We start from the raw sequence: 70617 nt of genomic DNA on the forward strand, positions 1-70617 counted from the left end.
TTTACAGCAAGTTTTACTGCAGCCAAAGATGTGACCTCAGCATAACTTAAGCATAATCATGTCTAGCTCATAATAGAAAAGTTGGCAGTGCAGTGAGAACTTCTGCAATTTGTGGATTAGTGCAGGCTGTAAGTCAATTTGAGACTGAAGGAAAGTATTTGGAAAGCTAATATCAATATTCGACTGCATTTGGTAAAGCCAGCTTGGGTGTTTACAAAACCTTCCATCATGTGCTTCACAGCAATATAGACAGATTTTTGCATCCCTGGGAAAGAAAGTGCTTAAGGAGTCTCCACACAGCAAACATAAAGTACATTTGAGTAATTCTGTTCTGATGTTGATCAAATGGTTCTAGCAGATACAGTTCCAGCAAATATCCCTTCATGGTATGAGAACATGTATTTCCAGATCTCAGACATTAAGGGAGCTTTTGACCAAAGTATGCAGCAGGCTAGATTAAAGTTGAACAGTGTTTTTGATCCTTCCTCCAGCAGCAATTTGCATATCTGTGTTCCACTCACAATCTGTCAGATGGTTTTCCAATATTAAAATTTTCCTGGAATGGCAGCCATCCATAAACTACATCTCTCTGTAGAACAGAGTTTTTAATTGGTTAATGTTTAATTGGTTAATATTTCCTTCCTATTTCATCTTAAGGTAATAGTTACCACTTGTATACAAAAGGAGGATTCAGTATAAGGTGCCGAGGAGAAAGTCCACCCTAGATGGCATTAAATTGCTTAACTAATATTCTGTTTCTTCTACTGCTCCAGAATGACTGACTGCTCTCCCCCTCTTTGCTCATGCTTGTACATGTCTGGGTGACATTCACTGCTGCCTGCTTCACTTTCAGCCACATGCCAGTTCCTGGGACAGGTCTTTCCCACCTGACTTTCCTATTGCATATACATCTGGGAAACAAAGGCACATCTGATTTGGTTTATAAAGAGCCCAGTTATTCAAGATTTTTCTTCATGCTCCTTGGAACCTGTCTATTTCTAGTATCTTGGGTGGAATGCAGGGATTGCATCACCTGGAAATAATGAGACGGGAAAAAGATATCACAGTATATTGAAGACAAAGCTGCAGGAATTGGAAGTATAGCTTTTCTTCTTGGTTTCTCTGAGGAAACCGCCTTGCTTTCTCCTGGCACTTCAAGAACTGGAATACACTACAGGGATGGAAGAGGAATTCTGAATCCTTGAGCTAATGTCTGAACAGTGCTCTTAAGGTAGCTTTCCTCCTCACACTGCCTTAAATGCACAACTAAGGTTCAGAGCAGACCAAGAGTTTGCACTGGTCCACTTTGCAAGTAAGTATGGGAATAGAGAGGTGCTGAGGTATGGACTAAAGCAAGATCACACCAGCTCTAGCAGAGCTTTGTTTTGTTCTCAAGACCTACTGAGCAATTCCATGGGGAAGATTAGTTGAGGCCCTCCAGATAAGAGGTTTTAGTGAAGAGTAGGTGGTATGAAAATTTTGTAAGAAGGAACAGATTTATTTTGGTTGTCCTGTATTTGTGGGCTGTCTGAAGAAGAAAGATGGGAATGTGCAGGAGGTGGCAGGGATGATGAGCAAAGGGTGCTAGCACAGGAGAATTCAGGTGTTAGAAGACTATCTTTACCCAAGAACCACATCTAAAAATTGTAAGCATTAATAATTACTTTCTACACTTCAAAGGACTGTGGTAGATTAAAGTTAGCTGAATGACAGTTTCCTCTCTAGCCATTTTCCCACTCACACTTCTCACAAGACAGAGGTAGGAGATACAATAAAAAAAAAAAAAATGGGTTGAGGTAAGGAAAAGGATATCACTCACCAATTGCCATCCTGGGCAAGCAGGTTTGATTTGGGGAAATTTCCTAAATTTATTGCTAATTGCTAATAGAGCAGGACAGAGAGAAATAAAAGAAAAAGCAAAACCAAAACTAGAAACAATTTTCCCACACCTCCAATACTTCCCAGCCTCAAATTCACTGCTGAGTCTTTTTTCCCCTTAGGAATCAGTAATTGTGGTTATGGTCAGTTTGGAACACTTTGTGTATTCCAGTCTTTCCTTTTCACACTGTTATTTTGCTCCCATATGGAGTTCTTCCCACAGGATATCATTCTTGACAGTTTTCTCCTATGTGGGTCCTTCCCACAGGATGGAGTTCTCAGAGAACTGCTCCAGCATGAGCCCTTTTGAACAGGGTGGAGTCCTTCAGGAGCTGCCCCTGGGCCCCCATGTGTCTCAGATCCTGCCTGAAAACCTGCTCCTACACAGAGTTCTCTCCGAGGGCTACAGCTCCAGCATGGCCTCTCTGCAGGCTTCTGCTTTTCTCAAGGCATCTCCCCCTGCATGGTCACTGATGAACTCAGCTCTGGGCAGGGACAAGTCTGTCTCAGAGCTGTCTGGAACTGGCAGTGTGTGACACGGAGCAGCTCCTGGTGTCTTCTCACTGAAACCACCTGCCACCAAAACCTTTTCAATACAAAAATGCAATGTGTCTTGTCACTCAGAAATAATTTAATGGGTTTAAGCTTTAATTGTGATGGTGCAAATGCTTTCAGCAGCTAAAGAAAGAGGATTCTACCGCATTGTCCTTACAAGAGGGAAAGTCAAAGAGGAAAAGCTCGGCCTGCTGCAGGCTGGTGAGAAGACGTACAGAGGGTCTTTGAACTTTACACAAACAAATGCTTCCGTGATGAACTGAAGCGTTGGCTGACAGGCAGCTTGAAGAAGGCTATGCCCATGCTGAAAGCAGGGAAACAGCTCCATCTGTCAAGGGAGACAAAGCAGCAAACCCCTTTCACCTTTGGTACCTGAGAGAAAATCTCTGAGTGATCTGCCAGGAGTCTGGGGGTGGTCCCAGTCACTGCTCTCATGTGTGCATCCTCCTGACTGGTGTGGGGATGCTGTGTGTTTTAAACACACATACACACCAAATACATCCATACACTTGTGCATGCTTTTATATGTATGTATGTATGTATGTGTATATATATATATATATATATTTACACTTGCATCCTGAGACAGAAATATTGAAGCCCTCTTATGCTAATCCACATCCCAACACACCTGTGTTGGCAAAGTGTCACCTTTCCTGTTGCTGAGGATAACTGGATTACTGCTCGGTGGAGAGACTGATGGAAAAGGCAGTGAGAAGAGATGAATAGGAGAAAATAGTTGTTTGCTGCCATCAACAGCAATGTGGATGGCACCTGTAATGTCATCCATTGTCTCATAAAAAGAGACAGACCCAAACAACACCTGATATATATAGCCACACTTCCTAGGCTCACCTCTGAACACTCAAGGTAACTTGAGAAAAAAATCAGAAGCTGGAGTCTCAACAATAAGGCCCACTGATCTGCAGGATGAGACACTCAGCACAAAGCAGTTACCAGCTGATTTTAAGTGGGTGTTTGTTGCTTCCTCAAATGACCAAATATATGAAAGCATTTTATACAAGAGTGCAGTCTAGACATCAAGAAATACTTTGATTTCTCTTTTGTTTGTTTCACAGCAGCAGAAAATACCAAATATCTCTACCCTATCACCAGTAGGAAGTACAGAAAGAATTGTGTTTTAGATATTATGGTGAACCAGTAGTGTTTTAAAGAAATAACAGAAAACTCATATCTCACTGTCTACACCATACAACTTTTATATTTCAGAAACTGGACTTTACTGAATAAAATGAAATAGATTGCTTTGAACAGTACAACTCTCTTGAAGTGAGGGTTTTGAAGTTAAAATATGTGGATGTTCTTAAAATATTGATAGTCAAAATGCATAGGTGCATCTAATATGTCAGCACATCATTAAAGCCACTACGAGATCAATGAAAGAGAAGATTTTGAAAGGCAAATTGGCCTCTTGGTTTCAGGTGGACAAGTACCTTCCATGGGTTATAAGGTACTGCACAAGCAGAATTCCTGATGTCAAGGAAAGTCCTGTATATGTATACAAGATTTTTATAGTCCTTATGTATAAAAGATTTTTATTTAAATCCACCTGTAAAAATATTGTAGCTGTCACTCAAAGGAAACAACCATCAAAATGGCCCAGTGACAGCATTTTAAAAGGATCTATTTCCTCCTGCAGGTAGGATGAATGCATTCAACTCAATCATCCCTTTCCACTGATAGCAATGGCAGATTGAATGATAAAAGATATTTTAGCAGGAAAGAGCCTCTTTTAATTAAAATCTCTGACACATTAAGGGACAAAGATTGTATTTACATTAAAAGTCTATGGATAAACAGCATTCAAGGAATAGATAGGTAGCATCTCTGTAGTGGCAGCAAAAGATTTGGAAAAAATCAGAGGATGGACAAGAATAGAGGCAACTGACTGCAGAGCCAATTTTGCTGTATGTACTGTGAAATACTGAATAGGGTTTAGACTTGGGACACTGATATATGGTGCATATTGGCTCTCTACATTCCAAGTTCCAAACTCCAGTGTCATGGTGACCTTGATAATTTGTAGGATGGACTGAGACCCTAAAAAATCTACCTGCAACAGATTTCCTTAAAAGTTACAGGGAAGGAAGAGAAAATTGATATTAAAATCTTTACTTTTGTTAGGGTTAAATTTTGACTGTAAAATCTCCTTAGAGAAAGCTGTAAATTTTTTAGTCTTTCCATAAACTATGAGTTTTAAAATGGGATTATGTCAAATTTTTCTGGCTGTTTTCTACTAAAGGAATGAATTTACTGAATACTGAATATCTCAGGGTTCTCTGAATGTCTCTTTGCAAAATATGTCTTATGTATATGCATGGCTCAGTTCAAATCGTAAAATTAAATACTTGTAGTAAAAAGGTTTTGCAAAGCACATTCTGTGAATTATTTTGGGCATTAGATTCAGTAAAATAAATGCAAAATCCCACGGAAATCATTTTTTTTCTATTCCATCTAAGATACTACAACCTGACTGCTGGGGGTAGATGGCAGGAACATAAGTTATAAAAGAAAATCAGGTGGGTTAAAAAGACCTCTGAATAGTTTCAAGGCCAACTCACCATCAGAATATATACCTTAATCCTCCAAAATATGAAAGAGGGCATGATTTACAGGTGTTAGCCTGTTTAATGTTATTTCATCTGTAGAAAATATTCAGAGGCATGAAATACAAATAAGCAGTGAGCTTACATCTCTCTAGAAGCTCTGGTCTCCTAGCTCCAGCTATGCATTAAAAAACTCAATTTGACCAGTGCAGAAAGCACTGATTTTCTGCCAAACCAAGTTGGCAGCTCCCCTTCCACTGCCTGCTGCCCATTCACTCTGGCTGACTTCAAGAATCTGACTCAATAAAGTCCTGTTAATGTGACCTAACAGATCCAATACTAACATCCATTTTTACTAAATGCATAACTCCTTGTCATAGTAGAAAAGTGACATTTCTTCTCCTGTGCTCCTCCTTCCAATGGACACTGAAAATGCACCCATGCTTCGTAATTAGCCAGCACATAAACTCTTTCTGGTTTGAAAAATTTTGCTTTTGGCAGAAATGAGGAGTGGGAATAAATTGTCTTACTTTGGTGTGTAGGCTATACCAACTGCTGCATTTCAGCTTGCATTTATGTTTTTCTCAAATCCCAGTGATATCACTTTGGTGTTGTGTTCATTCATTTAATGTCATTCAAGACTGACTCCAAAAGGGGTTTTTTTTAATAAAATAAAGCTTTCCACTCTTCTCAATCCCTCCTGACATAAGACTTGCTGTGGGTAGCTGAAGCTGCTGCATTGAGACTGTTTGAAGGCTTCTTAGCAATATGGTAGGAGTTCCCTTTGGCAAGGGGCATTAATGATCCAGTCCTTTGTGGACCTTTCCAAGTCCATCTGCTATTACACAGAGAATACTTTATGCCACTATAGCATGAGGAAAGCAAAGGCACTTGGTTTTATGTTTCAAATCTGAAAAGTATTGGTGTATCTGAAAACTTCTCTGTCTTATTTTCTAACTATATCAAATGGTCCAAAAAAAAGACATATGCTCTCTTCCTTCATCATGAGAAAGACTGAATTTTATCAGAGTACCAAAAAACCCCAGCTTTTTTCTTGCAAGAATATTGTCTTTCTCTGCTGGGCTGAGCAGGGCTGAAGGTCAAATACCACCAGAAGGACATTTCTGAGTGTTGAGAACTGCCTTCTGCTATCCTTGGACAACTTCTGATTTCTTACTTAAAACACGAAGTAGCTGGTCACTACATGCTTTCCTGAAATCCTCACTACCAATGATACAGGTAAAGCTAAAGCAGGTGGCTGTTGTGGTTTAGGAATGGTATTCCCCAGTTTAGCACTCCCACTTGAGAGAAAACTGCAAGCTGCTACCCTCTCCCACTCCAGTGGGAGACAAAAGAAACTGGTCTAGGTAGACCTTATAATTAATTAAATTTACACCAAAGAATTGAAAGAATCTGTGGACTAGCCATATAGAAATTGTGGCACTTTCTACCATGGAAAGCCTTCTGATTTTTGGTGTCTTTTTTTATGTTTAGAAGCATTTTCCTAAGATAAAACTATAGAGAGACATGGAAACTGATTTCAAATTTATGGAAATCAATTAATAATATAGGGTTCCTTTCAGGTTTCTTACACAATCAAAACAAGGTGATACATGGTTATGTATTCCAAAAGATGGGCTAAGTCTTTGAAAATCATGACTCTAATAAATGTCTTAGGACTCTAGACAATTAATAGAATGAATTACATTTAGCTGGAAACCTCACTGCTGGAAGACTCCTACTTGTGCTAAACTTTTGTGAAGGTGTCAGGAGTACTAAGTCTATTGGTTGAGAAAACATACATATGCTATGCATCAGCATCAACAGGAAAGTAGAGATGGATTCCCAGAGATGTCATTTGCTTGTTTTCAAAAGCTATTGTAGCTCAGAGCAAGTAATAGCCTCAGGTTTATTGTCTGTTGGCTACATGAGATTATTGCAGGAGCAAGAGACATTACTGTCTATCCCTCGGAGGTGATATGTAATAACATGGAGAATGTATTCAGCTATGCTATGACTTTACCCCTAAAAATGCAATCCTCATTTCACAGGTTAGCTTCCAACATGTGGAATACTTTGTTTCATATTCTTCAGCAGGGTAAAAATGGAACTTTTTTTTGTGACTGTCTAAAACAGAAACCTGTGTCTTTGGCAATAAAAGGGGATTTTTGCAGGCACTACTCCACTTTAATTCAGTTTAAAATGCAAGAGAGGTGACTGAAATAAACAGATTTACACTATATATATTTCATATAGGTGAGTACCTCCTGTAATAGGAGAAAGTAAATGCCACTATTAATATCTTGGTGATTATGTGAGCTGAGACTTCATTACAAGGTTCCAGTATGAAAGTAATTTTCTCTAGCCTGTCTGCAAAGGGGACTTTAGGATATCTACCTCATCCATAATTCATTGGAAAGCAACTAAAGTCACATATAAGAAGGAACACAGTCACTAGAGATGCTGTCTTGTGCAATAAAGGATCACCAAATGAAGAGCTATCACTTATGACAATACTATTCAGATCTTTATTGCTACTGACAACTCTTTAGCACACCCATTAGCCCCTCCAGTGTAGGCTATAGCAGTAGATGGAAGGAATTATTTTCAGTACACAAGTGTACTTATCAAATGTTTATGGAAGTGGGCTACTTCAATCCCACTCTCCATGACAAACACCTAACTTAGACCACTACTCTCCTTCTCTTTTCCTAGGCTTTGTACAATTCACCATGTCCATAGATCAAGTCCAGGAAGCCATAGAGTAGTGGTGGCTGTGAGAGAAGCCTGAAAATTCTCCTACCTTCTGGCTCTTTGGCTGGCTCTGTCGAGGAAGCAAACTTGTGAAGACCAACACAAGAAACATCAAACTTGCCACAGTGAGGTCAATTTGATTTGAAGCACTGTGGCTTTTTAACATAACAACCCCATAAAAGGGTTTTTTCAAAGCATATCACCATTACTCACACCTCATGAAAAAGAAAGCACTACTCTAACTCTAATAATCTTAGAAGTACATAGCCAAACAGAATGGAAATCTGTGGAAGCTCTTTGGAGTGTCAGTTGACTCTTGTATCATCACTGAGCATTTCCCAGTCCTGAGCGGGAACTATTCTTGGCACTATTCTTGCTGTTGTGCAGCACAGGCCAGGTCAAAGTAGGACTATTTGTAAACTGAACTGTTTCAGGAATTTGCAGGAATATCATCCAAGATGATCTTGAGCCTACAAGAAACTGCACATGAAGGAAAAAAGCTTATGGCAAATTCTGCATGACTTTTCTTTCTCTCCCTAGTTGATTTCCTTATGGACTCATTCACAATCCAGCCAAGACTCATCTGCAAATTATCTAGAACATTTATTTTTCTTAGCCCCATATCATTTTGGAAGGCTCCTTTGGAAATTTTCTACCTTGATGTCTAAAAGTCTTTTAATCTCCTGCCTCTGCCTATTCATGGTCAATTCATATCTATCTATTCCTGAGTCTTTGAATGTCGAAAGTTCAGGTGCTGTGCTTCAGTTTGTAGTACTTTCTTTCCAGTTCCACCACTGTCTATTACCACAGTCTCTGCTGACTTTAGTCAGCTTCCTAAGATATTGTCTCCCTTCAGGATAAGCACTTCTGCAGCCAAGTGGAAGTAATATCCTCTAACCTTGTCTTGGAAGTGCCATGTGAGGGCATTTTAAGACAGTGCAGGCAGTCGCTAGGGTTTGAAAGAGGTGGTGCTTTCACAGCATCTCTTCCCAATGCCCCTACATTTTTATGGACTGAGTGAAAGCCTTAGACAACCTCGCCAGATTCCTTTAACTCAACCCCTGTGAGAGTAACTCAAAGGCCAGCATCCTGAACCTTGAGAAGAGATCCCTTCACACATTTCCAGGGAATGTGCAGAAGACCTCTGCTTTGTAAAAGTTTTATGGTTTGTAAAGTGAAGCGTCTGTCAGTCAGAAATTCAAGGCTTATCTCCTTTCAATCTGCTCTCAAGGCAAGACATTTATTGTCAGCTGGGAATGCCACCTCCACAGCACCAGAGGTAACTCCTGACTGGACAGATGTCCAGCTTGGGCTGTCTCACCAGTTAGCAGATTCTTGTGAGAGGGAAGACGTCCTGAGCCATCACACCAGCTGATAGGCAGAACAGATAAGCTCTCCTGTGGCAGGGAACATCCTGCTACATACTTCCCTCTACAGAAGATGAGCTTGCTGTCCTGAAAGCATGGTTAGACTACTTATAAGCCAAGCTGATATATCTGTTCAAAAATATTTGTATTACTGTTGTCAGTGTAGTCTAAGCACCATTTTGGTTTCTTTGTGATGACTTCCATTTTCCTGTCCTCATTCTGGCTGCTCTGTCTCCCAAAGTCATTGGCCTTGCACCTCTGCTCACCACTGTGGCATGTGTTATTTAGGGTAAACCAAGAACAGTCCTAACTTTTATCCATGTATATGTATTTCATTAGTGTCCATTTCTTTTCTTGGTCTCCCTATCTGACACCTGAATAATCTTCTATTTCTTGCTTTAAGATTAAAAGTTAAACCTTGCTTGTCTCCACCATGGCAAATTGTTAGTGTATCAATATATCAGCTGATTCCAGCTTTCTCTGGCCATGTACACACTTACCTGGAGTTTGTTCAGGGATGTTGGTCCTGCAGTGAGTCAGATCCAGTATTTCTTAAAATTTGCCTTGTCATAGTAATCAGAGTGCACTTGGAGGAAGAAGAGATGCGATTTGGGTTACATCAGAATCATATACCCAGACAAAGGAACTTGGAAGTGCTCCCAGTCAAATAATGCAGCCATAGCCTGAGCTGATCTAGCCTTTTTCACTCCTTCCAAGCTCTCAGCTTCTTTCTAATACCTCTCTTGGGAAGGAGAGAGATTACTAAAGCAAGGAAGCCTGTAACTTGCTTGTCAGGCACATTCCTGACTGGCTGTTGTAACTTTGATCCAAGTAAATCCCAAATATCTTCAGCATTCTAGTCCCTATTCTCTGAGGTAATTTGAATTTCCTAATCAGTACTCTCAGCTTACTGAAGTTTGCCTTCTTTAGAAAAAACATTGTCACTTAATCCAAGTTTGTCCTCCATGACTCTCAATGACATTCTCACAACTCTTGAAAACCACACCTAACACAACACTATCTCAACATTTCCAGCAACTGTTTAGTGAATAAATATATCAGATGTTGTACTCAGGAATGTATAGCACTTGGTCCCATCCACACACCTGTCTAGGGAATAAAGGTCTTTTGTGCCACTGCTAGTTCCAGTATGGATCAGAGATACAAAGGCTCTGTCTTTGCCCCCCTTGCAAAATGCCAGTGCTGGTGTGCAGGAGTTCTGCTATGCTAAGTGAATGTTCCTGGTGAATTCTGGGTGATGCTGCAGCAGCCTCAGCTGACTGCGATGATGGCTATGACTAATAAGAGCTGGCCTCACTAATCAAGGATAGGTTGTCTGGCAGTCAGTTATCTGTGTGAACACAAAAGCCAAGCCAGTCCTCACAAGAATGAACTTTATTCAAAATTCAGAAATAATCTCAGGAGTCTCCTATGAAAAAGGGGTGGGCATCTATTTAAAAAGAAAGGACAAGCCAAATCAAATCTTTTTCTGAGCTTTTCTCTTCTTCCAGTGGGACAGATAACTGTGTCCTAGCTGGCCTGGCTGATTGACGTACCCTTCTGCAAATTAGCTTCCTTTTGAAAGAATAGCAGCTTTCTCATACTTCATATTACCACCATGCTTGCACTGCATCAAAATTGAATAGACTATCTTCACTATTAGCCTAGTTCCTTGATGAGAATACTGTCTCTCTTGCCCTTACAACTGAAGAAAACTGCAAAATTCACCTGGTTTTAGGAGTTCTGACTGTCTGAGGAGGTCTCCCATGACAGGCCTCGTTCCAGTGAAGTCTGGATGGCATCACATGTGTCTCTCTTCCCACAGCCCTCAGGTGAATTTACTGTTCAGAAAGGAGAGAAGTGGATGGTTCTCAGCATGGAATAAGAGTTATCTGTATGTCCTCTTTAGTAGGATAATGTTTCTTACAGAAGAAGTTACTTTATGCTGAGGAATTAGAGACCACTATTGTAAACACATTAGATTGGGCATTTTTCTGTTGGTTTTAGGATGATCAAGGGAGGAACTTGTCCTCTGCAGAGAGGACTGAGAAAGGCAAGACAAATTAAGGAAAGGACAGAGAGATTGTGGACAAGGTAGAAACTCCATGGTGTCTGCAGAACAGATATTGCATTGCACTTAGGTGTTTTTTCCTTCCCCAGAGGCTGCTGTCACTTTTGCAATCCCCCAGGTTTGCCTAAGGCTAGGTGGGATCCAGTGGAGCACCTGGCCTGCCTTCAGCCACATTACTCACTAGCAGCATGGGAAATGTGCAGCAGGCCATGGTGATGATGTTGCTCTTCACTCTGCCAACAATCTGATCTCACAGACAGGGACTTGAGCTACCCAAACACAGAGCTGATGAGCTCCTGGCAAGGATCCCTGGATCAGACACCATCTGTTACTGCATAGGGAATAAATTTTGCCTCTGAACTTAGTACTATCACAACCCCCACATCAATCTTGTGTACAAGAATAAGGTGATAAGTTGTAATAAGATGAAGATTCCAGATTTCTAGAATAAATTTGCCACAGCTTTTAGCAAGGCTTTGGCCCTCCACAATTTCAACAGTTGTGGCCTTCCACTCCCCTTCGTCCTCCCTGACAGCAAAGTCAGACTTTCTCTCCTACAAACAACCTAACAGACCAGAGCAGGATGCTCTTCCTAAATGATGTTCTGTGGAATATATTCAGCCAGACACAGTCCATGACGTTGTGCACTTCATAGCCCTGCAACACAGTGGACTCAACAGAGGTAAACCAGTAAGCACAGTGTCCTGGCCAGCCTCTTGAAAATCTTATTTACCTGGTACCAGACCAGACAAAGACCCTGGCTGCTCCACAGTCAGTGCTAACTCATTGCAGTGGCCTTATTCCTTCAGTGTATCACAGGAGAACAGCATGGCTCAGGATAGAATTGCTGGTACTACAAGATCAGGGTGACTCAGCAGGACTTCCTCCATAACCCTGTGACATTTCTACTACCCTGCAAAGGATATTAATTTAAGGGCTGTGGCAAGTGGGATGAGGTAGTTAGTCATCCAGTCTTTTGCTTCTTCTTCTTACTTTCAGTTTCTCTCTTGCCAAATTTATGTCAAACAAGTTCCATCATCCTGCCATGGTGAAATGAGCAGAAAGGCAACAGGAGGCTGCACTCCTTAAATGTTTGAAAGGTGCACAAGAGCTTCTGGGCTACACATTCTTAACAGTTTTTTGCATCCAAGTTACAGAATAACTTTCTTGAATTCTCACTAATTTGTTATGCTTAAAGTAATTTTATGGGCAAAATGAACACATTATATAGGCAAAGATAATATTTCATTGTTATTCTAATTAGTCTTAATAGTCCAGTTGAAAAATTATCATTAAAAAATGATACAGTTATGATGATATTGACACAAATACTTCAAAGTACATAGCATTAAATGATATATACAAAAGCTTTTAAATAGCAATATTTCCTTTTACCCATCACTGCCCTAAGGGTTCTGAGGTTGCTTGCTGCCGGGAACTTGCAAATGAGTCCTTCTCCAGTTGAAATACAACACCAAGCATTTCTTCCTTTTCATCCTTGGAAAGTTTGGGGTAATTTTCACGTTTGCCAAGAAACTTCAATCCTTTCTCTTTCTTCATTGACCTGCAAGTCTGTGTTATGGGTAAATCTCTCAATGACACAATTTACAATGTCAGATAGAAGTCCCTTCCGAAACCATTTCACCCAGCTCAGAGGGTTGTACTCCTCTGGTGACTAGTAACTGAGTACTGAGGAGCTGCTTATAGCCCTGGGAACATCCTTTGCCTATATTTTCAAGGTTGTCTCCTATGTCCCCAAGCCTATAATCCTCCAAACTGTATTTCTTTCTGGGCTCAAAAGTCATTCTGCATGAAAGAACTATTTGTTATTACTATTAGCAGATGCTATTATAAGTATTCATATAGCATAAAGTCTTATACCGGAGCTATGCAAAAGCCAAATCAAAGTACATTGTCTGAAGAATTGCTGGTATTAGCTAAAATAATTTTCCAGGAAGGCCAAAGAAATTCCAGACAAAGCATGAGAAGTGATAGAACCACTGCTGTTAGTTAACAGAAAGCCTTCACTCTGTTCCAGGCAGCAGAATATTTACATATTTACATATTTACATTGAATATTTACATATTTACCTTGTTAATGTTCTGTTATAGACCTTCCCAGCATATCTCCAGAGCAGTGAACGGCAGAGTTGACTAGTCCTACAGTGCAAAGGAGAAATGAGTGCCTAACTGTGGGGGAGTAGCCCAACACCGTCTGTGCAGGCTTTTAGTTTGGAGGACTAAGCACTGAAGCACAGCTTAAGATACAGCTCAGTTCCCACCTCAGTCACAACAACTTGTGTATTTTCTAAAATAGGGCTTAATATGGGCATTGTCTCAGTCTCTCGTTGATAAATGGAGAGTAGGGATTGTCTCAATCACTAACAGTGACAAACTAAGGGTGCAGGCAGAAGGGTACGAATTCTTACTGAGCTGAATACATTTATGTGCCATTTTTTAACCTCACAGCTTACACAGGAATGAAATATTTTTGGCCTCACCTGAAAATTCTGGGTTTAATTTTTGTTTTCATTTCTGAGCTAGCAGTTGGACTGATTTTCTCCTACAGCCTCTAACTGGAGTAAAAGTGGTATTTTGATGAGGATGATGATGACACATCATCTGGACAGGGTTTCTTACTAATGCAGTGGTTTTCCCATCTCCATCCTCAGGTATACTAAAGACAGGGATGGCAAAAAAACAAGAAGATCCATCACCCCCTGAGGCACAGCAGTCCCATTCCCTGCCATGCGGTCAGAGAGACTGGGCTGGGTGTCAAGCTCCACTCTGGCTGAGCAAACATCCTAAAGGTGGCAAAGGTGTCACCACTCTTGCTGAAGATGAGAAAATGGTGTCCTGGGAACATAATCTGTGTTGTTTTAATGCAAAAATATGGTTATAATTTATACTGAGCATCCACTGAATTAGCAGCCTGTAATTAAAAAAAAAAATCCCAGCCTGTATCCCTAGAAAGAGTCCTCAGTATTAAGGTTAAATTAATGCCTTGAACTACAGAGTATTTATTTTTAATTTACATGTCTGTACTAGTTTTTAATACTATTGTGGTGATAGAGGAAATGAAGGCTTAATAATTAGTGGGCACTCTTTAGCTTGCTCTTGTCCTATTACCTTTGGGCTTCAGGGTCTCATTCTGCTTCTGCTTGGTGAATTTTACAATTGACCCCAAAATTAGAAGCCGTCAGTCCTTATTTCATCTGCTATGTTAAAAGAGATTCCAAAGACACAGTTTGTTCCAGTACAAATAATTGTTATCTTGAGTAAGAGGGGAGAAATGAATGGATAAATATGGATGGCTGTATTGGTAGTCTCAATGGAAAGAGATTAAGGAGTGAGAAGCTGGATGTCATTTCTGGCACAAGAAAAACATCAGTGCAGGCAATTTGAGAATACAAGTGTGTCTCAGCAAGAGGTAAGAATGCATAAGCTTTCTTTGCAGAGAAAGAAAATAAAATACATCAAGTCCCATCTACATATCAGCCATCTTTGGACCTTCTTAAAAGAAGCTGAAATAAAAGGGCCATTGCACTGATACATATCCAGCTCCTGTCATGACAGCCATGAAGGAGATCCATGTGAGAAGAATGCCAGTCCTCTGCAGGGATGCACTGATGGGATGAGGGAGAGGGATGGAGCCAATGAGGAAGGGGGAGCTCAGGGTCCTCTTCAGTGAATTCCTAGCTCATCAGCACATAAACACCAATATATCTGTGGGAACACACACCTTCTGCATTCCATTGTCTGCACAGTTAGTGCTCCTTTACTGCATTGCAAGGCAGATACAGCTTCATTCTACTGTTGGTTCCAAGCTGAAGTGACTTTTCAGATCTAAGCCATCATAATTCAAATGGAAATTTCAGTGTGGAGAAGAAATTTCTGTCTTCTTTTACATATGTACATTTACTTCCCACATAGGGAAGTCTTGAAAGAAACTTCCACCTTCTTTCACGTATGTGTATTTCCTGTGTAAGGAAGTCTTAGAACAGCCTTCAGAATTAAATCCATTTCCTAAGCCTCAGAAGTCAAATGAGCTCATACTTAGGCCCTCTCCTTTCCATCTCTTCCCAAAAGGTTAAGGTCTTTTCCAAGATGTGAAATACTCTGGGCTCTTTAAAGAAGTAGGATATTTACCAGTTCCTCCAGTAAGACCATTATTAGGGCAATAATTAAACACCTCTGAAAATGTCATTGTTACTTTCTCCTTTACTATCCTGATATTTGTGTTCCCACATCGTGATCATCTCCTCCAAATTTTCTACTGATAAATACACTAATTTTTGATTTCCCTGACGTACCCATAAGCAGGAGATATGTCATGAGATATCAAAACTAATGTTCATGTTCATTAACAGGAAACTGAGAACTGCTGAAATCTGTAATAGCCACCCACCTACCAATCATGGTGACTGTGTCTCAATTACTCTGTAGCCTGTAGAAAAAGCTATGCAGCATGATACTGGGACACTGATAGGAATGCCATATTGGTAGTTCTTTTGCATTTATTATCTTAGTGTTACTTTCTTCAAAATCTGTAGCTGTCAAAAAGCCATTTTCAAAACATTTCCTGATAATAATTTTGCAAAAGTTACTGTGGAGAAATTAAAAAAGAAAATGTCTTGACATTTTTATTTTGGAAAGTTTACAGATTTCAAAATTCTAAATGTTAATGTTATGACATAGAGCTATTTTGACTTGTACATTTTTATATAATTTTCTGGTGCCCTTGATTTTGCATTTTTTGTGCATTTTACAGTTCACATTTCAAACTCTGACCTGGAGAACATTGCAGCTAAAAAAAGCTGCCAAAACTTTGCTTTTATCTTTAAGAGCAACAGTTATTTAAGAATAGTCTGACACCATTCATGGGCTTCAAGTTAGAGCACTGTTGATTTTGTCTGCTTTGTTTTAGACCTCAAGCTTAGGACAAGAAGAAAAGCACTCTATGAGGTATGTATCAGCAAATGATACAGGCATTCTTTGTCATTTGAGAAATACAAGGGTATCTAACACATCCTGAAGGAGATCTCTTTCCACCTGGAGTGGCAAGGCAGGTGGAACAGCCTGATCATCTCAGATAGCATTGGACTACAGAGTAAATCCAAAGCATCAATTTTCTTTTTCCCTTTTTTTTTTTCCCCTTTTTTTAGCAGAACAGAAGATTTTTAAAAATTATTCAGTTACCATAGATATCCAGAGTGGATCAACTGACTAAATTTAGATGTCTACTGCCATATGAGACATTTTAGGGATCCCACTTGACTTTCAGTTGTCCTTCCACATTGGCCTGAGCTACCTATGTGTCTTTTGTCATATCTGCTTGCCCCATGAGGGTTCTTAGATGTGCTGGAATAGCTCACATGGCTCGAGGTGCCTAAATTTAAGCACCGAGATCCTGCCCTTTAGGTGGCATTAATTTCCAGATTAAGACATGCACCAAATGTCCAAGATTCCAAAGGCTTCGACTGGCAACAGAGCCTGGAGAGCAATCCTACTGTCTAAATGCAGCAGCTATGGTCCCTTGGGATCATAGAATCAGAAAGGTTGGGAAAGACCTCCAGCACCATCAAGTCCACTGGGGCCTCCCAGCTACAAACACAGCCTGCTGCTTCACAACAGCCCAGCTGTCCCCTGGGAATTGTGTCCTCACTGCCTGACCCGTGCACGTGGTCCAGGGGCTTCAGATGGCACCAGACACGCCAGGGGGGCAGTGCCTGGAGCTCTGCAGGGAGCACACTGCCACTGCTGACACACATGCAGGTATTGTAATGTGGTGCTGATGCCCACTCCTACAGCTGGTGAAGTAAAAAACATACCTATGTCAAGCTGCTCACTACTGATCAGATAAGATCTTTAGATCTAGGAAAAAAAACCAAAAAACAAACCCAGGGGATGTTAATTACAGATCTCCTCAATAGTTATAAACTAATAACAAAATCCTGCATTTTGAATAATATAGAAACAGTAAAAAAAAGGCCTTGAATTAAGGAAAACCAGAACAATTTCAAAATATTATTTTACTGTTCGAGAAACCTTGAAAATTCTTTCATTTTTGCAATGAGAAATACTAAAACACTCATTCAGCTCAACAACAGAAAAGTCTGTGGATTTCAGGCTGGTCTGCTCTGGAGGATCTGCCCTTTACCTTCGCAACTGCGCAACCCTTCTGAAAGCCACAGCACAACGTGATCTAATTCTTAACCTGTTTTCACTGGAGACACCTTCATACAAATCTGGACTATTCAAGTCTGAAAAAAAGACCTCTCAACTGTTTTAATTCAGCCAGAGGCATCAGATCGTGCTTAGATTTTGCTGAATCTAGCAGACTCTGGGCTTATACACTGTAATTTTGGACACTCATCTTTCAAAACATTTTTTTCAAAGACTGCAGTCCTAATTTTTTTTTTAAACTACAGCTCCTAATAAATAACCTGGATGGTTTTCTCTATAACTTTTTGGATGGTATGGTTTGCTAGAAAAATATATGTGAGAAATTTTGGATAGATTGCATGAGTCTAGAGAAAACTAGAAGAGGAGAAAATTGATCTTAGCTACACCAACATTACTATGGAGGAACTCCTGTCTCTTCAACAAGTACAAGAAATGGTGATTTGAGATGCTGAAAAAACTGCTGAAGAAGGAGAAGCTAATGAAACGTGGATTTGGAACACTTACTCTTTCTAAACCTGCTGGAAAGAAAAAGAAAGGAAAGGAGCTGCTTTATGCACAACCAGTTGGAAACATCACTCCCCAATAAGGGAAAAGCTTATGGATCAGGCAATGTATATTCACAGAATTGTGGTTATCCAGACAAAATCCAGACAAAATGCGAGTAGCTTTTTAATTTTAGATATCTCATAACTGGACCTCTGAGGAAACTTTGGCACAGAATGAGAAAAAATGCAGGTAAAATTAATGGAAAAATGAAGAATTGTTAGTTCCCATTAACCTGCTCACTGCCAGTTCATACTAAAGACTTGATGATGATGACTTTGGCCCCCAGGAAAATAACAAGTTGAAGAGCTTTGATTATCTGCAGATTACTTCAGAAGGTAAAAAATAAAAGGAAAATAACTCATTTACCATTTTATATTCCTAATGTCTAATCTATTTTTTCCATTTCTTAGCCCCATTTACCTTCTTTAGGCTTCTACTTCTTTCAAGCAGTTGTCACTTATTAGCTTTCTTTCTTTCTCTTCCCTGGTTTTTCACTGCTTCATTAAATGAGATGCCTCAAATGTTCCTATATCCTTCAGTCTCATAACCTGTGTTTCTGCTTCCTAAAACTTGTTGGCATCCTTCTTCTCTTAGAATGCACGAGTGGAGCATCCTGGCTTAAAGACACTGCTTGAGAATACAGAGCCAGACATCGTGTGCCGTGTACCAAGTGCTTGCATACACAGCATCAATTTGCTCAAGTACTTTCAGCTGCCATCACACATTTCAAATTCATGTATGCCATTTTGTCATCCTTCCGTACCTTTCAGCATTGTTTCCTCTCATTTTTTTCTTCTTTTCATCCTGAACATATGTTAGATTAGAAGGTGTAGTCTTCAATTTAATCAGTCTTTTAAATCTTTCTCTAAATCCCTTTTGTGCTCTCTCTATCTATATTTATTCTACTAAGCTGGTGCTTGATTGGGTTACTCTAAAACAAATTTCTGTGCAATATGACCTGCAAGCTTTCAATAATGTGATGTTTACCTTCTCATTAATGAGGTGCTCAGTATAAGAGAAAATTCTCCAATCTCAGTAATGTACATATACAGTGCTCCTGAAACTTATTCTGACATCCAAAACTTTTTTTCCAGGCTATTGATACAGAAGGTATCTTCTGTCTGGGGTAATCTCAATTTTTTTTTCCAGACAAGATCTTGTGAAATGGGATGGTTAGTAAATCTACAAATATCTGTTGAATTGCTTAATTTTAGCACTTCTAGAAAAGCAAATCTTCTGGACAGTGTTTTTTCTCAGTAATTTGTGTATTGTGCAGCATGGGGATAATGGGAGCCTTATTCTGATATGTCACTGACTTTTCAAAATGTTTTATTCCAGAATTTGCTGAAAGAAAAAGAAGAAAATTGATTAAAAGGGAGGAATCACCCTCCATCCAGCCCTGTAAGCAGTTTTTTTACATAATTTTCCCCTGCCTTTAATTCTTAGAAATTTTGGTTTTGCACAGAGCATTTCCAAAGATTATTCCTTCCTAGTCTGAAGATCACAGTAGTATATTTTTTATTAACTTCTTCAGTAATTTACTTTTATCTTAGTTTTATCCCAGCTATTTATACCTCTCAACTTATAGTTTACTTGAGACAAATTATGAATCTACTTAAGTCAAAGTGAAATATACCACTCTTTAACTGGGAAAGGGTGCTTTCGTTTTTTAGCTTTAGTTTCTGTAAATTGGTTTTATGTTGCTAGTGAAAGTAATAGACATTACTTAGTGCAGAGCACACAGAGCCAGTCACCACGGCTCAGCTGGCATGAAGTAACTTGCCTACCTGCAGTAATTCAATTGTGCTCAATTATGGGGCCACAGCATCAATTTTATTGCTGTTACTTTCAAGAGTAGGTGAAGCTTACAGTTTATATAACTCTGGGAGGTGATTGCCCTAAATATGATCAAGACCAGCTGGATTGTATGAATTCAGATTTCCAAATGTGTTTGAGTAAGTTTTCTCTGTACCTAATATTTCAACATTTTTGATGTATATTTTTACTGATGACAGGCTTGATACCACTGTAAATTATCTCAGTCACTTCTGGAACATTATTAATTTCATGCCTTCCTTATTTATGAGTAGACCTGGTTTCTTTCCTCTGGTAAGCTTCCACAAGCTGTTATACTGCTTTCATATCTCTGGCACATATTAACTCATTTTGCTGCTTTGCTCCCAGATATCAGTTTCCACTGCAAACCTGCAAAATTTAGCATCAATCTACTGAAAAGCTGATAATATTCTCAGAAGAAGTAAGATCCTGCTTTCAGTGGCTCGGTTCCCACAAGATGTCATATTATAAAAACATAAACAATAGTTATGATTAGTGGTACAAATCTAAGATTCCTCGCTAGGGTCAGAAGAGTTAGGAGTCTGGTCTGATAAGTCCTGATAAAACTTTTCATTTCCACCTGTTTTCCATGCAAAAGTAAGCAATGGTGTTGATTTTTTTTCACAGAATGATACAATATCTCAAGTTGGTCCACAAGGATCACTGTGTCCAACTCCATGTTCATCACAGGAATAAGTTTCTATATTTAGGAGTGTTCAAAGAAAGCCTCTAAGGGACAAGGCAGTATTACTTCTCTCATAACTGAAATGGTTGTTCTGCAAAACTACACATTTTTATAAGGGTTATATATTCTCAGTCATATTCTTTTACATGTGTTGGTGATGACCATCAACTTATGTGACTCAGTGCAGACGTTGGAGGGTTTCAGGGGATCTTGGTGTTCACGCTGCCTATCCAGAAGGAGTGGACGAACTTTAAAACTTCTTTTAAACTCGCTCTTAATATACTATAGAGTTTCTCTCCCACAGATAGATACACATAATTTGCATACTTCTAATTTTTTCTTCATCCGATGATATATGTGCCTGTCCTACAACACTTTTCTTTGCCAGCAGCATCAACTCTGACATTGGCACAAATATCAGGAAGGATCTGGAAGGTTCAGAAATTAAAGGAATGGGAATAGGTGTTATTCTTTTCCAAAACCCACTTAGGAGAGCTCAAGGCTACAGCCAGACCCCCCTGTGGGCCTAGTCCTCAGCTTACGGTTGCAGAAAATATTCAATTTCTTCCACCCACATCTTTTGCCATGCAGCCTGTACCCCATTGGTTTGAACTGTCAAGCAGTGCTAAATAGTTTGGAGCTGATCTTCCATCTTGATGCTGACTGTCAGTACAACCCCACTGGTACTGTTGCCATTTGATTGAAATAAACTGTATCTAACTAGTAGAGAACCTTATAGTTGACTTTAGTCGTAGTAGTCATGCTAAGGCTTGATAGGCCGCATATAACCTGCAAATGAACTATCATAGTAAAATTTGTAGTGTAAGCAATGTATCTAAGGAATAATCACTTATCTAAGGAATGTACCTGTTGGCAAGAACCTAAATGTCAAGAAGATAACAGTACCAGGCGATAGAATTAAGTAAGATGTTGTAGTGATTAAGAAATCATGTAAAGAAACATATAAAAACCCTGTAAATTTTCTGTAAGATGGGGCTCTGACTTTGGACGCTAGTCCCAGGCTCCCAGGGCCCTCAATAAAGCACCGCATAAACGACTTCGGTTGTTTGTGTTTTCCTCGGATCGGGCAACAGTTTTCTGGCGACCGCGGCAGGACTCCGAAGGCAGCTGGGGCGGTTCGCGTTTCGATCCACTCCACGCCGGCACCGAGTGATTCTCGGGGAGTCATCGGCTCGTGCCCGACCCCTGCGCCTGGCGGACGACTGCGAAAGGTAAGCCCGAAGGTGCTTTATTTTTCTGGTTTGGGTGCCTGCCCATAAGACGAGGCGGCGATCCTCGCAGGGTTGGGCTAAGACGTCTGGTTGGTCTGGGAAGCCTAGGCGCCGGCTGTCAGACGCGGCGAAAGCTGCGCAGGTCCGGCACTTGCCCCTCGCGGCGTCGAGAAGCGGCAAGTTGGTATTGGTCTGGTATTGGTCTGGTATTTTATTCTGGTATTTACTTGCTGTGTGAGTGCGAATATATGGTGTGATTGATTTGTTGAATTGTCAATATTGATTTGGATGACTATTGTTTTGTACACTGCTGCACATTAGTTGTTGTTGATTCGTTGTACGGCTGTAGGTGGAATCGATTCAAAATGCCATTTAGAGCTCTTAAGTCTATGGTTCAGTTCTCTAAGGGTATACCCGAAAATACTCCGTTAGGATGTTTATTGAAGAGGTGGAAAAGTGAAAGGTTTTTCCAAGAGATGAGTAAGGACAAGATGATTGAATATTGTAACCATTGGTGGCCAGAATATGAGCGAGAGGGGCCGTCATGGCCAGAAAATGGTACTGTGGATTATGATACCCTGAATTCACTAATGCAGTATTTGAAGGAAAATGAAAAATGGGATGAGGTACAGTATTTAGACTTGTTTTACTTACTGCGCAGTAAAAAGGAGTGGCAGACTGAATGTGGAATAATGGTATTAGAGATGAAAGAACCTGGGTGCGGGGGCTGTAAAGGGAGATCTAAATGTGTTCAGTGCTTAGCCTTGACCTCTCGACCAGAGGAAGATTTGTCTTTAATGGTGTCACCCGGAGCGCCGTCCGCCCCACCCTCCCCTGCTGCCTCAGCATCCCCTGCCGCCTCAGCGTCCCCTGCTGCCTCAGCGTCTTCTACTGTCTCACCTCCTCCTGCTGTCTCCCCTCTCCCCTCTGTTTCACCCTATTCCTCCCTGTATCCCGCGTTACCGGAGAGCAGTGTAGATGAGGTAGATGAGGAAGATGAGGAAGAGGAGGAAGAGGAGGTGGCAAATATAACAGTAATGCCAGGGAATGATAAGAGGGTTGTTGTGCGTCCTCCAACCCCTTCCCCTGTTTCTCCCCAAAATCGGCGAAACACCCCGCTTGCAGCACGAACTAGGCAAGGACGGAAGAATCATGGGGAACCCCAGCTAATTGCTCCCTTAAGGGAAGCTATGGGACCTCAAGGAGGGAAAGTGCTTGTGAAAGTGCCTTTCTCCCCAGGAGACCTGGTAATTTGGAAACAGTCAGCAGGGAGTTACCGTGAGAATCCTGAGAGAGTGGCGCGGGTAGTTAAAATGATTATTAAAACACAGAATCCAGATTGGAACGATATGCAAGTTTTGTTAGACACTTTAATGGACTCCACTGAGAAGGAGATGGTGCTGCGGGCAATGAAAGAGCGTGCTCGGGAAATGATCAGGCTGTATCCAGGCGGAAGAACCTTGGGAGACTTGGTGCCTAGTGATGATCCAGGGTGGGATCCGAATAGGGATGAGGGGAAGGAATCTATCAGGGAATATCAGGAGTTGTTAGTGGAGGGAATTAGGACTGGAATGCCCAAAACACTAAACTGGTCAAAATTGTATTCAGTAAGACAAGATAAGAATGAATCACCCTCGGCATTTTTAGAACGACTTAAAGAAACAGCCAGGCGATTCACAGATTTGGAGATTGATAGTGAAGCAGGAAAACTGCAGCTTGCCTTAATCTTTTTAGGTCAGACTCAGGAAGATATTCGTAAGAAACTGCAGAAATTAGAGGGACAGGATACTCGTGATTTGGATAAAATGCTAGAAATAGCTTGGAAGGTTTACAATAATAGAGAAAAAGAAGCTAGTAAAAAGCAACAAGCGAGTCTGTTAGCTGTGCTGCAGCAAACGAATGCTGGTAGAGGGAGGGGTAGAGGTAACTTCGGACGGGGCCGAGGGCAAGGAAGGGCAGGATTTCAAAACATGGGAACAAGTGGAAGAGGGATGGTTTCCCCAGGACTCCAACGAGGGGGGCTTGCCTCTAATCAATGTGCTTTCTGCCGACAAATAGGACATTGGAAAAATGAGTGTCCTGTAAAAGCTGGGCTGGGAGGGGTATCTGGTAATTCAGGGGGTTATCCGATGAATCCAGAAGGGGTCGCCCAGGCATTGGTGTTGAGCAACTATCAGAACCAGAGCTGACTAGAAGAAGGTTTGACTGTGGTGCTTGAAGTTGATGGGAAAAAGCAGGCATTTACAGTAGATACAGGCGCTACCCATTCTGTTCTGAATAAACGGTTAGGACCTTTGAGTGACACTACCATACAAGTAGTGGGGGCAACAGGGCAAGTAGAAGAAAGACCCTTTTTGCAGCCTTCACATTTAAGATTTAGAGGAAAAGAATGGGATCACCAATTTTTATATATGCCCAACTCCCCTAAACATCTTTTCGGAAGAGATTTATTGTCATTCTTGAATGTCAAAATATCCTTTGAACAAGGTAGGGTGAAATTGGAATTCCCAGAAAAGGAGATTGCTAAGCTTTTTGTGATTAGAGAAGTAGACCCCTCTCCAATACCTAAAGAAATTGAAGATGCAGTAGTTCCCTGGGTATGGGAAACGGGAAATCCAGGACGGTCCAAGGCAGCGGAGCCGGTGGTATTAGAACTGAAAGAAGGGGCAAAACCAGTCAGGGTAAAACAATATCCAATTAAACTGGAAGCAAGAAAAGGGGTAGCACCTTTAATCACTCAGTTCCTAGCCCAAGGAATTTTACAAGAAAGTGAGTCAGAATACAACACTCCAATTTTTCCAGTACAAAAACCAAATGGTAAGTATAGGTTAGTACAAGACTTGAGAGCTATTAATGAAATAGTAAAGGACATTCACCCAGTGGTAGCTAACCCGTATACACTGTTAACATCTGTGTCAGAAAGATTTAAATGGTTTTCTGTGATTGATCTCAAAGTTGCATTCTTCTGCATCCCTCTGGCATTGGAAAGCAGAAAATATTTTGCATTTGAATGGGAGAGTCCCGACACTGGAAGAAAGAGACAGCTCACCTGGTCTCGGCTACCTCAAGGTTTCAAAAACAGTCCTACAATATTTGGAAATCAGCTGGCAAAGGAATTGGAAGTATGGAAGACAACGGAGGTAAGAGAATCTCCTTTCTCTTATGTGGTATTGCAGTATGTAGATGATATCTTTCTAGCAACAGAAGAACAAGAAATTTGCCTCAAGTTGACAATTGCACTGTTGAACATGCTAGGCCAAGCTGGCTACCGGGTATCAAAAGAGAAGGCCCAGTTGGTGAAACAAAGTGTTATTTACCTAGGATGTGAAATTACACAGAGTCAGAGAAAATTAGGAATCAGTCGAGTAGAAGCTATCTGTGCTATACCCCAGCCGAGGAACCACCACGAACTGAGGTCCTTTTTAGGAATGGTAGGATGGTGCAGGCTGTAGATTTTGAATTTTGGGCTCTTAGCTAAGCCCTTATATGAGGCCCTGAAAGAACCGCAGCTACACTGGGACCGACAAAGGAAAAAGGCTTTTGAAGACTTAAAACAGGCCTTGAAAGAAGCCCCTGCGTTAGGCCTCCCAGATCTCAACAAAGATTTTCAGTTATATGAAAGGCAAAAATTAGCACTTGGGGTACTGGCTCAGAGACTCAGATCTTGGAAACGCCCGGTGGGGTATTTCTCGAAGCAACTGGACCCAGTTAGTGCTGGATGGCCGTCGTGCTTGCGGGCAGTCACGGCCACAGTGATCCTCATCCAGGAGGCCAGAACATTGACTTTGGGGAGGAAAATAGAGGTATTTGTGCCTCACATGGTACTGGCAGTTTTAGAACAAAAGGGGGGTCACTGGCTTTCGTCCAGCAGGATGCTACAATACCAAGCAATCCTGAGAGAACAGGACGATGTGGAGCTGAAAATGACTAATCACGTTAACCCAGCAGAATTTCTCCGCAGTGAGCAGGAAGAAAGAGAACTGGCACATGATTGCATGGAAGTGATTGAACAGGTGCATGCTAGCAGAATCAATTTAAAGGACACCCCAATGGAAGACCCAGACTGAGAATTGTTTACTGATGGATCCAGTTTTGTGGAAAATAGAACCAGGTGGCTGTAATGCATGTTAGAGGACATCAGAAAGAAGACGGAAAAGTTTACGAAGGGAACCGGATGGCAGATTGGACAGCTCGGGATGTAGCTAGAGAAGTATGGACTCAAATGGCCTTAGTACCAATTAAAGTGAACCCAGTAACCCCACATCTATTACAGGAACCAAAGTACTCTCCAGACGATGAAAAACTGGCATCATTGCTGCTAGCCCAAAAGAATGCAACTGGATGGTATGTAACAGGAACGGGACAAATTGTAGTACCTGCCAGAATCATGAAGGCAATCCTGAAAACAGAACATAATAAATGCCACTGGGGAGCAGAAGCATTAGTAAAATTTTTAAAAAGAGAAGTGATTTCTAACCAGATGTTAACATTGGCAAAACGAGTGAATGCCATGTGTCCAATTTGTTTAAAGAATAACCCAATAGTTAGGAAACAGATTCAGCTAGGGAAATTGCAGATGGGACCAGAACCAGGAGATTACTGGCAAGTGGATTTTTCAGAATTACCAAAAGCGCAGAATTACAAATATCTTTTAGTGTATGTATGTACCTTTTCAGGTTGGCCTGAAGCCTTCCCTTGCCGAACAAATCAAGCAAAAGAAGTGGTCAAAACACTGTTGAGGGAAATCATTCCAAGATTCGGAGTGCCGTTAGGACTGTCATCAGATAGAGGCCCACATTTCATAGCAGGAGTTGTACAAGAAGTAGCCAAGGTACTAGACATATCCTGGAACCTACACACCCCATGGCGACCTCAATCTAGTGGCCAGGTGGAGCGGATGAATCAAACGATCAAAAGACAAATTAAGAAAATTTGCCAAGAGGCAAAAATACAGTGGCCACAGGCATTGCCGTTGGCATTGCTCAGAGTTAGAATCAAACCCAGGGAGCGGGTGGGAGTTAGCCCATATGAAATTCTATACGGGAAACCATACCATGTTACTGTGTTAAAAGGGGATCTGCATGTGCAAGGTGATCAAACAATATTCAGCTATGTCATGTCATTAAATAAAATCCTTAATGCTTTAAGGGGAACCTTGCAGTGGAACCGACCCATGCCACTGGAAAATCCGGTGCATGACATTCAACCAGGAGACCAAGTGTACGTGAAAAATTGGTCCACCCACCCCTTGAAGGAAGCATGGGACGGCCCGCATCAAGTGATCCTGACAACCTACACGGCAGTAAAGGTCGAAGGAATCGACTCATAGATCCATTACACTCGGGTCAAGAAAGTCCCAGTGCAATGGGGGGCACAGTTAGTCTCTCCCACGCGGATGATTTTCCACAAAAAGTAGCATTTTTAATTATATTGTTACTGGTGTTGACGAAACCCATCCGTGTTAATAGTTCTGATTTTATTGTAGTTGCAGTTACCGAACCAGTGGTCGGTGTCATGGAAAGAATGGATGTGAACCTGACCTGTGTAATAACAAATAACCAGAAAACTGAAGCCCGGAATGTGCGAGCAATCTGGAAGAAAAGTGCTGATTATCCGGAAGCAAATGCTACTACAGTTTGGGATAAGGATGCACAAAAAGGAAACACCACATTACAGCTGAAGCGAGTCAGTCAAAAAGATATAGAAAGGTACATGTGTATTGTAAAATCCCGGAAAAGCTTTGATTATAAACAAATTACATTGAGAGTAGTGCCCTGGAAGTTGTGGAAAGATGCTCCATCCCAGGAATCTGTAGAGATAGATCCCCCTTGGGCTAGACAAGATATGTGGGAAGGATTTCCCTTGAAGATGAGTTGCCCATTCATGTTGAAACAGGGATGTAATCAGACTGTGCAGGTCAAATGGTGGAAAGAAAACAAGCCAAAGTCATAGGATAAGATAGACCGAGGAATTAGCTGGTGGGAGAAATCTGGAAAAAGTATAAGATGGTTGAATATTAGTAACCCTCAAATTGGTCTTACTGAAGGAAAATACTTGTGTTTAGTGATATGTGGAATTGAGGCCGATTATGGAATAAGAATTGTAGAAGCTGGACAAGGAACCAGACCCCCTCACATAGTACCCCCAACAGGAAAGAAGCGTAGAGAAGTAGCTGTACATCAAAGTCATGAACGGGAAAATCTGATAATAGGGCTGATTAGAGATTTTGGGATGGTGCAAAATGTATCCCGAATCACAGCATGCCTGCCACTTCCACAAGCGGCGGGCGAACCAATTCCATGGGGAATAATTCCCATTCCATTACCACATGAGATAGCAGAAAATATATCCACTGTATGTCACATTGAAAGAAAAGAAAAAGAAATAGTGACTGTCAAAAAGAATGTCTAGAACGCAGCCTTGTATGCTACCGAAGATGTAGAAGTTAGAACAAAGCAACCTTACCAGGAAGTTAAGTGTGAAAATGTAAGCCAGCAACAAGTTATTTGGGACAATTGGAAGACTGTATGGGGTCCGAGCTTACTAGAACACTACAGTTACATTGGAGCAGTAAGTTGGTGTATACAATGGACAGGAAAGAAAAATAAAACCCTGTTAGAAGTCTACAAGACTGAAACATCTACAAGAGAAATTAAAGAAGCTAGAGAAAATTAGAATTGTACTAATGTCATTACATGTGATACCCCTGAAAATCAGATCAATTTGGCTCCTCTTAGAGTACTACTTAAGTAGGGATGTGAATGCAAGAGATTCAATCATACAATACTAGACAAAGTAAACTCACTCTGGAGTAACGGAATTAGGAGAGCTGTAAGCTGCCAGGACACTACAATTAAAGGTCCAGGGAACTTAGTTTGGGTAATGGGACATGGACAATGGACCACTCATATTCCTATAGATGGGCCTGTGACACAAATTACTCTAGGAATCCCTACTCTTTGTCCCCTATAGAAACAATCAAAACTGAAACCCAACCGGAAGAAAAGAGAAGTAGATGCATTCACGGAGTTAGAAAATGAATGGCACGAACCTGATGGCGGAGTTAAATTTGGGTGGGCTTTAGAATCATTATTTGCACCTATAGCCACTTATAGGAACAGAGAGATGCTGTACAAATTGTTAGGGCAGACTGAAAGATTAGCAGCAGCCACCAAAAAAAGATTCAAGGATATAAATTTGCAATTACAAGCCACATCCCGAATGACTTTGCAGAACAGAATGGCACTGGATATGCTCCTGCTAAAAGAGCATGGTGTGTGTCAGTATCTAAAAACAAGAATAGATCATTGCTGCATCCATATTCCAAACATGACTATTGAAGTAGAAAAAGATATCTCTCAATTAGAAATCGTTGAATCCAAAACAAAAGATATTGAAAAGGAAGCACAACATAATTAGATTAGAGAAATTTTTGAATCTTTAGGGCTTCAGGTTTCTAGATGGGTTTCGTCTGTAATACAGTACATTCTGTTGATTTTAATTCTGTTACTAACTGTTTGGCTAGCATATAAGTGTGTTCTAGGAGTCATTGAAAAGGAGACAAAACGCACCAGAAGAGTAATGAAAGCCTTGACAAGAACCAACGAGATGCAACTGTCTCACTTGACTCCTCCGAAGTATGAAGATGTTATCAGGCAAGAGAATCCAGCATTTGAAGACCCGATAACAACTGAGAATTGAGCATCCTTGCAGAAGACTGAAGAATGCTCAAAAGGGGGGAAGTTGTTGCCATTTGATTGAAATAAACTGTATCTAACTAGTAGAGAACCTTATAGTTGACTTTAGTCGTAGTAGTCATGCTAAGGCTTGATAGGCCGCATATAACCTGCAAATGAACTATCATAGTAAAATTTGTAGTGTAAGCAATGTATCTAAGGAATAATCACTTATCTAAGGAATGTACCTGTTGGCAAGAACCTAAATGTCAAGAAGATAACAGTACCAGGCGATAGAATTAAGTAAGATGTTGTAGTGATTAAGAAATCATGTAAAGAAACATATAAAAACCCTGTAAATTTTCTGTAAGATGGGGCTCTGACTTTGGACGCTAGTCCCAGGCTCCCAGGGCCCTCAATAAAGCACCGCATAAACGACTTCGGTTGTTTGTGTTTTCCTCGGATCGGGCAACAGTACCAAGGCACAAAAGAACAGGTGGCATCCTATGCCTGCAGTCTGCTTTGTGTACTGAGAACTTACTTTTCATTGCTTCCAGGGGGTTTTTGTTTGTTTGTTTGTCTGGGGTTGCTTTTTTGTTTGGGGTTTTTTGTTACTTGGATTTGGGTTTGGATGGTTCGTGGTTTTTATTGTTGGTATTGCTTTTTGGGAAACAGTGAAAACTTTTATTTCTATTTTCTTCCTCTGTAGATTAAAATTAGGGGGATCAATGTGTTTAGGAAAAAAAAAGCCAGAAGATAACTGCATTGTCATTCTTTGACTGAGGAGTTTCCATTCATTTGAATATATGTCTTGAAGAGTACTGTAGTACAATTACAGTGGGGTTTCAGTCTCAAGAGGCCCTTACAAGTACGTTTTCAAATGAAAATTGATCAAGGCTAACAACAGGAACAAAAACTCCAACTATGAAAAGTTTTTAGAGTCTTTTAGAATGCTGTGGTTTTATGTATATTGTCTCTGTTGTCAATTCACTGAGTGCACAAAGCTTTGCTGTCTTCTGGGGTGAAATCTGCTTTAGCATAGAACCTTAGAAAAAGGACCCTGACTGGATTCAATTCTTTTTAATGTGATTTCAGTTAATAATGGTGTGATTACACTTTTTTCTTTTGATTCAAACAGACAAAAAATTCTTGCTAGTAGTTAAGCAATTTTATATTAACTACTTCACTTGTAGGAAAAAGACAAACAGTTTTATTAGCTAATTATTTCACTTTGAAAAAAGGCAGAGTGAGGGAGATGATATTCCTAAAGTCTTTGTCCTGTTGTATGTACTTTAGGATGAAATATTTTCCTGTTTCTGTTGTTGCCCATCATTTGATGTTTGGCCCAGAGGCATGCCAAGCTGAGTGTCCCTCTATGATCCCTGGGGAGAGATGACTGCTGTACCATACTCTGTTGAAACTGAGTACATACCCTTCCCAACAAATGAGTTTATACCCTTCCCAGCTCTGTGTGGCACCCAGATGGTCCTGAGAAATACCCAGGTATGATGAGATTTGTTTCTTTGCCAGTTTATGCCTTCTCCTCCCACCCAGGTTTATCTTACCCCAGCGATACACAAGCTGCACTACCAACAGCATTGACTGAACCACAGTGGTTGTCTGAGGTAGGATTTGGATACACAGATGAGAAGCTTAACCAAAGGGCATCCTGCTTCTGTCAGCAGAGCCACTTGTGGGGAAAACTCCTTTGCTGGGAGGAACTTGGGCTTTTCCAGGGACTTGAAATTACATCACATACATATCTGCGAAAGCCACTTCTTGCTGGCTTTTAGTGCTGTCTTGCAATGCTTTTCAGTTTTCATTCTTGATTATTTCCCCTGCTATCCATCTTGTCTTCCATTGCCTCCCCAGTTATAGTAGTTCAATCATGTTGAAATAAGGCTCAGAACTTAATTAAAGTTCACAGCTGCCTTCAATCTTGAAGACTGTGGTCTTAGTATTGGGTATGGTAGGACCCCAAAACCACTTCTCAAGAGAGAATAGGCTGAAGTAGATCAAATCATCAGCCCATCATCACTAAATTAATAGTTTGCTTCCCAAACTAAATATCTATAATATCTGCCAGTCCCTCTGTCTTTCAGTCCTCCACAGAGGGAAGGTTATAGTTTTGGTGTAAAAGAATCAATTCAGATACATCACAAAACTAGAAAGGGTTGGGGTTTTTTTTATCTGAAGGGAGAACAGCACTGGGAAATATGGATAAATGTCAAAAAGGGAAGATTTCTAATGTGATTTTTTTTTCCCATCAGAACATGGGTATCATCAGACTATTTCTTTGCCTTCTATCTCCTTGAACATTCAGTATGCTGTCTGGAAGTCTCCTTTGTATACATATCCTCAAATATACAGATCCTTAGGACTCTGTGAAGAGTCTTAATATTCTCTTACAGGTTATTTCAGACATTTTGCCCTTCCTTTCCAAGCTAGAACGAAAGCAAATATCTAAGCACCTGAATGCTCCAAAGCCTTTTTCTGCTTAATTCTAGTACTGACAGTTTGAGGGTGACTAATAAATTGTTTGAGCTTTTCACAGAAAGTGGCACACATAGCAGCATATGGATGAGCCTGTACTACCATCAACTCCCCTTACAGTCAATAAAGAGAAATAGGCACTTTTGGCTTATGATTCATCTGATCTTTTCCAGCAATCCACTTAGGAGAAGATGGCTTGTGTCCCATAGACATTTATTCCTCTCTGCTGAGAAGGCACAAAATCTAGGCATGTCTCAGACTTTAATGAATTTACTGTAGCCATCCATGCAGTGGTGAATGCCAAAGGATTAGGACCCTGATAAATTTCTAGTGGAGATCCTCTTGTGGACAGCATGTTTGCCCTGATAAATGTAAAAAACTGATATAAAACTGCTTCTTATTTTTCTGCAACCCCTTACATAATGAACCTGCTCCAAAGAAAGCAGACCGACTTCTGTGTGTTTGCTTTTTGTAATCAGTTTCTTACATACACATTTGTTGGAGGAAAATTCCCACCTATTTTCTGAGACTTGACATTATTCTTGGCTCATTATACCTAAAATATGCCCTTCTCTTGAACTTGGATCCTATTTTCCTGGTTTCAGTTGATATAGAGTTCATTTTTTTCCTAGTAGCTGGTACAGTTCTGTGTTTTGGATTCAGTATGAAAATAATGTTGACGGCACACTGATGCTTTGGTTGTTGCCAAATAGTGCTTAACCTGGGTCAAGGAATTTTCATTTTCCCATGCTCTGTCAGTGAGGAGCTGCACAAATTGCCTTGAGGACATCTGGGACACCTGGCCCAAAGAGTCCAAAGGGATATTTCACACCACAGAATGCCAAGCTCAGTACACAAACTGGAAGAAGTAGGTGTGGAGGGGACAACCGCTGGAGGATAGCAGGAAATGGGGCAGGCATTTGTTACTGGATGTTGAGCACTTGTATCATGAATTGCTTGTTTTTGCTCTTGGGTTTTATTTCTCCTTCCTTCTCTCTCTTTTTTTATTGTTATTTGTATAATTTTATATTGTTCTTTTATCTAATTCATCTTCCCATGCCACCATGGGGGATGGTTTGAGAAAGTTGCTCAGTGGTCTTTAGTTGTGGGCTGAGTTAAACCAAGATACCTATATACCACAACTCAGAGAAATCCCCAGGCACACTCATGCAAATGAAAGGATTATATCACTTGCTTTCTCATTACCTCTGTGAAACACATAAACAAAAACAAAAGAGCCTTGCTTGTCTTTCCTGCTGGCAACCTCAATACCCTCAAACTGCTCTCTTCTCAGTTACCCTTTGCTGCACTTTTCCAAAATGCCCCTTTCAGCCAGGCTCTGAATGACCACACTACGGCAAATAACCCCAGCTCAGTGACATTACTGTGGTCTATTGTACAAGTATAATCAGATGCATATGTTTTATCTCTTACAAAGACATGTTTTACCCATCTCATTTATAAAGATGCAGTTTCCTAGTCAGAAAACTGTTTTTTGACCCAGATTTCTGGCCATGAACGAGGTAGAGAGAAATTATGTGCCAATCTGGCCATTGTGAGTCTGATTAAACTAAGAAATATTATTTCCTTTAGCCAGGGTATCCCTGAAAGTGTACATGATTTGGGGGTAACAAGTGCCACACATGTTTCAGTAGATATAGGGGGATTTGGAGGCTTAGTCAACATTCTTATCAGCACAGGATGAGGCACACCTCATTTAAAAAACAGTTAAGGTAGCTGACTCAGTTTTGATTCATTCTTCTCATTTCCTCCTTTTTTCCTTGTCAGTTTACCCAAGACTAAACACATCCATTTCTGTCTTTCCATATCTTAAAATTTCTTTCTGCTGCCACCATCCTCCACCACCAATGTACTTCAGTGTGAAAAGGCAACACATTCTCTCTTTGACATGCAAATTGTTCTCATAATTATTTTTATTGATTAACTGAATAGAAAAGAACATGAAGCACACATATGCCCAGTGTCTGACAATCTGTTACTTTCAGTTGCAGAAAACAATAACAATCTTAAATATAATTACACCAATTATCTTCTCTCCCTCTAAGTGGCACAAGAAAAAGCCCCCTCATATAACAACTAAAGCAGGACTGGGAGGAGTTATTTCCTCCTTCTTGGGCACTCTGCAATGAAGGGCAATGTGCAACATGTGACTCATACTCCACTGTTGGAATGAAAGCTTTGCATAACAGAATTAACTCGAGCATAACTTTCAACAAATGTGTAACCTCACACAGGTCCTACATGGAGTACCCCTGCCTCATGCAGGTATGAGTATGCCTGGAATAGAGGGGTATCCAATGCCACTGTTCCCAGAAGTGTTTTCACTTTTCTGTGTAGAGAGGGAACCCTATAAATGTCTCTAAGGAACTGAAGTGACGTGTCAGAGCCAGGCTCTGCTTGATAGTGTCAAGCAATAGAACAAGTGGCAATGGGAGAAAACTGATGCTCAGGAAGTTCCACCTGATCATGGGGAAGAACAGTCCTTGCTGTTCAGGTGACCCTGTAGTCCTTTCCAAACTTACCCATTCTGTCATTCTGTGACTCCTTATAAGATTTAGTGGCCCAAGCACCAGAAGCACACTGAGAAGAGGAACTGAGATTCCCTCCACTACCCAAGGCAAAAGAGTCATCTTCCTCAGGCCATCAGACCCCGTCTATGGTTCAGTCACACTTTTTTGTTGACTGAGACATTCAGAAGATGTGAACACTGTACTTACCTTCTTGGACCTTGGACTTGGAATGGGGGATGTTCCATGTCCTAGGCATGTGCTATAGACCACTGAACAAAAGGTGGCAGCTAAACTGACCCTGATAAAACTGCATCATCCATAAGTATTTTTAGAGGACATGTTTAAAGCTGACCACAGCATAACCATCAGGAGAAGCCAATGTAGCAACTAGACTAACATGCAGGTACTGCCTGATATGAGGTTCTTCAGGAGCATGAAAGAGCCATCTCTCCAAGGGGAGGCCTTGGACAGTTTGCTCAGGCCTAGAGACATAGAACATTAAAGTTTTAAATTTTAAGCAGGATTTAGCCTAGGTGTGCACACCACCTCTAAAGCTTGAAATAATTTCCTGTGTACTGTAGCTGTTATATTGCACCTTTTTCCCCTTATATTCTAACAGCAACACATTGTATAGAAAGCTACTCCTGAAGAACAAATTTCAGTGTCTGGTTAGGATTTTGTTTCAGTTCTCACATACCGTTGTTTTCACTAAATAAAGTCATTAACAATGTGAATTTGTCAGCCTTTTATTTCCATCACTGATTCTTTCTAAGTCTCTTCTCAGCTATACAAAAGACTCCTTTGGTATTTTCTCCCCATGAGATACTCATATACTGTAATCAAATCACCCCTCAGTTTTCTTTATGATGGCTAAACACATTGAGCTCTTCAAGCCCTTTATGTCAACAGAAAAACTATGCTCTTCTGAGCACCTGTTACTCCCATGTGGCTCTCTAACACATAAAAGGACAGCCCATGCATAAAGCTGAGAAAGCTGCATCTTCAGTGTCCATACTTTGGGCAGTCATTTGACTTTCTTCCTCAGTCTTCTCTTAAAAATAGACAGATAAATAACCAGTTATTCTAAATTAAAAGGTATTTCAAAATCTCTGTGTCTTCTGGCAGGCAGCAGAAAAGCTACTGCTTTGGATTTGAGTGTTTTTTAAATTGTTTTGCACCTTTAAGTCATTTCTACTTGAATGAAACAAAAGTAAACTGTTTCAAATTCTGATTTTCTTCCATGTTGCAATAATTTACAGCACGCCGCTCATGCAATTTTAGAAAATTAGGCTTTTCATTTACTCCACCCTATTTATTTTAGTATACATTGCAAGAATTTGACAGGTTGAATCCTGAAGCCAGGATTAAAAAATCTTAAAACAGAGCCAAGATTAGGTCACTTAAGAGCTTCTCCCATTTCAGGATATTTTCCAGGTCCTCCTAAATGGCATGAATATGTTTCTGTATTAGGTTTGCATGGCCAAGCTTTGGTAGCAAGGGAGGTCACAGGGGTGCTTCAGTGAGAAGCTGCCAGAAGCAGCTCCATGCCTGGCAGAACCAATCCTTGGTAGCTCCCAAGACAGATGTGCTGCTGATCAAGGCTGGGCCAATTAGAAATGGTGGTGAGACCTCTGTGATAACCTATTTAAGAAGAAAGAAAAAATGTTATGGCCCAGTTGTAATTGCATCCAGAGAAGAGGGGGTGAGAACAGGTGAGAAGAACAACTCTGCAGACACCAAGGTCAGTGAAGAAGGAGGAGGAGCTGAGATACCCCTGCAGCCTGTGGTGCAGCCCACGGTGAAGCAGCAGTGCCCCTGCAGCCCACGGAGGTCCAGGGGGATGCAGAGACCCACACAGAGCCCATGGAGGAGACCCATGCCAGAGCAGGTGGATGGCTGAGAGGAGGCTGTGATGCCATGGGAGGCCCATGGAGAGAAGAGCCCGCGCTAGAGCAGCCTGCCCTTGAAGGACTGTACCCCATGGAAGAGTGAATCACTTGCAGCAGTTTGGGGAGGAGTGGTGCCCATGGGAGGGATTCACATTGCAGCAGTTGGTGGAGAACTGTTGCCTGTGAGATGGACTCATGTCCAAGGAGTTAATGGAAAACTGTCTCCCATGGAAGGGACCCCATGGTACAGCAGGGGAATGACTCCTCTCCCTGAGCAGCAGGGGAAAACACAGCTGATGAAATGGCCATAATCCTCATTCCCTGGGGGTGGAGGAAAGGGGTTTTGTAATGTCTTATTTTACTTCTCATCATTCTGCTCTGATTTTGTTAGCAATAAATTCAATTAATATCTCTATTTCTACCCTGTTTTGCCCATGACAATATTTGGTGAGTGATCTCTCCCAGTCTTTATCTCAACCCATGAACCCTTCATTGTATTTTCTCTCCCCTGTCCAGCTGCAGAGTGCAGTGATAGAGCAGCTTTGGTGAGTGCCTGGCACCCAGCCAGCATCATTCCACTACTGTTTCATGCTGGAGGGTTGATTTTTATCCTTCCTTTGGTATATTGGTTGACACATTTTGGGGGTTAAGTCTCCTCTTACTTTATCCCTACACTTCCAACATCTGTTTTGGGTTGGTCTCAAATTCCTCTGTTCAGTATCTTTTCAGTTCTTTATCTCAGAGCATAATGAGTTGTGGTTTACCTTTTTCCCTTGATAATACAGCCAGATCTCTTCTAATGGTAAATGATAAAGATACCTTCTGTAAAGCTTCAACACTAGATAAAAGAGGAATTAATTTAAAAATATTGAAGTCTACTGCAAGTGTGATTTTGCAGCCACCTTCATTTCTATTTCTACTTCAAACTTTCTGACAGACCATTAGTTTTGGTAATATTTAGTGAAAGAGTTTCAAGAAAAATCTGATCTTCTGAGACACTGAGAGAGTGAAAGAATGTAACATCAGGAGTCAAAAAGGTGAAACAAAAGGATTCTTGCTAAAATGCATCTGACTGTAAAAGAAAACCCAAAGTATAAATCTACCACATAGGAAGTTGAAGCAGTAAGTTGAATTTGTATGCCCTGTCCACATGGCTAAATACTCTAACCTGACCTAGAATTCCCTCTAGTCTAGTTTTCTGGTCACCAAAAGTTCTCAGAAACTGAAAATACTGCCAATACAGTAAAAATACAACACATTCTCTCATTCCTGTTCTATGAGGCTAACAAGAGTTAGTCCGTTTTATAATTTTTTCCATCAGTGACAATAAAAACTTTTATTGTTTTTCAGCTCATTCTGGGCACAAAGTTCCCCATTGGGGAGCCAAATAAAATCCTTCCATTCTTGCTCAGGGGCTCTATTGGAAATGGCTGGGCAAGATTCCCTGAATGTAGTTTAATATTAGACAGCTGCAGATGACCACCCTAAAAGGAAGTAAGTTTAGAATACCAGTCACATTGTCCATAGAAAGATGTCATTCGCCATTCTATTTGACTCCATCCTGCAGAGGCACATGTTTCTGTAGGTTACAGGAAAAGAAATTGCTCATGTCTGTTTTGTTAAAAAGGTTGGGAGTTCATTGGGGTTTTTTACATCTGGGATAGACACCGGAACTGCCTCTCTGTGATTCATGGGAGTCAGAAGATGTCTCTGAGGACTGACCAGCGGCAGTAACTTTTATTGTGTCAGTGGTGTATCACTGCAGAGTTTTCAAATTAGCAAAATTTTCTGATTAAATATAGATGCAAACATACTGTTCCCTTTCCTGTGCTTTAGAAAAAAATGCTTAAATAAGCTAATTAGGATAATTGAATCCCTAGGCCTTAAGAGTGCCCTCGGTTCAGTTCCTTGGGAAACTGCAAGGTAACTGAAATGGGTTAACATGGTCACCATTTAGCACAGTGCTGTCCAGAAGTGAGGGCAGTGGGAAAACTTCTCAGGACAGCATCTCACATTAATTTGACTGGAATTATTTCAAGAAGAACTCCCTGTAATATTCAAGCAGGGTTGATTTGCACTCATGCTTTTGTCTTGTTGTGCTTGCAAATTAGTATCTTTTCTATTACTGCCTTGGTTTGATTTCAGTCATATCTTTTATTGTATGATGATTTCTCTTTTAATAAACCTAATCTGCTTGAAGGTCTGAAGCCACCAAGGCATTTTTAAAAGATGACTGGTTACTAGGCAAACAAAATCTGCAGCAAAATATTCCTGAACTCCAGCAAGACATTTGCCACTACTTTGCTCTGAGCTTTGGCAAATAACTTGACTTTCTCCTCTTCTTCCCACTTTAATGCATGCTGCTTAGAGCCTGCAGTTTCCTGAACTATGTTACTCCATGCAGCTCCTGTGAATGAGATGGAGTTTGTAGAAAAAGGAACTGCAGGCAGACCCACAATCACATTACTTTGGCAGCACAGCTTGATGTGCTCAGCAAATAAAATATAGTCTTCACTGGTGGTAGAAGACAAAATTTAGTTTCCACAAGAATGCCCTAATTTGCCCTAACGTTCTTTCGTCTCAGTCTTCCTTGTGATCAGTACACTTTCTGCCAAGGATCCATGCTGTGCTAAAAAGAAGCACACAGAGTTCAAAGCACTTCGGCCTTAATGCAAAGCCCTCATTAAGAAACATGAAATGCGCTATTTGATATTACAAATTTATGGGCAACGAGAAAAGTGAATGCAATAGCTACAAAAATCACCACAGATAAAAATGGCTTGTCCTTCCAACAGTCCAAATTTACATTCTACTTTGTTGTCTCCAAGAAAGATCCCAAATATTGTGAGAAAGGTATACTGGGCTGGCACTGGCTTCTTGGCTACAAAAGGCAGAAGGGCCAGGATGGATATCTTTCTTAAGGTGATATTTTGTCATGCTCATATGGATAGGTTTGCATCATCGTCTCTATTCAGTCTTGCAGGTTTTGCAGGGAAAATTTGAGGAGTGTAAGGTAACTGATAGAAGAGAAATAGGGTTTATCAACAAGGTCTGATGAAAATCTGAAATAAACACAGAAGAATTCACTTGTGACACTTGTAGGAGAGATGGTACATGGTTTTCCTTTTGCCTCTTTGTCTTTTGCCTGCTAGAAACTTCAACAGAACTTTGAAGCTGCTGCAACTTGTTTCATTTCAGTATCATATTTCATCTCTTGTTAAAGTATTTATGCTAATTTAATTAAGCATAAAAAAGACAGGCAATGATAAACATGAACCTGTTTCAAGTGGGTCTTGTGTGTGGATTTCCCCCAAAATATTCATCATTAATAAGTGCTCTTAGTTATCCTTCTGGTAATAGTATCCTTAAGTCAGATGAGCTATTGGGGAAAATGACAAACATTTCGCTTCATTTCATCTTCCTGGATGAAATTCTTTTTAATTTGACTAGCTGAAGAATCGCTCCAAAGATTTTAATCATCCCCCGAATCTACACATAAGCCAAACGGCTCCATGTAACTTTAACAGCAAAATTAGAAAATGTGTTCCCAGGACTATGCAATGACCTACATCTCACTGTTACCTCAGATGTAAATTCTTTTAAGCTTAGGGATATTTTTCATTTAAAAAAACAAAACCACAAAAAACAAACAAAAAGTGAAAACAAACAAACAAAAACCATAACAAAAGCATGGAACTATAGACAGATTGTTTTCAGGGTTTTTTCCCTTTTTTGTGCAAATCTATAAATCCACAAGTCTCTCTCATTAAACAAACAGAATTGATACACATGTACAGAAAGGGCACACAATGAGTTAAGGGAGGGTTTTACATCATTTCTCCCGATATCAAAACATTTAATTCAGCTGCAATGAAACATTGTTAAACCTCAGGTCATTTGAATGTTGAAGCAAAATATTCCCTTTAGAAATTTCACAGCTATTAGCCTTGAGTTACCAGTGATGACTGTTTCTGGAGCTGTTAAAACTTCTTCAGGCCCAAGAGCACATTTTAGCCTAGTTTATTGTGGTCTTTCTGTCTCCTTGAAGGGGGATGATCATTCCTGATTAGCTGTGCTAATGCAGTACAGTGTAATAGCTGAATATACCAGTGTCTGCTTTGCTCAGATCTGAAGTGGAAAAACATTGCTCTTTCATAATGCCAGATCCTGAATGGATATAAAACTTCAGAAATTAAACCCTGATGAAAATAGACTTTAAAAGGGGGGTACAAGCTGTCCTCCTTGATTCTGCTTTAGCATTCAACATGTTCATCATATATATGAACATATTGTGTGGATGGGTACATTTCTACTTTCTTGATTGCACAATGCAAATTATTTTTGTGTTATAGGGAATATAGTAAACCCTCTGGTTTGGTTTACACAATAGATTAATTCCTTTACACATCGTCACAGACATCATTAAGTGGCTGGAGAAAGGTTCTAATTCCCTTACATTTTGTCATAGTCATTATTAACTGGCTAGAAAAGGTCTTTTTCCTCTTATAGATATGGTCTGGTTTGGGCGGATGATTAATGTATTTCTCTCAATATTTTATTGAGATATTTATGTTCTCAGGACAGGTCTGCTCTAACATGCTCCATCTGTCCCATGTCCTCACTCTACATGGCTATTTAGACAATTTTCAACCCTTGATGTTTTCTCCTCTACAGCCTTTTGCACATCATTTCCCAACCTTTTCGGTAAAAATCACATCCAATTCTTCTCCTCACAAGCCTGTCAGCCAAACTCTTTCTTTGCAAAACTTAACTTTTGGGAGCCCTTTATTCCTATGTTTTTCAGGTGAATATACTGAGTGATTAAATGGCTGCTCTGCCATACCTTACATAGCTTCTAATTCCCAAAACTTTTGTTTATAGCTCATCTACCATCTCTGTTGTTGCACTGGAGTAATGAGATATCCAGGCTTCTTCCTTAACACTCCAATTCATAATGAAAAACACAGTATTAATAGAAAATGAAGTTTTCCACCTGCAATTGATTTCCATGACAGTACTTACATGATCAAAACATAGGATGAGGTGCAAGCTTACCTGAAAATTATGACAAAGACAGAAATGTGGAAATGAGCACAGATTACCAAATGCCACTGCTGACAAGTCTGCTTCCCTTAAAATTAACTAACATGTCTTAGTGGAAGATAAGCTCTCCATGTGTAGTTGCTGGTGTTCTCCTGTCCATGTAGGCATACATTACATGGACACTAACAGTAGGCAGGTGCTAGATGCTTTTTCCTTGTTTTCAGTGGAAAGGCAAATCTAGGCACATCCTCCGATCTATTTATTATTATTTTTCTGTTGTTAAACAACAGCAGCATCGTGGCTGTTAATGTGGTCTTACTCAGATGGGGAGAATAAATGAATATGAAGAAACTATTGCAGCTCTCATATGGCAAACAGAAGGAGCCTAGAAAACTTTAATACATTATTCAGTTGCAAGCAGTGGAATCACAGAGCTAGCAGATGTAAAAGATTCATTACATGAGATCCCCAGCTCTTGGATACACACTCTTGAAGCCCATTAAAAATATTAGTATGCAAAAATGGTGATGAAAATCTAAACAAAACTGCAGTCAAAATAAACTTGATTTGGGATTATACATTTCCACAGAGATTTTGTTTGTTTGTTAGTTTTAATAGTACTTTAGCACTTTAAATACATTTAATTCAGATTTATTAAGATATTTAATTAATATAAAATATATACTTTATAAATGAGAACATATTTCTTCCATAACAATAAAACAGAAAAAAAACCCTAAAAATATAGTCTGTTAGAGTGAAAAATTGTGAAAATCGAATTATTTCTTTATAGAGATTAAGATACATTTGTTAAATTACAGGGTGATTTGCTTTCACAGGCAGACTTTAAATTTCCTTATGGATCCATGCATAGCCAAAAGCATGTGTGGTCAAATTTGGACTATGGAATGTTTAGTTAGCCCTCTGTTTAGCCAGTTTCTATGGACAAAAGCATGCAGCTTGCTGTAATTCACTATTAGTATAATTATTCCCTTGAAAATTTGGCCAAGTAGCCATCAAATCATATTTGTCAGGCCTTAAATAATGCATATTTACCAACTGTTATCTCATTAACAATTGACAAACATTTACTAAATGCAAATTGTATTGTAAATTGGATTATGGATTTTAAAGAAGTGGTTTAATTTTGATGGTTGGTCAGGTTTGATGCACGACAAGCTACCAGAGAGAGCAGAGGCATTTCAGTGAGGTGCTTCATCTCCCCAAGTCACCTGGAGCAGCTTCTGAGTGGCCAGCTGCACCTCCAAAGATCCACCCCAGTGGGTGACTCTGCTCCCTGTAGGCACACAATCAGAGCCCTTTGATTTCGTATCAGTAATTTAACAAGGCAACCCCATGGGTTCCCACACATCCAGGCAGGGTCTTTTGCTTTCCAGGCTGAGCGCTGTCACTCAGCACAACGTGGAGTTGTCACTGGCCCAAAGATTGATCCTGTTGGACCATCCTGTTTGGTGGAAAGTGACCCCTTCCATGTCAGAGAGCGGTTGGAAACAGATATCGTTAAGGTCCGTTCCAACCCAAACCATTCTGTGATTCCACTTCTGTTGGTGGAGGGTTAAAAAATATAATTTCCAGATTGAGTAATGTGTAGGGGGAGGAAAGTAGAGAACGTACAACTGGAACTTGACGCAGCTAGCTGGGAACAAGCGTCAGTTTCGGTAAACAGCTCCATGCTATTGTTTTAACCAAATCAAGTGTGGATCAGGGTAGAAGCGTAGGTATGATTTAAGATAGTAACTAAGGAATAGGATAATCAGTATCTAGGGGTGGGGGTTAGTTAACATGTGTATAATTTAAACTATAAAAATCACGAATCGACTCTGTATGCTTTGGACATCAGATTTGGGTGTATTATCACCCCGGTGTCCCGCGCGCTGGAATAAAGAACCGCATATGATCGCCTCTGTGTAGTTATATGTTTTCCTACGCTAACATTTTTGGCGACCCAGATGGGACCTTGTGGGCGCAGCCAGGACCCCGCGACCCGATCACGCTCCAGCCGGCACCGGGTGATTTCTCGGGGAGCCCATCGGAGCCGCGACCCTCGCCGCTCACAACGACCCCTGGTGAGAGGTAAGGTTCTTTATTCTCTGGTCTGGGGGCCTGCCATTAAGACGCAGCGAAAGCTACGCTTGGTTGGGCAAAAGGAATTCCTGGTGGTATTGCCTAGGCAGCCGTCCGTCAGACATCGCGAAAGCGTTGCAGGTTCGGCATCTGTGGTTTTATGTATCTGTAATATGGAGAAACTAAAAGGGTTAAAAGAGGTTTTGGGCAGCAATAATGCCTCTATACCAAGTTCTTCTCCGTTGGGTTGTTTGTTGGCACATTGGAAAGAGGGGAACTTCGGTCAGGAATTACGAAAAGATAAGTTGATTGAATATTGTAATGTTCACTGGCCAAAATACGCTTTGCCTGAAAATCAGAGGTGGCCGAAAAACGGGTCTTTTGATGTGAAGGTTATTATGCAACTTAGATTGCTTTGTACACAAGATGGAAGGGTAAAACAATTACCATATATTGACTTATTTCTGTGCTTGCTTGAGAAACCGGTTTTGTGGCTTGACAAAATGAAAGCAATGAAGCTTGAGAATAATAAGTGTCTGGCTTGCGTCCAAAATAAGCATTGTATGGAACATGCAGTTTTAAGTGAAATTTTAGGGGAAAAAAGAGATGAACTGGAATCGGAATTATTGGTATCTCCCATGGCTCCTGGAACCACCACGGCCCCCTCAACACCAAGTTCTACCCCGCTCACCCTGACCCCACCTGATTCTCTTACACCCCCCTCGCTCGCGCCAGCACAGTATGTTTCACCCCCACCTTTGTCTGCTGAAGGTAATTATCCTCCTCTGCCTGTGCCAGCCGCTCCTCCGCTTGCCCCCCCTCCGTCTGCCCAGGAGCCTGTCCCTCCTCCGCCGGCTCAGAGAACCCCCCCTTCTCCACATACACCTGCTCAAAGCTATCCTGCTCCCCCGCCCACACCCGCTGAAAGATTTATTCCCCCTCTAACACCAGCTCAAGGGTACCCTCCGCTCCCACCTACACCTCCTTCACCAGCTTCTGGCCCGTCTGCCCCCCTGTATCCTCCCCTCCCCGATTCACCTGTCCAGGATGTGATTGTGAGGCGGAAGCAAAGGGGGAATGTGAAGAAGACAGATAGAATGGAAAGTAGTGACAGTGAAGCAGATGAACTAGACGCCCCAGTAGCTCACCGAACACGAGGAAAACTGGCCCTGGAGTGGCCTCAGGCAGGAAAGGGTATATTAAAATCAGGCAAACAAAAGAGAACGATTATTGCACCACTAAGGCAGGGGGTGGGAACTAATGGACCCGTCTTTGTAAAGGTACCCTTTTCACCTGCTGATTTAGTTATATGGAAACAATCAGCCGGAACGTATAGAGAAAACCCAGATAAGGTAGCTCGTGTGGTTAAGATGATAATGAAAACTCAGAACCCTGATTGGGAAGATATTCATGTCATATTAGACACTCTGATGGATGAGACAGAGAGAGATATGGTTCTTCGAGCAGCAAGAGAAAGAGCTAGAGAAGACATACGAAATAGTTTGGTGACAGGGACACTGGATTATAATTTTCCCACTGCAGACCCAGAGTGGGATGCTAATGACCCCTCTGGAGTGGATATGTTAAGGCTAAAGAGATATCAGGAGTGGATTTCAGTTGGTGTTCAACAGGCAATACCTAAGAGTATGAACTGGTCTAAGTTGTATGAAATTCGACAGGAAAAGAAAGAATCTCCCACTGCCTTTCTAGAAAGACTTAAGGAAGCAGCTAGAAGATATACTGATCTTCAAGTAGACAGTGAGCAAGGAAGAACTCAGCTTGCCTTTATTTTTCTGGGTCAGGCACAGGAAGATATTAAGAAAAAGCTACAGAAACTGGAAGGTGAAGAGTTAAGAAACTTGGATAAACTCCTAGAGGTTGCCTGGAAAGTTTATAATAACAGGGACAAAGAAATTATCAAGAAACAGGGGCAAAGCCTTTTGGCAGTCTTACAGAGACAGGGGCAAAGACGTAGTAGAAGTGGTCGTGGCGTTAATAGAGGTGGCTTTGGCAGAGGTTCTGGTCATGGTAGATTAGGTCTGAATCAGTGTGCATATTGTCGGATGGAGGGACACTGGAAAAGAGAGTGTCCAAACCGGTTTAGCCAGAATGGTCAGCCTCAGTTAGACAGTATGTTTAATCAAAGTAGTGAGCATCAGCTGGAGGGTGTAGCCAGGGTCATGGTTTTACATGAGAGGGAGCCAGGATCAAGAGAGCCCATAGTGACTTTGCATTTAGAAGGAAAAGACGTAGATTTTCTCATTGACACGGGGGCCACACATTCTGTACTAAATTATCTTGAGGGGCAAATCGGGAACAAGTCAGCAGCAGTCATTGGAGCCACAGGGAAGGAGGAGGTACGGCCATTCTTGCAACCCCTAGAATTGAGCTTTGAAGATAAGATCTTGACCCATGAATTCTTATACATGCCAGACTGCCCAACTCCACTCTTAGGGCGCGATCTACTGGCAGCACTGGAGGCAGTAATTACTTTTGAGAATGGTGAACTCGTAATGAAAATTCCGGAGTCTAAGACAGGAAAGATTTTGATGATAAAAGAAAAACCAATTTCTAATATTCCTAAAGAAGTAGAAGATGCAGTAATTCCCTCTGTCTGGGAAACAGATGTACCTGGAAAATCTAAATTGGCACAACCGGTACATGTAGAGTTAAAAGAAGGAGCAAAGGCTGTACGAATCAAACAATACCCTATAAAACCAGAAGCACGACAGGGAATAGCAAAGACCATTGATAAATTTTTAAAATATCAAATTCTAGAAGAATGTAAATCGGAATATAACACCCCAATTTTCCCAGTGAAGAAACCCAATGGTGAGTATAGACTTGTACAGGATTTAAGAGGTATAAATGAGATAACAAAAGACATTCATCCAGTGGTTGCCAATCCCTATACATTGTTAGCATCCGTAAAAGAGATATATAAATGGTTTACTGTAATTGACTTAAAAGATGCTTTCTTCTGTATACCCCTTGACCAAGAAAGTAGGAAACTATTTGCCTTTGAGTGAGAACATCCAGAAAGTAGAAGAAAAACTCAGCTCACCTGGAGTCGATTACCGATGGGGTACAAGGGGTCGCCCACTCTCTTTGGAAGTCAACTGGCAAAAGAACTGGAAATCTGGACCAGAGAAGGGCAAGTACCAAGAGACCAATATTTATTACTCCAGTATGTAGATGACATTTTGATTGCAACAGAGGAAGAAATGACCTGCATAAAGGTAACCATTGAGATCTTAAATTCACTAGGAATGGGAGGGTATAAGGTATCCAGAGAAAAAGCACAAATTGCCCAACAGACTGTGATTTACCTGGGATGTGAAATCTCACAAGGGCAGAGAAAACTGGGTACTAATCGTATTCAAGCTATCTGTGCTATTCCAGAGCCTCAGAATCTACACGAGCTGCGGATCTTCCTCGGAATGACAGGGTGGTGTCGCCTGTGGATCATGGACTATAGACTGATTGCAAAACCCTTGTACGAAGCTCAGAAGACGCAGCCGTTCACCTGGGGCAAACCACAGAAAGAGGCCTTCCAGAAGTTAAAGGAAGCACTGACAACTGCTCCTGCTTTGGGATTACCTGATCTATCTAAAGACTTTCAGCTGTACGTGCATGAAAGGCAGCGACTGGCACTGGGAGTCCTGACCCAACGACTGGGAAGCTGGAAAAGGCCGGTGGGTTACTTTTCCAAACAACTCGACAACGTAAGTGCCGGATGGCCTTCATGTCTGCGGGCAGTGGCAGCTACCGTGCTGCTGATACAGGAAGCCAGGAAGCTCACAATGGGAAGACACATAGATGTCTATGTGCCACACATGGTAACTACAGTCCTGGAACAAAAGGGGGGCCATTGGCTCTCTCCAAGCCGGATGATGAAGTTTCAGGTAACCCTGACTGAGCAAGATGATGTTGCACTAAAAACAACTAACCTCTTGAATCCAGCTCTATTTCTAGGTGCCACAGCTGAGGAAGGTCCATTAGAGCATGACTGTCTAGAAGTCATCGAGCACACTTATTCAGCAAGAACAGATCTGAAGGATGTCCCCCTGGAGCAACCAGAGTGGGAACTCTTTACAGATGGAAGCAGCTTCATGGAGAACGGAGCCAGATACGCGGGATATGCGGTAACTACAATTGATGTAGTAATAGAGGCAAAATCACTACCACCTAACACGTCTGCACAAAGGGCAGAACTAATCGCATTAACCAGAGCACTCGAGCTGAGTGAAGGGAAGACAGTGAATATTTGGACTGATTCCAAATATGCCTTTGGAGTAGTGCATGTACACGGAGCTTTATGGAAAGAAAGAGGACTGCTGTCCTCCCAAGGGACAAATATTAAACATCAAGATGCAGTCCTACAATTGATAGATGCAGTACAAAAACCTGAACAAGTAGCAATCATGCACTGCAAGGCACATCAATCAGGCAACTCCAAAATTTGTGAAGGAAATCGAAAAGCAGATTGGGCAGCCCGTCAGGTAGCGCGAGAGGTACAGAAAACAATGGCATTGATACCATCAAGACTTAATATCTCTCAATTTAATTTGCCTCCGAAGCCAAACTATACAATCGAAGATGACAGACTAGCACAACTGCTGAAGGCACAGAAGAACGCAGAAGGGTGGTATGTAACCGCACAAGGGCAAATAGTGGTACCTCCTTTGGTAATGAGAGAAATTTTACAAGTAAAACATAATGAGTGTCACTGGGGTGCAGAGGCGTTGGTAAAGTGGTTAAGACAATACCTAATCTCAGTACAGATGCAAACAATGGCCAAGTCAGTAATGTCTAAATGTGAAATCTGTCTGAAAAACAATCCCGTAGCTAGACGACAGGCACAGTTAGGCAGAATTCGGATAGGAATAGAACCAGGAGACTATTGGCAAGTAGATTTTGCAGAACTGCCAAAAACTCGGGGATACAAATACCTGTTAGTAGGGGTTGACACGTTTTCTAGATGGCCAGAAGCCCTTCCCTGTAGCACAAACCAAGCAAAGGAAACAGTTAAGTAGTTATTACAGGAGATCATTCCCAGGTTTGGGGTGCCCCTAGGGATATCATCAGACAGAGGCCCACACTTCATAGCCACGGTGGTACAAGAGGTAAGCAAGTTATTGGGATTATCTTGGGACCTCCACACACCATGGAGACCCCAGTCAAGTGGGCAAGTAGAAAGAATGAACCAGACACTGAAGAGGCAGATCAGTAAAATATGCCAGGAAGCCAAACTGCAGTGGCCACAGGCTTTGCCGATAGCATTGCTGAGGGTTCGGATAAAGCCTAGGAGTGAGATGTCAGTTAGTCCTTATGAAATATTGTATGGGAAACCATATGAATCTCCTAACCCCAATCCAAATGTTCATGTCACAGGGAAACAAGATGTGTATAATTATGTTCTGTCCCTCGGGAAAACTCTAGCTCGGCTCCGAAGTGTTCTCGTGTGGAACAGACCACTGGCCCTGGAGAATCCAGTCCACAATATCGAACCAGGAGATGAGGTATACATCAAAACCTAGAATGAAGAACCACTAAAAGAGAAGTGGACTAGTCCCCATCAGGTACTGCTAACCACCTTTACAGCAGTCAAAGTGGCTGGAGTGGAACCCTGGATACACTACACACGTGTGAAGAAGGTCCCTCGTGGAGTCCAGTCGTGGGCTGTAGAAACTTTTGGACCAACAAAGCTGAGGCTGAAACGTCTGTAACTGTTCAAATGGTATTGGTAACTGTGCTCATGCTCTTTCTGTGGGTAATGTTAATTTCATGGATACTAATGTCACCAGTAGGGATTGCTGTTACTTTGGGATATGGGATACAGAAGGGTCAATTAACAACTCTTCATTCTAGAATGAAGAAAGAGATACAGGCAAAAACACAAGTAATAGAAATTTCTAATGAAATTCGGGCTGAGAATGTAATGATTGGATTGGTCAGAGACTTTGCTAAAATGCATAATACCAGCAGAATAACGGCCTGTCTGCCAATACCAAAGGCAGCAGGGGACCCAGTAAGCTGGGGAATAATAACGTCAAAATTACCTGAAATAGGAGGGAACAAAACAATTAACTGTAAACAAGTACCAGAGTCAAGGGTGGTGGTCAGAGAATACTGGAAGATAACAGAGGATTCCTATATGCAACCCATGAGAAAGTCGGAGTGCATTCTTAGTAATGGCAAATTGGGACAAATCGTAGAGTGGTGGGTTAAGGACCAAGACCTTGCAAAATGGCAATGTTGGTTTCTACGCTATCAAAAGATCAGGGACAACGCTACAGAAAGTGTTGTGGTGTAGAAATGTGAAGAGAAGGATTGGAAAGGACTGGAACCTTGGGACAGTGCATGGTCTGTGAGCATCCTCCAGAAATTCCAATATATGGAAAGCACACCCTGGTGCATTAAATGGAAAGGCTCTGAAAATGAGACAGATCCCACAGTGGCAAATACTGATACTAGCAGTCAGAAAGAGGCAAATAAGGTAAGTTGGTGAGTATGTAAGAAAATTTATGATTGCACCTCTGACAATCTAGAAATAAAACAGTGGTCACCATTGGCAATAGCCTTACGAATTGGTTGTGCCTGCAGGAAAATTAAACACAAACAAGGCAAAATAGATTCTAAGATTATAGTAGAATGTAGCAAGAGTACCATTCGAAGTCCAGGACCATTTGTATGGGCAATGAGTGATGGCACATAGACAACACACTTGCCTATGGACGGGGAGGTAAGAGAAATCACCCTGGGCCTTCCCACTTTATGTCCAATTTAGAAGAAATCCCCATTTAACAAGAGCAGTGAAGCCTTGCAAATAAAAGCAAAGCGAGATGTCTCAGAAGACAAGAACCCAGATGACACTTGGAAGGAACCCTCTAGTGGAGTAAAGATTGGGTGGGCCCTAGAATCCTTGTTTGGTCCCATTGCAAATTATCGAAATAGAGAAATGCTATATAGACTCACAGGTCAGGTAGACAGATTAGCAAGAATCACACGAGAGGGATTTAGGGAACTCAATGTGCAATTACAGGCCACCACCAAAATGACCCTGCAAAATCGTTTGGCTTTAGATATGTTACTTTTGAAAGAACACGGAGTGTGTAGATATTTAAAGGGACAAATCGACCATTGCTGCATCCACATCCCAAATGTAACTGCAGATGTAGAACATGACATCAGTCAGTTAAAACAAATAGAGCATGAGGCACAAAAGGAACAAAAAGATTTAGCTACTAGCTGGTTGGGTAAAATCTTTAAAGGATTAGGATGGAATGTGAGTTCATGGATAAAGTCTATCCTTGAAAATCTGATAATTTTACTGATTATATTTTTAGTAATTTGGTTAGTTTACAGAATCCTGAAGAGAGAGATACAGAAAAAGGCATCTTAGAACAGGACCATAATGAAGGCATTGGCACGGAACCCAGCACCTTCAATCCGCAACAACATCCCGGACAAAGCCTATGACAACAAAGAATTTGAAGATGAACATCCAGTATGAACTCTGAAGCCTAATGGACTGTATTAAGTGAAAGCATTTACACTTAGTATATTAGAGTGAAAATACTTTCAAAGGGGGGAATGTTGGTGGAGGGTTAAAAAATATAATTTCTAGATTGAGTAATGTGTAGGGGGAGGAAAGTAGAGAACGTACAACTGGAACTTGACGCAGCTAGCTAGGAACAAGCGTCAGTTTCGGTAAACAGCTCCATGCTATTGTTTTAACCAAATCAAGTGTAGATCAGGGTAGAAGCGTAAGTATGATTTAAGATAGTAACTAAGAAATAGGATAATCAGTATCTAGGGGTAGGGGTTAGTTAACATGTGTATAATTTAAACTATAAAAATCACGAATCGACTCTGTATGCTTTGGACATCAGATTTGGGTGTATTATCACCCCGGTGTCCCGCGCGCTGGAATAAAGAACCGCATATGATCGCCTCTGTGTAGTTATATGTTTTCCTACGCTAACACTTCCTCTGCAGTTCATTTGTTCCCGGGGTTTTCTCCTATCCCCACAGGTCACCTGCTGTCGCTGTGTGCCTGGTGGTGTGGCGCTTGGCAGGGGCACGACCCCCAGCGTGGCGAGGGCCCTCAGCAGCCGCCGCAGCAGCAGTGCAGGAAGGAGCCAAGTGGGCCACGCACGCAGCCCGAGGAATCCTTTACTAGAGCAACATAAACTGTGACACAGCTCCAACACAGAGCAGGGGCGAGGACCCACAACAAAGGCATCATGGGGTTTAAGGGACAGAACGAGGGGGGAGTTTAGGGTAGAGGGACCAATAGGGAGAAGATCGGGGAGGAACACAAGGTGGGGTTTACAGAGCACAAACCAATGGGGAGGGTAATGGGAAGAGACTGATATAAACAAACCAATGGGGCCTCAAGAATAGGGGATTTCCAAAGGGGCCATTCAGGCAGGGGCCCATACAAGGGAAGATTGACAGAGAACATTGGGGAGCAAGGGGCAGATACCAGGTGAGACTGACAACTTAGTGAGTGGATACAACTTAGGCTAAACCAACAACCCAGCAGGGGAAAAGGAACAAACCACTGAGAATTAAAACACAAAGTTACACATCACCACAGCCTGCCAGGGTGATTGCCTGCTGACCCCAGCATCAGGCACCAATTCACATCCTCCTGCTGGTCTGAGATAGGATGGAGGGGGAAATAGAAGAAGCACCAGAAAGTATTTACATAAGCTTTGTAGTCTACTGAAGAAGGCACACCACCGTCAGATGCCAAACCTCTCTCCTTTTTGGTGTTATTTGTAGGTTTTATTGAATGTCCTGCCTAACACACAGGACAAAACAAAACAACCCAGGGGGCAGAACGAGACACAGAAAGAACAGATATTCAAATTGTTTCTTGGTCATTACTCAAATTGACATTGTCATTCATGTGGATGAAGGCAATGGTCACTGGCCTGTGAGCTCCCCTTCTCCCAGTTTTGCTTCTCTTGACAAGCCTGACTAGCCTGTCCCCAGTCTGCATCTTCTCTCTATCCTGTAAGACCTTCTTGTGTCTTTACCACTCTTACACATGCCATTGGCAGAACAGGGGCCTAAGCGAGAGACTGTTAATTTTGCATCTCTTTCTAAATAAATGCTGAGAAATTGTTCTCCTTGTGTTTTCCTCTAAAATCTACATCTTTTTTTTCATACCTGAAAAAGTGTCTCACCCAAAATCTGGTGTCATTTTTCCAAAAATACTTAGCTGGCCTTATGACAGACATTGCATCACATAAAAAAGACCTTACCGTGTCTTTCTCTGGCTTGGTACCACCACAGTAAAATACTACAGTATCTAAACCAATAGCTATGACTTCCCTTTATGGGCAATAGAATCCTTAAGATGCAACTCAGATGAGCCAGTGAACACAAGGATATTGTGAACTGCCATCTAGAAAGAGTAATTCTTTCCACTAGCTGTAAACGAAGTCTGTAGTGACTAGCTCTGATGTAGAAAAGCTACACTTGATCAAACAAATCCCAAAACTCTTCTATAGATGTGTTGCATCCAAAAATAAATTATACATAAAATAGCAGTGCTATAACTTTAGTAACTCTTTTTTTTTAGCAATAAGTTAAGGGGAAAGTCTCTTTTGCACATCTCTGGTTAAGTATGTTGCTGTAATTTTCAGCTACCTGCTCCTATTTAATTTAGTACTCCACAGAGTGTTCTTTCTAGTGTTATAAGAGAGCCATTTAGCATCATGTGAGGTAGCAAAAGAGTACTGAAGAATCTGAGGAGCAAATGTCCAGGAGGATGTGAGAAATGAAGGGGAAGTATTGTTTATAAATGGAAAGCTGGTAATTTGAGATAATTTTGAACAAAAGAAGCACACCACAACACAGAAAATGAGCATATTTCAAAGCACAGTTACATGAGTGTACTGCACACAAGGGACCTCATCTTTATGTTGCTAGCCCTAAGGTCGCTAAGAGTTTTGAAGTGTCAGGTTTTACGTCATCCTTAATCCACAGATGAAGGTTCACACAAGAAAAGTTTACTCTTGTGCCACTACTGCCCAGCACCCTCCTGAGACATTTCAGCAAATAAAGTGGATTTTTTAGATGCTTTTCTGATGGATTAATTTCTTTGTAAAGGAGTAGACAACCAGAAGCAACAGTGCAACTGGAGAAATTGTAAAGTTAATAGTTAAATATATAGGAGTCACACAACAAGCTAAGCCAAACTCTCAGCTTCCACTCAAAAAGATGTTTCTCCACTATCCTATTTCCAGTCACACATTCCTAGCACTTCACCTCTATGATCTTCACCTATATGAGTTATATGCTGCAGGACTAAAGCCTAATCCAAAAACAGCAGCAAACAATAATTTTAAGCCAACTCAGCATTCTGGTGGACATTGGCTTGGAAGATATTGAAATGCTTGCAACATTTCTCCCCCTAGTCTTAGTGTTAAATGCTAAGAAGGTGACAAGGTGAGGTTTACATAGGTTCAAAATTCAGATCCTCAGTGATGAGAGCAACCCTGTCAGCAAGAACACAGATTCAGATCCCAATCATAAAAAAATGAAGCCCAGCATTAGGGTCAGAAATGGCAGAGATGAAGTTTAGAACTGTAGTCATTGAAATGAACAGTTAGACCAGGTCAAGGCCCCGGCCCAACCAGAGAAGCAGTTTGTACCCCAAGGATATGCAAGACAAGGCTTCCAGTTTGTGCTGTCAATTTATGCACAGTATACAAGATTCACCTGTTAGAAATAAATCTCCAAAACAGATTTTGCACTTAATCTACAATAACCTGGATGCTACAGTATCAATCAACAGAAGAGGTATTTTGCAGTTTGGTCATTTGTTCCATCTTTCAGTTTTAACCTAACAATCTGCATGTTCATGTACATCATCCTGTGACCCGAAGCTGCAGGGAGGCAAACCACCCACAACTGTCGCCTGGATACTAGAATTTAATTTCCATGTAAAAATCAGATATTCCTACACTTGTCTTCATCCCATATTGGGATATGAAGTCATAAAATACTTATGAAATTAAGAAAAAGAAACAAAACAAAACTACTTTGAAAATACTAAAATGATCATTTGTTTCAAGCTAAATGTCTGAGTTGATGCATCGAATTCTCTCTTTCAGCTCAGTCAAGCCATCTAGAAATGATTCATGACTTACAACAAAAATCTGAACTTGAGAAGCTTAGTTTGCAAAGAGGAGCCTGAGGGAGGATGTGACAACAATTTTCAAAGATGGAAAATGTTACTGAAAGGGTGAAGAAAAACCAGTTCTCCATAACCATACCAGGCATAGAAGAAGTAATGGACTAAACAGTAGAAAAACTGATGTAATGTCAGGAACATATGTCCTTCCTAAGAGCAGGTAAAAATGAACTGACCTATTTGGGCAAGCTTGAGGTTCTTTAAGAATGTAGGAGATGAACATCTGCCAACATCTATCATTGATGTGCTGTTTGACAAGGTGATGGCTGAGCCAGCAGTCTCTTCTAGACATATGAATTTAGTCAACACTGAACTGAACCCATCTGGTTGGTGCATGGCAGCAATCAGTGTTCCGTGTTGTGGTGGTGCTCTAGAGAGGGTCCCTGGCTAGCACTGCCACCCCATCATAGAAATCCAATGAGGGACGGATTGGGCTGGGCAGCAAAGAGATATTCCTAAATGGAATAATTCAATGAAATTACTGTCTCCATTCAAAACTAAACAACACACTTAGATGATGAGTTCTCACACAGTTGTCTATGTCATGTGTCACTTCAAAAATTTAGCTTTTCAGCCTGAAGTGTTTTTTTTTTTTTCTGTTGCAGTGTCAGAGGTTAAACCATTTACATTTTAATTTGCCAGTATTTCACAATGGCATCAATGAATTCTGAGAGAGTTGTTTGTTCTAGTAGAAAGATGGATACCAACCAGAGCCTCCTACAATGCAAGGACACACACTGCTACAGGTCCTGGTCCTGGGAGCATTCAGTTTCTGACAGTCATTGAGACATTGTTTTAGGAGGTGAATGGGAGAGCAATCTTGTTTTAAAAAGTCTTTCCAATTGAGAGATTATGTCATTCTTGTGAAAGATGGTAGGTTGCTGTGACAACATGTACTTTCAGGAATAAGCTGAGAATCAGCAAAAGAGAGCTCATCATAGCCTCTTATCTCTGCAGAGGTGTCTGCAGTTCAAGCGCAGTTTGAGTAGTTTGGTTTCTCCTGCTGTTCCCAAGGGAAGGGTGCAGAGTTACGAGGGTACATTAAAGAACAGAAAACAACACTGAGACTTTATTCTCTTCAGGGAGAAGAGCTTTACAAATTTGTTACCCAGCAGATCAACTGGTATGTTGATTTAACTAATACAAGACAGCAATTGAAATTGCCATGTGTGTTGGCATGCCAGTGTGATCAGTCTGGGGCATGTGTTGCCTTTGGGTTTCTCTGGCAGAGAGGTGTGAAACCTTTTTGCAGCTGGGAATGCTGTGGGCAGTGGAAAGATGAAAAAGAAAACAAAAACCATTTCTGTACATTTGTTATTTCTATGACTGAGATTGGGGTAAAGAGATATATCCTTCCATTTTCCATCACTAAGTTAACTTAGCTAATATGAATTAAATTATTTCCACCAATTTCTGCACTTATTGCACTTGGAATAGGCCCTTGACTAACTCTTACCTTCACATTCATCATCTTTGAAGGAATATGCTTTCCTGTGAAAGAAGATGCATTTCTTTGCTGCAGTTTGAGGTTAGAAGGTCAAGTGGTGGAGCAAGACTGTCATTCTTTCAGCTGAAAGGCTCCTGAGAAGTGCCCTTGAACTGACAGGAAGGAATACTCTGTTCTTCTTCAGAAGATGTATGCAAGAAGTTAATGTTGTTCTTTTTGCAGCATAGTTTTCTAAATTTTTTTATGCATCTCCCTTTCCTTAAGTAATGGTAACATTGTGTGTTTAATTGTGGTGATGCATGTCCTCTCAGCGGAGATTAGGGGAAATATATGTCTTTATTATTTTGCTTCACTCTCTGTGGCTCAGTAGGCATGCCACATTCTTCCTTCAGCATTCTCTATGTCTATAAAAAGATTTTTCTCTTTCAGAATACAGGAGGGATGAAAGTAATTGAGAGTTACAGGTGGTTTGCTCAGTGACTAGTTCCTAAAAGCCTAGTAGCAGTAAAAGTGGCCCTCATTATACTAACATAAGTGTTGCAAGTAGGAGAATCTATTTCTGTTTGGGAAAGATAGATCTAAGTTCAAATCCTTTTGGAAGCTTTCCAAAATTTATAATGAAAAGTTGTTTGCAAAGACAAAAAGGAAATTGATGCCTTAGCTGAAAGTGTCCAGGAAGTATGCCAGCCTTTGTTGCTTTATTTGTCGACACTGTCAGAAAACCCACTTAGCTAGGAGGCTGTTTTGCTGTCCTGAAGCAGTGCTGCTTTTCAGCAGACTGTCTTTCTATCAAGGTGGTATTCTCTGTCCTAGAATCCCCAGGAATACCGTCAGAAACATCTCAAAGTATGCAAGCCCCTTATGTGGCAACCAGATTTAATAAGGTGTCATGTTTTTGGGAATAGGAAATCAGATCAAATTCTTTCCCTTTTTTTCTGTTTTGTGACATTTTCAGTAGCACAAGCAATACAGATACATAAAATCAAAGATATCATAGTTATAAGTAGTTCAAAAACCACCTTAAAATCACCTGATCTTGTATACTGTTCCAAATATTTTTCACCATTTTTATGTCAAAGTATTAATTGTTTGCCTGTTTCTGAAAGCTCATGAACTGCATATAGAGAGGAATGAAAATATACACAGATAAAATATGCTCCACTTACAGACTGAGTGCATTATTTCATTTTGGATGAAATTGTAAATGAAGGAGGTGCTTAAGAAAACGAAATATTATCAGTGCTAGCTCAAGCCAGGCATAGTGCCAGGAAGTTGTGGAAGAGGAATAGGAAAAGCTTGCTTAAGTACCTAATAGTCTGATTTCCAAAACCCTTTCTACTTCAGTCCCAGCCCACTCTTGTTCAAATAGTGCCTAGTTAATGGATTATGATGACATTTATGGTGATCTGGTAATAAAAATGAATGAGGGTAAGTATAAGGCCACCAAAATCAGACCCAGATATCAGAAGGGCTTTTAATTATTCTCAAATTCCTGTCAAACTTTTAAAAGAAAAAAGTCAAAGAAAAAGATTAGGAAATTAAACGCTTAAGGTGTCACCAATCTTAACAAATGAATACCATTAGAGTGTCTTCTTTGTTTCCTCAGCTGGAAATCACATGACACTGACTGAAAGCTGTGAAAAATGCTCTTCCTATCACAGCATCTGGCTTCTTGGCAGCCTTGACTGGCTGGTTTATTGGCTATTTCTGCATTGCCTGAAAATTTCTCACACTGTCGTTTGTACTCTTAGAAAATGTTTTATTTAATTCCTTTTGAATTTCAGGAGTTTATTGAAAAACCATGCAGTGCATGAATCACTCATCTTTGAGTGCCAAGCTTCCTTAAGAGTGGAAGAGAAAGTGTCTTAAGAGAAAAAGTGTAAAATGTGATGTGTTTCAAGGCAGAATTTAAGGAGTACAGTGGATAGATTAAGATGCCAAAAGAAACCTGCCCTTCTTGGTCATCATCTAATGCAATGTTGAGCCACCCACTCCTGCCCCACCCAGAAGTGGAGAGATAAAGTAGCTTTTGTGGGCATCTGGCATCCAGCCATGGCCAATCCACTACATTTTCCAGCCTTCTGATACACTCTTGATATGTTCTGTCCTGAGTAATAATCAAATTAAAACAAAGTGATTAATCACAGGCATCAAACTCTCATGTACAGACATCTAAAATTGGAATGACTTTTAAATATTCTGAACTTACATCATTGATAACAGGGATACCAATATCTGCAGTAAATAAGTCAGTTAAGTGAACACATACAGAATATCTTTTTAGGCATGCAAAAGAGTGACCTTCTTATTTGCTTTGGAATGTTGCGATTGGAATTGTTCAGATTTAGCCATTCAAAGCATGTGTCTCCCTCAATACACTTCAGAGCAACTACCATGAGGTGAGTGCACACACAAATATAGAATTGCTCAACAAAACCCATCTAACATCCATACATCTGTCATTGCATTTCCAAACAAATACTGCATTTCCAAACAAAACCATATTGTATTTCCAAATGCGAAACCTGATCCAAATAATCCAATAGATGCTGAGAAGCCCAGAGAGTTTTTTGTGGGTTTTGGTGTCCCTGTTCAGTGGAAAGAAGCTTTGAAACTTAGAGGAGCTCCATTTCTTTCAGTCCATGGATGAAAATCCATTTCAGGTTGTCCCAAGATAAAGTCTTCCTACCATTATCACTATCAAAGCACCAGGCTGTGGTGCCAGGATAGGTGCTGACTGCCTGGATACTCTGATGGGGAGTTCCTAACCCCAGCACATGTAGTGTATGTAATTCATTATGTTTAGAAGTCTCTGCCCCAAAGAGTGAAACTGCAGGAGTCAAGCAGCCTAGATTGTCTCATATATTGCTGAGTTCTAGCTCTCCAAACTGGAGGTTGCTCTAATTGCTCTTCATAATATGGAAGCTGTTGTCCTTGAGTGACACAATTCAATGAAGCTTTCATTTCATTTTAATTTGTGTCCTGCAAGCCCACAGCCCCATCACTACAAGAACATTCCTCTTGTCCTGCCTGCCACATCTCGAATCTCGACCAGAACCCTTCGTGCCTCCACCTTCCTACAGCTCCAACTTTTCTGCCTTGGCTCCCCTTTAGTTACAACAAAAATAGCACGAGTTTTGGCCAGTTTGATGCTGTCTGAACAAGTGTACAAAAGGAGCTCATCATGTTCATAGTCATGGGGGAATAATTATTTCTGTGACACATTCTTTTACTACCCTTGCACCTTCATTCAGCCACTTTCCATGAAGTCTGTCAGATTTGAGTATCTTTGAGGCATCAGAGTCAAAGGTCATTGAAATTATGCCAACAGATTTGAAGGTTATTAGGAGAAGATAAGCAGATGGATGGAAAAAAATATTCATTAAACTTTTTTTTTTCTGGAAGTCAGGCTAAAACAAGGTTATTTTCTCTAATTTAGCAGAAGAGAGTTATTCTTATATCAATAACTACTTTAGAAAAATCTGGCAAAGCCTGAAATGTCCATGTAGACTTATCTTCATGTGACAGTGTTTGGAGTCGTGACTACTGTCTATGTAAGGATTTCTTTCACCATGTGTAAAAGTTGTCATGGCAACAGCTCTCTGCAAATAATTATATAAATAATAAATGAAAGATTTTGTGAGCATACATTACAGCTGTAGTTCTCACACAGCCACCTTTTGCTGCACAGAAAAGGGTCACACAGGGTTTTTCTCAGTGTGCATATTTATTTGCCTCACTCAAGGATGTAAAACATTTGCTTAAGGAGGTGAATACTAAAAATAATTAATCCAGAAAATAAACATTGGCCAAGCCCCTGCTGAGAAATAATACAATTGATGTTTCTTAAAGCCAGAGGTCAGAAGCACAGGTTCTGAGCTTCTCCTAAAACACTGAAGCAAATTAAAAGCTGCCTTAACAAGACTCCTGGGATTTCACCTGTATGACACATTCCCAGCAGGTGCAGAATCACCAGAAAGCTGTTTTAATGTCCTTTACACCCCAGACAGAGACTGCAGCCATGCAATAGCTGCATGACTAATGTATCTGCCCTCTTTGTACCTCTGGCTCTCTTCAGCCAGCATGGGCTGTTTAAAGCTACTATAAACTAACCTGCTCCCTACCCTTTTCTGATCTTCCTTCAAGTACTCATCTCCGCTCTTACAAGAGAGAATCTGAGTAATCATCCATACATATTCCACAGGTTCTCAGGGCCATGTCCTGTAGAGATCATCCACACAGAGCTCTGGTTGAACACAGGCAGGGTTGCCTACAAAAAACACTGAGGAACCAGGTGTTGTGTATTTTCATCAGAAGGTACAGAATTCTCCTCATTCCAAGTCCAGGGGGGTTTGTGTGTAGGAGTTCTCTTTAAAACTGAGAAATGGAATTAGTTCTTTGGTAGGAGAGTCAGGTGGAGAACTATTGTTCATCATTTAAAACCAGCCTGTAGGATGATGTGTATATGTTCATTTGATGGGTTCATTGGTGATGACTGTTATTTTCAGCAGTCTTGGTGATTCACAAGGCATTATTTTCATGTTCAGCCTGATTGGCTCACATTATTCTGTATTATGCTTAGTATTCTGGGTTAATAGAGAGATAAACACAATGCTTGACTCATCAGTTTGAAATTTCAAGCAATTTTTAACCATGCTTTGCCTAATTGTTTCTTTATGTCTATTTATAATTTTGATAAAGCCCATTGTAGTAAAAAGGCAGATCATATTTGCATGGACATATATGTATATTTATATATATTTATATTTTATACCTCTGTCATGCCTATATATAAAGTATGTAAAATGCACAATTAATAGAAACAAAGAAAAATTGATCCAGCCAGACTCAGTTATGAACTTCAATTCATACTGATGCAAGTATCTCCCATTACATTTTGAGATTTTTTAGGTTCCTCTGAGTAAAATTAAATATCTGCTTTCCGACATGGTTTTAAGGTATAAAAACTGGATTTTTTTACTAAACCTGAAAGTGAGTTCTAAGCCGGGATTTTCACAAGCCCTGTCCTGGATCCAGCTTCCTCTTTTTAAGCCAGTAGACCAACAGCCTAAATATCTCCATAAAGAAAAGTTGGCTGTCTGTCAGATAAGCAAATCTCAAATTGCAGGAAAACTGGATTCAGCAATGTGTGTAGTTTGAACACATGAGCAATCTCACTGACATTATACTCTTAGTCTAAACAAATCTATGATGATTCTTTCAAAAATAAGCAGACCAGTCTAGAATGTTAAGCATTTCTGCAGTAACCCTACTGAGAAAATGGTAGATCAATTGCTTTTCTAGTTTAGACCTTTGAATTAAGGAGCGTAGATGATAAACCAAGACATACAATCAGAGCTGACACTAGCAAAATCTGTATTTTAAACAAAGATGTGTATCTGGTTAAATATAGCCCCTGAAGCCATGTCCTTTCAGGTGAACAGCATCCAAAAGTGAACTCTCTAAAGTTCATCACCTCCTAATTTCTTGTAGATGATTCTCAAAATGCTCCACCAATGATGGCTCTAATTCTGTCTGCTAAGTTTGCTGTGCTGTGTCATATGACAGGAAGACACCACCTGGATCAATATGATCCAGATGTTCCCAAATCAAAATTTATGAAACCCTCCCTGACCCCATGTAACAGTCTTCATCCCTTTAGAACAATAAGTAGAATTTTAAAAAATTTCTGCCTGCAGGAGGAGAGGACTTCCAGTTGAGAAATATTATGACAATTCTGGAGCGAAAATGACCATATGATCCTGTGAAGTGGACCACTATACAGAAGGGCAAAAACAAAAGTCAGCAGTCCCTGATGGTATAATTGGGGAAGAAGTCCTCCCCGTGTTCTGTAACACAATTATTTTAGTCCTGAATGCATAAGCAAGACACATACCACCGACCAAAAGGCAATTTGCTAGCATTTTAGATGGCAATGAAAAGCCCCTTTGCTACCTGTGGCTAGTTTTCAGTCTTCCAAAGGAAGGAAAAACTCTAATTCCTCCTCCCTTTTCATTAAAACCAAGTTGTATCTCTGGAGTGAAAAAATCAAACCAAAATCACAATCATCCTGTGCCCTGCATGTGGTCAAGAACTCTAAAATACAGTTTCAGTTTGAAGCATTAGCAATATGTGGAATTACATGACCAAATCTCTTCAACCCTCACAGGCATCTATCAGCAAAGCAAGCATTGGAAACCTTAATCACATGCTTCAATTACAGGCTCTGGGATTACTCTCACCTTATAATAGAATTACCACCAGCCATTTCAGATTTTGACGCCATTCTCCTCTAATTGGACACCTCTCCCAGCAGCATGCTCCTTCAATGTTTATCAACTTTCTTCATCTTTGTTTATCCTTCCTTAGCAAGGACCTGCTAGATCCACAGGAAAAGACCTATATGGTGATCAGTGTACAGCACAGCACAAAGCAAATACAGTAAGTCTTGACTGAATGGTGATTTGTGTATTTCTGTATTTTGTTTGGCTTTTTGGGATGTTACTGCAGCAGATGAAACTGAAGCATACTTTCTCCCCAGCTAAATCTGCTGGGTCTGGCCTAACTGGCCATTGAGACCACAATATATAGAAAAAAAATTTGATTTTTTACATTCCCTAAAAATACCACATTGTGTTGGATCTAATCTCTAATAACAGGACAACTGAGAGGCGTTCCATGAGTTTTTTGTTTATTATTAGTCTCAGTGAAGGCAGAAACATAAAAGATGGTAAAACTCACACCATAACAACAGAAGCCAAAGCTCTCTTCGTTACAAGGTCTTTTAAAAGGTTTTTAGCCAATAGGCTAATGCTAAAAGCTTACAAGCATCTACTTAAGCTAATCAATAAACACTACACACACACACCTTACAGCATACAATAGTTGCTTGCTTTATATTTTTTGCATCTTAGAAACTTTCTATGCTCCAAATATTTCAAGGCCTAAAATTTAACTCTGTTTCAAACCTCTGTCTATGCAAGCTTATTACAACTTTTTCAGTTCCCATAATATTAAGGGCAAAAATATGTAAACTTCAGAATGAAAACTATGGAGATTATTTTAGCATGAAAATTGTCTCCAGATCCTTTGCTGCTTTCCAGATTCCAGTGGCTCTAACCTCTGCTAAAATATTGTAGTGTGAGCAGAGGTCAGACCCTCTGTTAATTGACAGCTCACTTATCCTCTGGAGGAAGGAAAACTGTGCATGCTCCATGTAAGAAGAAAATCATAACATAACCTGGGTAGCTTGAATTTCATCTAATCCACCAGGAAGTGAGCTTAAATGCAATACTGAGGAGTTGACCTAAGTCTCTTGTGCTTTCTGCCTTTTTTATAAAATGATCAAATGTCTTTACTTTTGACAGTTTACTCTGTCTGGCACTTTTCCTCATCTATTGCTGGTTCATGTACCTTCAGTTCCCCAATGCAAATAAAAATCCTAATACTCTGCTTTAGGGTAGAACCATTTAGATCCCATTTCCCAAAGAAGATGTTTCAAAGAGAATCCAGCACAATGAATGGCAGCACTAAATGATTTATTCCTTGAGGTTTTATTCTTTTTATTTGTGATGGTTCAACTTGGTGCCTGTATCATAAAATTTATTACAACAGCAGATGGTTAGCAGTAACCATGAAACCCACACAGATCAGATAAATTTATACAGGTCTAGATCAAACAGTAGCAGAATGTCAAACAACAAAAAAACCCAACCCAAACCCAACCAACCAAGAAACAACAAAACCACAAACTCACCGCATTGCAGAGACAGTGGGCTTTTTTTTCCTAAGATGACAAATCCAGATTTCATATGTATGCCCAACAAAAAACACATTTACACAATTTCAGTTTACTGAATAGTAGCACATTTGTTGAAATTGCCTTCAAATTGTTTACATTTGTTCCCTCACACATTGGTTTTCCAAGAAGTTGTGTTTTTCTGGTTTCCAAAATAGCTGGATATGGCACTGGAACTGTGGTCATTACTGGCCCTGATGTCTCAAACAAACAACAATAAGCCTGAGATATTGTATGTCTGAATTACAGTGGCAAACACCTCTCAAATCCAGACATTTTTTGTGCTATCATGGATGCTGCACATTTTTAATGTATTTTAAAAAAATATTATTTTCTGAAGTCAGGTTTATTTGCATTTCTTTCAGTATTTATAGGTTTGGATTAAAATCTTGTAACTGTATCCATTAGAAAGTGTACATGTTTTGAAGATACTTCTGCCAGATCATCTCCTTGGGCAGGAGCAGCCAGTTTGGACAGGGCTTTTGCCAAAAAAACAGGTTTCTTCCACAAAATATATAGTGCTAGTCATCATTTGGGTATTTATCATACTGAGTTTATATCTGTTCATAACCCCTGTGACAATACCCTGCATTTTCCCCTGAAGACCTTGCTAAGGCTGACCCCCTTTCAATGTAGGCCAGCCACACTGCATTACTGTAATGCTCCTGCTGCCTGGACTCCTGTAAAAGTCACACATCTGATTCCACCGTGGCACTTCAGACAGTTTGCAAGCTGTCCTCTCCTGTGCAGGAGAGGAAGACCCAGAAACTTGGTCTTGTAAAAGAATAGCCAGCATTTGCTTTGGAAGAAATTGGTGCACATACAGATGACTTCAATCCAGCCCTCTGGGAAATCACCAGACCCTTGGTGACCTCCTCATCTAGCTCCATGTGGGTGCTTTCAGAACTTGTCAGAGGCAGCAGGCACACAGTCTATATTCAGCAAGTCCATTAATTCCCTCCTAATATCTCTAAACATTCTTTGAGGAAAACACCTGCATGGTGCAGCCAGTTTCCCAAAAGTACTGGAATTTGTGTCTGCACAGCACAGTACTTATGGAACATCTGGATTCCATGCTGTATCTGAAATGAGACAGATAGACAGGAGACAGACACTCAGCTTATAACAGCTACCAAATTTTGAGAAAATCTGTGCTAAACACAGAATCCTTGAAATGCTCCAGGACCTTGAATGGGATTAAGAGGAGATGGCATGTGAAAAATGTGAAATGGTGATGTTTCCCTGAAAAGTCTTAAATACTTCTCAGAGATTATGGAGAAACCCTGCTTGAGAAGCAGAGAACCTTGACGTGCTTTGCAGAGATGAATTCATAGAAGAACTCATCAGTGTAGGTTCTCCAGAGGTAGTGGGAGTCACTGTTCCCTCGATCACTTGCAGGTATCATGACCGTAGGCAGAAACTTGTTCTCTTCAATGAAACTCCAACACCAAGATTCCTTCTGTAGTTGTGAGTTTTGCATGTAGTTGCTGTCCTGGACTTTTCAGTGCTGGGGAAGGTTTACCAGAGGAACTGAAGAGATCTGAGAAATTAAAACAGACTTACAGCTGAAAACTTCAGGGGCTTCAAAGAATAGTTTCTTTAAAATTCCTTTTAGAATTGAGTGTAAATTTTAAAATATCCCAGTCCAAAGATCCTCTGACAGGTAAGTGAAAAATATTTTGGTAAACCCTTAGACTTTTGATGAAACCTGTGAATGCTGTGAAAGAAGATAGAGGTTCAGAAACAAGTAACACAAATACATGTTCTTATATGACTATTATGTTAGCTAGGAGATGAGTTTTTAGGAATGACTTCATGTAGAGAGATTGCTAATGTTCTAACACACTTTCTCTACACCTTTGGAATTATCTATCAGCTTCTCCCATAGTGTCCTCATTGATCTTAGAGATTTGCCAGTGTCTTCTGCTTCCTTACTTATCTTGTTATGATTCCTCAATACAAAAGGATATAATTGGTAAATAGAGAATTTATGAGGCTTTTAGGAGGAATTTAGTTATTCAACCTGAATCCACTTTTTGCCCATGAAAGTATAAATCACTACTCTCAGGGGAAAAAAAAAAAAAAAAAAAAAAAAAAAAAAAAAAAAAAAAAAAAAAAAAAAAAAAGACTGGAAAACAATTCAAACAATTCCAAAACATACAAAGCAAAATTGCAGTCTTATCCCAAAACACAACACAAATCTATAGAGCAGGATTTTGGGGCAGTAATAACCATCATGGTACCAGTGAAACTGTCGATCTGACTGACAGTGTTCAGAACTGCAAATAAATAATGTGAAGAGACAAAAGAGCCTTAAGGCACATTTCTTCCCTGTGTACTTGGGAAGTCCTGAATCAATGAATACATTTTTTTTTTCTTGAGCTGCTGGTGACAGATAACAAACCAGTTCATGAAAACACAGACACAAAGATGAAATCCCAGTGGAAAAACAAAAGGGAAGGGAAGGGAAGGGAAGGGAAGGGAAGGGAAGGGAAGGGAAGGGAAGGGAAGGGAAGGGAAGGGAAGGGAAGGGAAGGGAAGGGAAGGGAAGGGAAGGGAAGGGAAGGGAAGGGAAGGGAAGGGAAGGGAAGGGAAGGGAAGGGAAGGGAAGGGAAGGGAAGGGAAGGGAAGGGAAGGGAAGGGAAGGGAAGGGAAGGGAAGGGAAGGGAAGGGAAGGGAAGGGAAGGGAAGGGAAGGGAAGGAAAGGGAAGGAAAGGGAAGGAAAGGGAAGGAAAGGGAAGGAAAGGGAAGGAAAGGGAAGGAAAAAGAGGAAAAAAATATATTTTCCTGAATTGTATGTTATTATAGACTGAGCTGTGTTCTTGTAACACTAGATTTCAGAATAGATAAAATTCAAAGGTAGGGAAAACACATTCTTTATAATCATTTCTACCCCCTTCTGTGGGTATTTAAATGTGTGTTTTCCTGCACCTTCAGACCACTATATGTTATTTTCAATTTTGATGCTCCTGGCTGTGATAAGGGAAATAGAGAATAGTGAATTTGTCAAGTGCAAAAGATGGAAAAGGATCCTCCAGCTGTGTGTTTTTTATTTTATACTTTTTGGAACAACAAACACTGAGAAAATTACCACCTTTAGGACTCACACACCATACACAGGAATATCAACTGGCTTTACTAAAAGCAAGAGATCACCCTGGAAGTTGGCAAGCTACTCCAGAGTGGAAGTCACTGAAAAAATCTAGTTTATGAGCTCGTACTGGGGTCAAGCAGGACTGGAAGCACCTCTCCATCAGAACTCCATATGGCATAGCACCTCCAGTCCTGTGCAGGGATGGTGAAATGCCACTGTCTATGATGATGGCACCCAAACATATTAGGTTTGGGATTACTCTCACAGCTATTGTCTGAGTCCTGGTTGAGGACAAAATCACAGCCATGCTGGTTTGGTTTTGTTACAAATTATTTGTAAAGTTCCTTTTAGCAAACATCTCTTTTCCTTCTTCTCTCTACAACCCAGTCTTTAAGGCTTATAATTCAAGGGATATATATTTGAGACATGCTACTTTGTCTTTTCAAAACAGCCTCTGAAATCATGAGCTGATTAAACAGTTGAAAATATACTCCGTGTCAAGGGCAACTCATTTGCATGGGCTGTACTAGCTAGATAACTATGGCAGTCCTGATCTGGGCTTTGTACAACCAGAACACACTTTCCAAAATCATAACTATTCTGAAAACCAGCTGAAGAGCCAGGGATGAGCCTCATTCTGAAAAGCAGACTTTATTTAAACTTCCATCCTGCATTTAGCATCCATTTCTGATCTACATTGTGTCTCTACACCAAAATGATAGTGCTTGTAACCTACAGATGTGGACTCTGAATTAGCTCCTGTCATAGCACAGAAGGTGATTTATTTGAAATGAGTCAGCAAGCGTTTGAAAGTCTGCAGTGCACACTGAGCCCATATCTTCTATTCCTTTGACTTCCGTGGGATGTTTAGTCTTTGCCAAGAAGGAGGCATGTGACTTGAGTAATACAGAGATAACCAACACATCTCTGGGTTAAAGACCTGCCTGGAGAAATTCTCATCAGCACACTTGAAAACTATCTCTAAGCACAGAGTCACAACACACATGTGCAGCAGCACTGCGAAGGGCTGTGCAGCGCCAGCGGGAATCCACAGACACCTCGTGGTTAGAGAGCAAAGGCTTCCCCAGAGATGTCACTTATGTTGCTTACCACTCCTGTCCTGTAACGGGCTGCAGATCACATGGAAAACCCTCAATTAAGGCTCCCCTCTCCTTCCTTTCCTGCTGTCAGGCTGCACAGTAAATAAAGGTGCTAAGGCTGCTATTAGGCTGGAGCTGCCCTTCCTTCCTTCCTTCCTGCCTCTGTGACTGGAAGGGGACTCCCCACTCTCTGTGCTGCTGAGTACTCACAGTGGGATTCTTGCTCAAGTGCAGACACTGACTTGCTTCCAGGCAGCTCAAGAAAGCTGAAACAATCTGTACCAGCACAGGCTCTGACCCTATATTTACAACTGATGCAATTCCAAGCACTCATGAATATTAGTTCTGTGAGTTATGCCAAGAACAGCAACAAAGTTGAAAAACTGGTTGAAAATATACATAAGCCAATTTGTCCCCAAAAGCTCCAGAATAATCCAAGTCTGCTTCTCCATTACAATTAAATGAAATTAAATGAGAGCTGGAGCTATTTATTATTTAAGGGGGGGTGGAGGGGATAGAAAGGAGATTTATCTGTGCAGCCTTGGATTGGATTTTCTCTATTGTCCAGAGTGGCAGCTATTAGCAGTGTTTGGATGCTGATGAAGGAGAAGGGAACAGAGCTTCAGGCCCTCACTTTCCTGCCAATGGAAACATCTCTTCAAGATGTACTGGCACTACCTATCCTGAACCATAACTCAAATGCAAGAAACAATGTTATTGTTAAAAATGCAACTCCTGTCTCCAGCAAATATCTTTGAGCAAACACGTGTTGTTGATCAGAGTGGTTGCTGCTCTTTGCCCAGAACAGATCATCCAAATTTTCCTGCCCTGATGGTGCAGATCAAATATGGAAAAGAAAATCTTATTTCACTTGTCAGTGAATAGGGACTTCTCCTGAATATTTCCTGACTGATCCTCTGCCAGCTCATCTTGATAGCTGGGGCCCAACTCTGCAGCAGGAAGCCTGGCAAACTCAAAGCCTGGGAATAAAATCAAGGCAGGTAAAGGCTTCCAGATGCTGAGCTTCTTAGTAGCTCTGAAGCCAGACAGCTGGAAAACCAAGGCAGATCAGGGAATCTTGTCAATTATGGTTAGGATTGTTTGAGAGGGCATAGCACTTTGATACACTGAAACAAATAATGAATCTTTTCCTATGCAATATGAAATTACATTTTGCTGCATACTGCTCTGATGTAAAATTGTTTGGGGTAGGGGGGCAGGACTTTCTGGACCGCAGGGATTCTGGTCTTTGCCTTCCTTTAGCAGGTAAGAAACCCAAGTCTGCTGTCTTAGACAAATTTCAGCTTCCTGAAAATTGTGCAAGGTGTTTAACCCTCGGTCCTTCAGCCTGGGAAAGAGGAGACTGAGGGGACACCTCATTGTTGTCTTCAACGTCCTCACAAAGATCAGGCAAGCACTGATCTCCTCACTCTCATGACCAGTGACAAGACTCAAGGAAACAGAATGAAACTGAGTCAGGGAAGGTTTAGGTGGGATATCAGGAAAAGATTTTTCCCCAGATGGTAGACATTGCATGGGAACAGGTTCTCTAGAGAAGGGATCATGGCACCAAGCCTCTCTGAGTTCAAGAAGCATTTGGACAATACTCTCAGGCACAGGGTGTGATTCTTGGGTCTCTTGTGCAGGGCCAGGATTTGGACTCAGTGATCCTGATGGGTCCTTTCCAGTTCAGCATATTCTATGATTTTGTGGTTCTATGATTACATGAAAAAGCCTTTGAGCACTAAAACATATTCATACTCTACCTCTAGGGACCAAAATTATTTTTCTTCAATTCAGATCCCCTTTACACCCCTTTGTGAGTAAACATTTGGCAACTATTATAAAAACCTCAGGTACATTGATAAAAATAAACTGCATTCAGGTGCTAATGCCATAATTTTAAAAGTAGGAGTATCAGCTAATGAAGGATGGGAATATTTTTTCTTAAACCCAATGAGAAATATGCCTTTAAAGGTTTCAGACTAAATTCCTGTACTTAGGCTATTCTTGGTGCAATATTCTGCTGTTGGAATGAATCCATTTTTACTCTCCTTGAAAACACACATAGCCCCATGCTGACTTGCATATTGTTTAGACAAGCCTAATACTCTAGTCTTTGTCAGGTCTATTTAAAGAAAATCAATCTGCATTCCTCTGATGAACTTCATAGGCACTGGTGTTAGACACTTGCTTAGACTTGCCTGCTTAATGGAACACATTCTTATTCCAAGCACCATTTTTTTAAGTAATAATGAGACAACCAAGAGTTTACTAAAAGGAGGTCACAGGTGAATGACAATTATTGGGTAGGAGCAAAGTCCTTTTTAGGCAGTCAGTGATTGTAGGGAGGAATTCCTTTCAAGGTTGGGCAATTGTCTTAAACACCTCCACTTGCACATATACAGGATAAGCTATGCACCAGACAAAGAAAAGGAAACAAATGCCAACAAAAATGAAGGAAAAACGAAGAAGAAAGGAGGCAAAAAAAGCTGTCAAGGCAATGAACATCACGCTCATATGTTCGGGGAACAATTGCGTTAAAAGCAATTCCTGAATTCACCTTTTG

General features: G+C 40.7%; 1 protein-coding gene across 4 annotated transcripts; it reads left to right on the forward strand.

Annotated features, from left to right (window-relative positions):
• Window positions 1-46460: 46460 nt before the first annotated feature.
• On the forward strand, window positions 46461-51378 carry LOC134548172 (uncharacterized). Of its 4 annotated transcripts, none has more exons than XM_063392673.1 (3): window positions 46461-48916; window positions 48999-49140; window positions 50744-51378. In XM_063392673.1, exon 1 carries the CDS (start codon window positions 46475-46477, stop codon window positions 48428-48430), a length of 1956 nt encoding a protein of 651 aa, XP_063248743.1. In that variant the 5' UTR covers window positions 46461-46474; the 3' UTR covers window positions 48431-48916; window positions 48999-49140; window positions 50744-51378. The 4 variants fall into 4 exon arrangements, with proteins under 4 accessions (XP_063248743.1, XP_063248741.1, XP_063248745.1 ...); XM_063392671.1 differs by having other exon boundaries at window positions 50756-51378; XM_063392675.1 differs by lacking the exon at window positions 48999-49140 and having other exon boundaries at window positions 46461-48976.
• Window positions 51379-70617: the final 19239 nt, after the last annotated feature.

Source organism: Prinia subflava, chromosome 3, assembly GCF_021018805.1.
Source record: "Prinia subflava isolate CZ2003 ecotype Zambia chromosome 3, Cam_Psub_1.2, whole genome shotgun sequence".
Taxonomy (NCBI): domain Eukaryota; kingdom Metazoa; phylum Chordata; class Aves; order Passeriformes; family Cisticolidae; genus Prinia; species Prinia subflava.

What these genes read in the sequence shown, in the direction of transcription:
- LOC134548172 (XM_063392675.1), top strand. Translation starts at nt 46,475, where the DNA reads ATGGGGTACAAGGGGTCGCCCACTCTCTTTGGAAGTCAACTGGCAAAA.